The sequence below is a fragment of the Phocoena phocoena genome, chromosome 1, assembly GCF_963924675.1.
Source record: "Phocoena phocoena chromosome 1, mPhoPho1.1, whole genome shotgun sequence".
Lineage (NCBI taxonomy): Eukaryota > Metazoa > Chordata > Mammalia > Artiodactyla > Phocoenidae > Phocoena > Phocoena phocoena.
Window position 1 is genome coordinate 112,037,694 of NC_089219.1, and position 60,948 is coordinate 112,098,641.

General features: G+C 48.6%; 1 protein-coding gene across 1 annotated transcript; it reads left to right on the plus strand.

Annotated features, from left to right (window-relative positions):
- Positions 1–12,448: 12,448 nt before the first annotated feature.
- IL6R (interleukin 6 receptor) lies at positions 12,449–59,253 on the plus strand. The gene is made up of 10 exons (XM_065895832.1): positions 12,449–12,533; positions 30,994–31,242; positions 32,410–32,533; positions 35,131–35,303; positions 35,948–36,114; positions 36,657–36,798; positions 47,956–48,002; positions 49,161–49,230; positions 53,308–53,401; positions 59,007–59,253. The coding sequence occupies exons 1-10, from the start codon at positions 12,449–12,451 to the stop codon at positions 59,251–59,253; spliced, it is 1,398 nt and encodes a 465-aa protein (XP_065751904.1).
- The last annotated feature ends 1,695 nt before the right edge of the window (positions 59,254–60,948 follow it).

Below are 60,948 nucleotides of genomic sequence, written 5' to 3' on the forward strand. Positions count from 1 at the left end.
CATTAGTTGCGGCGCATCCTTAATTGCCCCAGGGCATGGGTGGATCTTAGTTGCCCAACCAGGGATCGAACCAGCGTCCCCTGCATTGCAAGACCAATTCTTAACCACTGGACCACCAAGGAAGTCCCATCGCTGCTTTCAGTTCCTTTGGGTATATAATAGGGGAGTGGAATTGCTAGATCAGTTGGTAATTCTGTTTAGTTTTTGAAGAACTGCCAAACTTTTCCACAGAGGCTGCATCATTTTATATTCCCACCAGCAACGCTCAACAATTCTAATTTCTCCACATCCTCACCTGCACTTGTTATTTTCTATTTTTTGGTAATAGTTACTTTAATGGATGTGAAGTGGTTTCTCATAGTGGTTTCTTTTTCTTTTTTAAATAAATTTATTTATGGCTGCATTGGGTCTTCATTGCTGCACGCTGGCTTTCTCTAGTTGTGGCATGCAGGGACCACTCTTCCTTGAGGTGCACGGGCTTCTCATTGTGGTGGCTTCTCTTGTTGCAGAGCATGGGCTCTAGGTGCACAGGCTTCAGTAGTTGTGGCACTCAGGCTCAGTAGTTGTGGCACACAGGCTCAGTAGTTGTGGTGCACAGGCTTAGTTGCTCCACAGCATGTGGGATCTTCTCAGACCTCGAACCCGTGTCCCCTGTATTGGCAGGTAGACTCCCAACCACTGCACTGCCAGGGAAGTCCCTCTCATAGCAGTTTTGATTTGGTTTCCCCTTATGACCAGTATCTTGAACGTCTTTTCATGTGCTTGTTGGCCATTTGCATATCTTTTTTGGAGAATGTATATACAAGCCCTTTGCCCATTTTTGAATTGGATTGTTTCATTTTGTTGTTGAGTTGTAGGAGTTTCTTTACATATTCTGAATATTAATCCCTTATCAAATACATGATTTGCAAATATTTTCTCCCATTCTGTGGGTCATCTATTCATTCTTTTTTTTTTTTTTTTTTTTTTTTTTGTGGTACACGGGCCTCTCACTTTTGTGGCCTCTCCCATTGTGGAGCACAGGCTCTGGACGCACAAGCTTAGCGGCCATGGCTCACGGACCCAGCCGCTCCGTGGCATGTGGGATCTTCCCGGACCGGGGCACGAACCTGTGTCCCCTGCATTGGTAGGCAGATTCTTAACCGCTGCACCACCAGGGAAGTCCCTTGTTGGCTTATTTTTTAAATGTCACATCCAAATACAATATCCTGAAGATTTTTCTATATATTTTTTGTTTGTTTTTTGGCTGTGCTGTGAAGAATGTGGGATCTTAGTTCCCCAACCAGGTATCAAACCCGTGCCTCCTGCATTGGGAGCGTGGAGTCTTGAACACTGGACTGCCAGAAAGTCCTTTCTGTATGTTTTCTTCATTTTGAGTTAATTTTTGTATATGGTGTTAGGTAAGAACCCGACTTCCTTTTTTTTTTGGCCGCACCCGGAGGCTTGTGGGATCTTAGTTTCCCAACCAGGGGTTGAACCTGGGCTAAGGCAGTGAAAGTGCTGAGTCCTAACCACTTGACTGCCAGGGAATTCCCCCTACTTCTTTCTTTTGCAGGTGGATATCCAGTATTCCCAGCACCGTTTTTTGAAAAGACTGTCCTTTCCCTGTTGAATGGTCTTGGCACCCTTGTCAGAAAATCAGTTGGCCATATCAATTACAGATTCCTCAATAGCACTGAAAAAAAAATCAATTAACCATATGTATAAAGATTTATTTGGGAGCTCTCTAGTCTAGCTCATTGATCTCTATGTTTGTCCTTATGCCAGTACCATACTGTTTTGTTTTTTTAAAAATAAATTTATTCATTTATTTTTGGCCGCGCGAGTTCCTCACTGTTATGCGAGGTCGCGGCGAGGGGGGGCTAGTCTTCGTTGAGGTGCGCAGGCTTCTCTTGTTGTGGAGCACGGGCTCTAGGCACACTGGTTTCAGTAGTTGTGGCACACGGGCTCAATAGTTGTGGCACTAGGGCTTAGTTGCTCCTTGGTATGTGGGATCTTCCTGGAGCAGGGCTTGAACCCATGTCCCCTGCATTGGCAGGTGGATTCTTAGCCACTGTGCCACCAGGGAAGTCCCACCACACTGTTGTAATTACTGTAGCTTTGTAGTAAGTTTTGAAATAAAAAAGTGTAAGTCTTCCAATATTATTCTATTTTTTTGGTCTTCATTCCCTCTTCCACTTTGATTAAAACAAAGACTCCTTGAATAAGGTTGTGAACATTCTTTGGTTATTCATGCAATAAATATTTATTAAGTGTCTACTCTGTGCCAGGAACTTGTTTTATGCACTGAGGATAGAGTGATGACCAGACAGACACAGTGCCTACGAGAAGGCAATAAGGGTTCTAAGTGGGACTTCCCTGGTGGCGCAGTGGTTAAAAATCCGCCTGCCAGTGCAGGAGACACGGGTGCGAGCCCTGGTCCGGGAAGATCCCACATGCCGCGGAGGAACTAAGCCTGTGCGCCACAACTACTGAGCCTGTACGCCACAACTACTGAAGCACGCGTGCCTAGAGCCTGTGCTCCGCAACAAGAGAAACCACTGCAATGAGAAGCCCGCGCACCGCAACGAAGAGTAGCTCCCGCTCGCTGCAACTTGAGAAAAGCCCGCGCTCAGTAACGAAGACCCAATGCAGCCAAAAATAAATATAAAATAATAAATAAATTAAAAAAAAAATAAGAGTTCTAGGCAAAAAAAGAGAGATATGATAGGTGTGGACTAGTGCGGTGAATATAGAGAGATGCAGATGGACTTGAGATCTGTTCTAGATCACAGTGCTGTAACGAACTGGATGACAGAGAAAAGGAGAAGGAGGAGTTAAGGATGACTCCTAGGTTTCCGACATGGGCAGAGGGTTGGGCAAGTCCCCGAGGTAGAGAGCACAGGAGGGACATCAAGTCGTGAGAGGAAGAGGATGGCTCATTTTTGGACACATTGGGTTTGAGCAGCACATGAGACCTCAAAGTGGAGATGTCAGGTATGCAGTTGTATGTGCTGATCACAAGTGCAAACGAAATATTTGGGCTGAAGATAAACATTTGCGAGTCAGTGCAAGTGGATGAAATAGACTAGAAAGAGAATGTTTGGGAGGAGAAGGTGGCCTAGAGAGTAATTTCAACATCAGATTGAAGAGGAAGTGTTTATAAAAGAGACTGAGAGGAGTGGCCAGGGAGGTGGGAGGAAAGTGTGATAGTAAGGAAGCCAAATGAGTGAATCAAGAAGGAAGGAATGGTAAACCTGTCCAAGTCTGCTCAAAGGTCACATATAGTAACCCTAGAGTATGTTTCTGTATTTCTTAATCTGGGTGGCAGTACATGGATGTCTATTGTATGATTCTTTTTACCTTTATATATAATTAATATAGTATTATATATAAGAGTAATCAATTATAGGTATAATTACATGAACAATTATTAATATATTAGGTATTAGCTTAAGATAAGAAGGGCATAATCTGTCCTTCTTATCTTTGAATTTGTTGTAGTGCCAAGCTCCAAGTTTGACACATGGCTGACATCCAATAAATATTTGTTAGAAACATAATGCTATTTCCTAGCAACATGCTGAGTTAATACCATGTGCCTGGCACTGTGCTAAGTGATTCATGTGTAATATCTCATGTAATCCTCATGTCCACCCTACGATTTTGGTCCTACTTTTGGTCCTATTTTACTGGTAAGGAAATCAAGGCTGGGAAAGATTAAATAACTAATACAAAGATGTCAAACTGAGTCTGTCTGACTCAAAAGCTTCAAAAATTTATTTCATTTCATTTATTTATTCTTTTAAACAGCCTTATTGAAATATAATTTACATGACATATAATTCTCCTACTTAAAGTGTACAATTCGGAACTTCCCTGGTGGTCCAGTGGTTACGACTCCAAGCTCCCAATGTAGGAGGCCCGGGTTCGATCCCTGGTCTGGGAACTAGATCCCACATGCATTCCGCAACTAAGAATCCGCACGCCACAACTAAAAAGATCCCACATCCCGCAGCCAAGATCCCACACACGGCAACTAAGATCCCGCGTGCCTCAACTAAGACCCGGCGCAGTCAAATAAAATAAATCAGTAAATAAATATTTTAAAAAAATGAAGTGTACAATTCAATGTTTTTTTTAGTATATTCATAGATATGTGCAGCCATCACCACAGTCTATTTTAGAACATATTTATCACCTCAAAAAGAAACACATAACCTTTAGCTATCACCCCTCTGTTTCTTCATCCATCCCCTACGCTCCCAGCCCTAAGCAACCACTAATCTACTTTCTGTTTCTATAGATTTCCCTATTCTGGACTTTCACATAAGTGAAATCTTATAATATGTGGATTTTTGTGACTGCCTTCTTTCATTAGCATTGTTTTCAAGGTTCATTCATGCTGTAGTATGTATCACTACTTTATTCCTTTTTATAGCTGAATTATATCCCATTGTACGGAGATACTGAATTTTGTTTACCCATTCATCCACTGATAGACATTTGGGTTCTTTCTGCTTTTTAGCTATTATAAATGATGCCTCTTTAATATTTGTGTACAAGCATTTGTGTGGACAAATATTTTTATTTCTCTTGGGTATATACTCGGGAGTGGAATTGCTGGGTCTTATGGTAACTCTATGTTTAATTGTTTGAGGAACTTCCAGAATGTTTTCCAAAGTGACTGTATCATTTTACATTCCCACCAGAAGTAGATGAGGGACTTTCCTGGCAGTCCAGTGGTTAAGACTCTGTGCTTCCACTGCAGGGGGCACGGTTTCGATCCCTGGTCTGGGGAACTAAGATCCCACATGTCGTGTGGCCAAAAAAACCCCCCAAAACCAAAAATCAAACAATGCTGTTCTTCAATTAAAATTGAATCTTAAAAAAAAAAGTGTATGAGGTTCTGATTTGCTCACATCCTTGTCAACACTTGTTATTATCTGACTTTTAACTTCTAGCTGACTGAAAAGCTTTTAATCTCTATGCTATATTGCTTGAAATTTAAGAAAATTATGTTCAGCATGATCCAGAAAAGTGTATAATATATTTAGCAAAGAGACTCATGAAAATGGTCGGTATAAATAAGGTTTTTTCCTTGGAGGAAAATTTCAGTTAGCAGAAAAAAAAAAAAAGATATAAGTAACACCTTCCTTCTCCCATAAGTAACACCCATCTCCACGGGGTGGGCGAGGTTACCACACATGTAGATTATTATCATTATCAGGCTAACAGTTCCTGAGCACTTCCTGGGTGCCGGGACTGAGCTAAGTACATCAGATAGTTTTCTCAGTTAATCCTCACAGTAGCCCTGTGCAGTAGAAACTCTTACTATTCCCGTTTTACAGATAAGGAAAAATGAGGTTGGAGAAATGGGATTTAGAAATTATCCAAGATCCTCAGCTGGTCAATGGCAGAGCTGGATTTGAATTCGGGCAATTTGGCTCAGAAATCTGCTTACACATGTATGTCTGCACGTATGTATACAGCTACACATCCAGGAATGATTGCTAAAGAGCCAGCTAATGGACACAAATGGAGTAAGCGATCAGCGATGGGAAGGGTAATTATTACTCAACCCTTATTCTGTGAAAATCCAGAGTGTAATGCAGCTTCTGCTGGGAAGTGAAAGAACAAACAGCTCACATGTACTTGTGAAATCCAAGTTTAGACTATCTTCCAGGAAAGGTAAAATGACAGACAGAGGTAGAAACTGCAGAGGCCCAGCCCTGAGAAAGAATACTGTTGACGGGCAGAAGCAAACTGGTCTGGAGTGTTAAATCTGCTGCTAAATTGTTCTCTATTCTAGAACACTGTTTAACCCATGAAGCTAGAAGGGGTCTAAGAGAGTGTCTAATAACCAAATTCTGTTGTAACCTGTTCACTTTATGGGTGATATAATGAGCTATAATTAAAAAACATATTCAGATGGACTCTTCTGTCTTGAAAAAAATGTGCTCTGGGAAAATTTACTTTTACATTTTTGAAACAAACACTCATATAGGACCTACCACGTGTGGGGCATTGTTATAAACATTTTACATATGTAATTAAGTTAATTCTCATAAAAATCCTATGAGACTACTTTTATTTCCCCTATTTTACAGATAGAGACATTGAAACGTAGCGACGTTAAGTAATTTGTCTAAGGACACACAGCTAATAAGCAGCAGAGCTGGAAACTGAGCCCAGGCAATCTGGCTCCAGAGTCTGTGTACATAGAATTATATTGTATACTGCATTTTAAAAAGTCCACACTCTGAAGGAGTTTCAAGTAAATCCTTTAATAACACGGGTCATCTCCCTTCCCCACCTACTCAATAGTGCATCTATTTTATATATCTGAATTTTCAAGCCCCTAGTTTGTTTAATTTTATAATTGTGATGCTTTTTTAAAAATGTGGTAAAATGTACATGATATAAAATTTACCATTTTAACCATAATTAAGTCTGCAGTTCAGCGGCATTAAGTACATTCACATTATGTACAACCATCACCACCATCCATCTCCAGAACTCTTTTCGTCTTGCAGAACTGAAACTCCATCCCCATTAAACAATAATGCCCATTTCTGTCTCCCCTCAACCCCTGGCAACCACCATTCTACTTTCTGTCTCTATGAGTTTGACTGCTCTGTGTTCTTCGTATAAGTGGAATCATACAGTTTTTGTCCTTTTGTGTCTGGCTTATTTCACTTGGCATAATGTCTTCAAGGTTCATTCATGTTGCAGTGTGTGTCAGAACTGCCTCTCTTCTTAAGATTGAATAATATCTCATTGTATAGAGATACCATATTTTGTTTATCCAGTCATTCAAAGATGGACACTTGGGTTGCTTCCACCTTTTGCTATTATGAATGATGCTGCTGTGAACATGGGTATACAAGTATCTGTTTGAGTCCCTGTTTTCAATTCTTTTGTATATATACCCCAAAATGGCATTGCTAGATCATATTTTAATTGTGCTGCTTTTTAGCAGTTATGTTATAACATTCTATAAACATTACAAAAGGGGAGATTTTATAAACCTTTTGGAGAATGGTGCTAAAAATCCCTTCTCAAAGATGTGAGATACACACACACACACACAATGGATATAGTGGAATACTACTCAGCCATAAAAAGAATGAAATTTTGCCATTTGCAACAACATGGATGGACCTAGACGATATTATGCTTAGTGAATAAGTCAGACAAATACTGTATATTATCACTTATAGGTGGAACCTAAAAAATAAAACAAATGAATATAACAAAACAGAAAGAGACTCACAGATATAGAGGACAAACTAGTGGTTACCAGTGGGGCAGGGGAGAGGGGGTAGGGGATTAAGAGGTACAAAATACTATGTATAAAATAAATAAACTACAGGGATATATTGTACAGCACAGGGAATACAGCCAATGTTTTATAACTTTAAATGGAGTATAATATATAAAAATATTGAATCCCTATGTTGTACACCTGCAACTAATATAATATTGCAAATCAACTATACTTCAGTTAAAAAAAAAATCCCTTTTCTGAGGGCCAACTCAGCTGGTGATGTGACGAAAAAGGGAACAGAAAATGTATTAAGCTCTGCTGTAGATGGTGAATGGAGAGAGCCTGAGTGTTTTGTGGAGCTGAGGTTCACTTCCACTGTGAAAGTGGAGAAGTCTTCCCAGGCAGGATGAGGGTGCCGGGCCCTGGCTGGGGCTTGATCTTTGGGGGTGCTGCTGGCCTAAGACACTGAGTTCTGCTGATTAGAGGGGTCCCCATGTTATACCTCAGCTGGCCGCATGCTGTCAACCTCCTCCCAGATGAGGAGAAAGGGAGGGGAAAGTTTCAGGGAATAATGAGCACCTTCCGGTAATTATCGATTAGTCAGGGCAGGAGGCCAGGGGAGGGCTCTGCAGGTCAGCCCGATCCCACTCCCCACCCCTGCTGCATTTCTTAGGATCAAGATTGCCCCTAAAAGTGAATAGAAAACAAAGGGTATTGTTTTAAACTCTCCCAGGTGAGACTAGCCCTAACACAGCAGCCCAAGCCTGGAGGGCATGGTGGCAGGGAGAGAATTAAAAAAAAAGAAGACTCCTTTGAGTCAGTATATCTGGGATCTTGACCAGCGGTCACTGCCTGTTTCATCTTTGGCAAACCAGTCTCCCTCAGGAGGTCTGAGGGCGGAGGAGCAGATGATGAATAATACGTTTTGGATTCAAAACAATTTGTGTATTTATTCTATGGGGGCCTCCAACAGACTTCTGTCTGCGGCAGACTTTAAGAGGCTTAATCTCTTCAGGTCAAGGGTGAGAGAGGACTTGCTGGTTGGGAAGGAGTCTGATAAAAGCGGTACCACAAGGACCTACTGTACAGCACAGGGAGCTATACTCAATATTTTGTAATAACCTATAAGGGGAAAGAATCTGAAAAGAAAGTAGATATTTATATGTATAACTGAATCACTTTGCTGTACACCTGAAACTAACAAACAGAACATTTTAAATCAACTGTACTTCAATTTAAAAAAAAAAAAAAAAAAAGTGGCACCAGCTCAGAGCTTCTCCCTCTAGGGGAGACCAGGGTAACTGCAGGGACACACAGTGGAAGGAGAGTGTCTGGGAGGCCCAAGAAGGGGGTGTCTCAAGTGCCAGGGACCCCCAGCCTACTCTCCCCTCTCAGCCTACCTATCCCTGAGTGCCTGCTGTGATGGGATTGACAGATGTCCTGCAGTGTCCTTGGTCCTGTGCTCACTGCACCATCCCTCAGTGAGAGTTCTGGGTCAAGAGCCAGACTTCACTCCAGAGCTGCCAGGTACCAGCTGTGCGGTCTTGATCAAGTCATCTCACTTCTCTGACCCTCAGTGTACTCTTCTGAAAACTGGGGACACTATCTCCTAGTTCTCGGGGTTAAGAAATTCAAAGGAGATCAAGTTGTGAAAGCATTTTGTAAGCAGCACAGTTACCCAAGAGGGGTGCCCTGGTTAAAGTCCTAGCTGTCTCTTCTACTGCAGGATCACTGCAGTGAGTCTGACAGTCGAGGTCCCCAGGGTGCTTCAGCCCTGTCTGGTCTTTTTTTTCTTTTTTAAATAAGTTTATTTATTTATTTTTTTAGTATTGGCTGTGTTGAGTCCTTGTTGCTGCGCGCGGGCTTTCTCTAGTTGTGGCGAGTAGGGGCTACTCTTCATTGCGATGCGTGGGCTTCTCATTGCGGTGGCTTCTCTTGTTGCGGTGCATGGGCTCTAGGCACGCAGGCTTCAGTAGTTGTGGCTCGCGAGCTCTAGAGCAGTAGTTGTGGTGCATGGGCTTAGTTGCTTCGCAGCATGTGGGATCTTCCTGGGCCAGGGCTCGAGCCCGTGTCCTCTGCATTGGCAGGTGGATTCTTAACCACTGCGCCACCAGGGAAGTCCTTTGTCTGGTCTTTATTTCTGATTTCTGGTGACCAGATAGCCCCATCCTCACTCTGCAATTCACCCCAGAGCTCTTGCCAAGTCTATATCCCTCACAGGCCTGAGTCTTCTCCTCTTCCTGGGGGCAATAAGCCTGGCCTGAGACACTGGTGACCCCCATTGGTGCCAGCATCAAGAACCAGGCCTGGGAGAGGGCAGGTCAGGCTGAACTGAATATGTATGTTTTCTTCTCTTCCTTATCAGTGTTTTTCATAACAAAGCCTGGAATGTTGGCCCATGAATTTTGAACCTTCACTTAGTGCAGAACCCAGGTGGGGCTTGAAGGAGTTCAGAGAGTCTGCTCAGACTGTACCCCAGGGGAGGCCACATCTCCCCGACAAAGGCCCTCCACATGCCAGGCCCTGCTCAGCTGTGTGCATACAATGATGAGCTTTATGGTGTGGCAAGGAAGATGGGGCGGTGAACAAAGTCAGGAGGGGGTTTTGAGACAGCACAGAGACAGACCACCTAATCCAACCTCGTGGATGATAGGATTCCAGGGAAGCAGTCAACCTTCCTGGAGAAGACATCGTGAGTCTTAAGGGTTAGTAGGGTGTAGGACAAAGGAGGGTGTCAACTGAAAAAAAAAAGTTGAGAGTTCTATTTAACTTGGCAGACATTCTTAGGACTTCAAGACAGCATCTCAAATAAATCTGAGAGACTGCTCCGAAGAGGCAAGAGGGAAACCAGGATATACGGGAGTTTTTGCATCAAAAGACCAGGTAGTCGGAACATCAAAAGATTACTGTTAATAAAAGAAAACCAGACATCTGAAGTTAAGGAGTTTAGTGCTTTTCTACGTATGGGAAGATGCAAGAGTCTGGGCTCACTGAAATCATTCCTTTGAAATGCACCTCAGCTACCTGGGGCCAGTATCCTGTGTTTTTCTCATCCTGAGTTTCCTCAGGGGGCACCGTGGGGGTAGCAGGGTGACGGCTTGATGGCTGCAACATCCTTTGTTTACTAACATGGCAGGCAACAAGTTAGTTCTCTAGGGGGATTTCTGGCAGAGGGAATAACTTGAACAAAGGTGTGGAGTTGAGAAGACATAAATAATATTGTAGAAACAGAATTATATTCAAGCTTGGAGATGCAGAAAATGAGGCTGAGAAGATAAAGATAGGCCAGATGTTTTCACATGAACCACAATGCCAGTAACTTGCGTATTGCTACTCTCGTCATACAAATCATGAAATAGAGGCTCTGAGGCGTTAAGTAGTTTGCCCTAGTCTCACAGCCAGCAAATGGCAGAGCTGAGATGGGAACTCGATCTGTCTGACTCCAGAACATAAGTTCCGGCTGGTGGTTTGGACAGGGCAGTCCACTTCAGTGCAGAAGAAGGGTGCGGTCTGAGACACCTGTTCTTGGGCTTGAACATCCCTCTTTCAGACTCTCCTCTCTGAGCAGAGGTCTTTCTGCAGCCTTCTGGTTTCAGTCCCCCTTTGATTTTTTTCAGGTCTGTATCTGCAACAAATAGAGGGGAAGGGGGCAACCACAGTGGGAACCACCTTCCAGGCCGCCTGCAACCTCATTTAAAATATCAGGAGAGAGGGCCAGTGGCCCAAAGGTCTACCTTTCAACATGCCTTTTTTCCCCCCCTGTCTGTGGGTGTGGCCAGAGCAAGCCCACCGCCCATGGGTGGTTCCCACAGAGAAAGCCAGATGCACCGGGTCTGAGGGCTGCATTTCAGAAGCTCTGTTTCTTCAGACCAGGTCCCATCCACCGGGGGCTTCCGTCAGGCCACACCCATTCCTGCTGTCCCAGGAACCTGGATCCTGGTTAGGATCAGTCTGAAGCCCAAAGTGGAAAAGCACATTCTGATTAGCAGTTGCTGGGCCAGAAACTTTTTAGCTGAGACCTTATTTCAGCACTTTGTGCTCCCTCCAGACTCGGCTCTGAGGCCACCCTGTCAGCTTCAGGCTCCTTGGGGAATCTTGGTGAGCCCTTTCAAGAGCTGGTTGTGGTTGCTTCTGAAAGCCAAGCACCAGTTTCTGTCTGTCAGATCAGGAGGGCGGACATGCACGTTTTGACATCAGTTGAGCACCTGTGGTCTGGACCCTGTGTCATGTGTATAGAGCTTCACAACCACGGTATCTTCATAAACATCCCGACCACTATAGACTTTCTTATATCTGACAGATGAGGAAACTCGAGGGATTTCAACAGAAGTCACAGACACAGTAGGTGGAGGTCTGGATGGGAACCCAGGTCTTTATCTGCTTCCAAAGTCCAAACCTTCTCCCTGCCCGTGCTGCAAGGAACAGACAGGCACGGAGAGAGAAGGTACCTTTACAGTAGTGAGTCCCCTGATGCCCAAGCCTCATCCCAGATCCATTAAATCAGAATGTCTGGGGGTGGGACCCAGGCGTCGATGGTTTTCGGGGCTCCCAGGTGATTCCAAGGGTCAGAAAGGGCTGCCAAGCACCGCTTTACTGTAACGGTAAAAGGCACATCGCCTCCTCCAGGGCTCGCCAGGTGCTCCTTTCACAGAGCAATCCTGGTCACGAAACCAAAAATCAAAACCGAGCCAGTGGTGTTTGATTCCCCTGCTCTGATCAACAGAAGTCGGGAGGAGGGCCGCCGGCTGAGCTCGCCCCCGCCGGGTTCGGGGATCCTGCCCTCGCGGCTCAGGTGCGGCGCTGCGGCAGGAAGCCACTCCTCCGCTCGGCCGGTGCGCGGGGCTGTTGCGCCATCCGCTTCGGCTTTCGTAACAGCACCCTGGAACGGCCGAGAGACAACTCCAGCGCGAGTTCCTCAAATGTTTTCTTGCTTTGCCAGGACCGTCCGCTGCTCTGAGTCATGTGTAAGTGGGAAGTCGCACTGACACGGAGCGTGGCCAGAGGGAGCCGAGCCGAGAGCGGCGCGGGGATCGGGGACTCGCCGTGCGTGCAGATCGCGGGCCCCCAGGGGATGGGGGCTGCCCTCGGGGCTTAAGCCCGCCCGCCGCCCCGCCCCGCCCCGGCCGCCCGCTCCCGACCCGCGCGTCCGCCCGCCCGCCCGCCTCTCTGGGACCATGGGGCATTAGCCGAGGAGGAAGCATGCTGGCCGTCCGCTGCGCGCTGCTGACCGCCCTGCTTGCGACGCCCGGGACGGCGCTGGCCCCGGGGGGCTGCCCCGCGCTGGGTAAGGGCTTCGGGCGCATCTGGAGGGCTGGAGCAGCTGGCGGGTGAGGGAACCGCTGTGGGCGCCGCAGACGCGGGGCGGCGGAGGGAGGCCGGAGCGGTGACGGCCCCCCTTGTCCGGGGCTAGCTTGGGTTCCCGCGGCACGAGGTGAGGCACCGGGCTGACCCAGCTGTCCGGTGGCGGGCGCTCGCTCGCGCGCCCCCTGCTGCGTCCTGCGCCTTTGGCCGGGCGCGCTTTCCCCGTGACAGCCCTGCGGCCGGGTAGCTCCCTGCGGTCTGCGTACAGGACTTGGTGTGTTCTCAGAAACCTGATTCCCTTGTCTCCTTTCCCAGTGCCCCAGGAGTCCTTACACAACTGCGGCCCGGCTTACTTTAAAAGGAGATGCCCTCGCGGGGTGGAGTTCCTGCCCGGGGCGTCCTTTGTACCAGCGCCCCCTTTGCCCCTCAGCTTTGGGGAAGGCATCCCGCCTGGCTCTCCCCTCAGCCCCCCGGGTTTATGTGTGGATGACAGTGCCTTGACTGTGAAGGGAGTGACATCATGGGCGCTGAGTCACGGACCCTCCCGCTGCCCGCTGCCCGCACTCCCTTAGGCAGACAACAGCTCTAGCAAGCCGTGTGCCTCAGCCCTGGGAATTTAAGCCAAGTGGGGAGGTTGGCCAGGGATTGGGACGTCTTGAGGCGGGCACGCACTGGACTCCACTTCCAGACGAGAGAAGGAGGGGTGAGGCAGAGGGCACGGGACACTTGTTGCTCCTGTGGACTGTAATGTACCTTTGGCCGCTAGTCCTTTCTCTGGGCTCTGGCGGCATGCCCAGCTGCACGTCTAGGCTCTCCTCTAGAGGAGCTGGGCAACTGCTTCTCCAGAGGTTTATTTTAGGGTCTGAGGGCTTCTTTGAGGACACAGCGGAAAACCAAGGGGGCAGCCGGCAGGCTTCTGGGAACAGATGGCTGGGGAGACGGTGGCTCTAGCTTTCACTGCGAGACCCGCACGGCGCTCCTACCCTGGGTGAACACCCTCAGCCTGACCCCTCCCTGCTGGAGAGAGCCAGGGGCTGGTGTGCCTGCAGGTCTCTTTGCCTTCTGAATGGTTGTGTTCCTCGTGCTTGGGAGAGGAAGGTAAAGGGATTCTTTTTCTCAGCACACATTTATAACCCCTGCCAGTAACAGCCATTGTTGATTGAGGCCACCTAGGCTTTACACACGTTTTCTAATTCTCCACTGGATCTAAATAATACTTTGTTCCAAAGAGGAGGCTGAGGTTCAGAGAGGTTGGGATGGGAAGTTGTCAGGCCTAGTTGGTGGAGGCCCACCCCTCCATGGCCCTGTGCTCAGGGGTGGTAGATCCTAGCCCAGCAGGCAGAGCTGGGGGTGTTTGGGGGCCAAGATGAGAGTCACCCCTGGATGGCTGAGTGCTGGGCAGAAGAGGCCAAGGGAAGGGAAAGCCTGGGTTTGCCCACTGTTTTATCAGAGGGAGGCAAGGCAGGGGTGAGGCCTGGGTCGCCCAGGAGGGCACAAGGCTTCCTTGCCTGCCTGTGTTGCTATTCACACCACACCCCAGGGCACCTGCCCCAGGGAGGTTACTGCTGTAGCTGCTGCTTTCTTTTGCTCCTAAGTGGCTGCAAGGTACTGCGAGGGCAGCCGGTTGCAGCCAGTTCTCCATTTTCCTGGTGCTCAGGTGGGACGAGCCAAGTGGTCTCAAGGCGTCGACAGGCTGTGAAAGGCAGAACTGAGAGTTTGGGGAGGAAGTGAAAGCCCTCCCAGTTCAGAAGGAAAATGCAGAGAAGTAGAAAATACCCAGCTCCCCTCCCACACCCACAGAGACTCAGCCCACAAACTTGAGAGCAAAAATAAAGACATTGTACAGGAAGCATGGAGCAAATGACTGTGAGATGCCTTGCTTTGGAGAAGTAAGGGGCCGAGAGGGGTAGCAGAGGCTGGAGTTAGTTTAGAGGGGAAATCCGCTGGCTCTCCGGGCTGTGGGCCCACTTTCCTTGGGATCAGCCGCTGCCCACACGTCCAAGAGCTGGCAGGGTCACTCAGGTGAATCGCCGTCTAGGGGCCTGGATTAGCTGGGACGTAGGTGTTGGGTGTGGAAGGCCTGGACCTCGGTGACTCAGGTTCCTTCCATGATCTGCAATGCAAGACGGTGTGCAAAGCAAACACGTACACCTTTAAATCTCTCAGAGTCCTGTCTCAGCCTCTGAACTTCCCTTTACAGCAACCTCTTTCTGCCCCCAATGTCTACCTGCATTCCTAGTCTCAACCTAAACCAGTATTTCTTAAAAGGGTAGTTCTGGGTCTGTTTGAATCAGAATTGGTGTGTGTGTGTGCAGGTGTGCCACATGCACTGGGGGTGGGGGTTGGGTGCTTGACAAAAATGCTGATTCTTGGCCCCCACCCCAGATTTACTGAAGAGAAATGTCTGGAAGTGAGGCTCAGGAAATGTCCTTTTCGACAAGCACCCCTTGTGATTCGCAAGTTTGAGGATGACTGGCTAAGTGGTGTGATTGAGGAACTGAAGGAGGGCCCTCCCCCACTGGGCTTCTAGTTGCCAGAAATCTCTCCCCACTTTAGCTCTGCCTCTTGTTTACTCATTGCAGCAAACATTTATTGAGTCCTGTGAAGCCCTGGGATCAGCCACCCTGAGAGTCTACCTTAAAAGGAGCTTGAAAATGGTCAAGGTTAAATCCCTAAGAGGGACTGAGAAACCCTCTGACCTGTCCCGCTGGGTACCAGCTACCCAAGGACAAGGTGTCGGAGAAGGGGGTGTGGACCAAGACCCTGAGACAGCGGCACGTGGACCCTCACTGCATATCTCATCTCTGACCCTCCGCGTCTCCCTCTGTGGACTGGGTTAACAAATCCTCCCCTTAGAGGGTGTTTGTAAGGATGACACAGAGCCACCCCAGTGCTCACTGCTGTCAATTCCCCTCCGCTTCTCCTGTCCCACCAGGCCTGCGTGCCACCGGCCCACCTGTGAACCAGAGCGTGCCCATCACCTAATCTGGGCTTTTCCAGGTCAGTCTTAAAGGTCTAGAGCTGTTCTCTCGAATATGGTAGCCATTTACTAAGTATGGCTATTTGAATTTAAATTAATTAAAATGAAATCAAATTTAAAATGTAGTGCCTTAGTTGCGCTAGTCACACTTGGCTACCGTATTTGACAGCGCAGGTATAGAGCATTTCGCGATCATTGCAGAAAGGTCTACTGGACAGCACTGGTCTCGAGTGCTACACAGTTTCTTCCAGAGGTTTTCTGTTGCGTCTTCCTTTATCTCTCTCTGGACCTTCTCTCCACCTGAACACAGCTCATCCCGCACAGGTAATGGTTAAGGTTTTGGAGCCAGACAGATCTCTGCCTGGCCCTGCCATGGAGAAATAACGTGAGCTTGGGTGAGGGATTTTACTTCTCAGAGACTCACTGTTCTCATCTGGAAAATAGAAATAATTCATATACTACCTTGCAGAGTTGTTATGACAATGAAATGCCCTAAGTAAGGTACTACAGAGTGTACAGTGAGGTCTCTAGCACAGAGCAAATGCTTAAATGCGCGTAGCTAATAACTTACTCGTTTGAAAAAAATATTTTGAGCTCCTCCGATGTTCCAAGCACTCTTCTAAGAGCTGAGGATACAGCAGTGAACCAAATAGCCAAAAATCCCTGGCTCACTGGGGCTTCGCTTTACTGGGGATGTAAATTAAATATATAGTATGATAGTGACTAGTGCTAAGGAGGAAAAATAAAGCAAGGGCCGGAGATAGGAACTGCGTACGTGTTGAGGAGGGCGGGAGATAGGAACTGCGTACGTGTTGAGGAGGATGTAGAATTGATCTTTTCGAGGGGAGGCCAGGGAAGTTCTCACCAAGAAGATGATGCTTGCATGAAGGCCTGAAGAAATATAAAAATATTTAGGGATTCCTTATACTCCCATCTTGCGCAGGAAAATTCCTGTCTCCTCTTTAACAATCTGGTCCTACCCGAGGGCCTGTTGGGTTCTGGAGCAGAGGGCTCTGTGGGGACACACGGGTGCCCTCTGCCCCGGTGAAGCTTGGGGTTGTCTCTGGGGAGACCAGGCCTCAGCCATGGGGCCCCTTAGACTCCAGCTGGACAGGGAAATGCTAAATGTCCTGTTGCTAACTGTCATTGAGGTATCAGTCTTTGGAAGAGAATCCTTGAGGACTGGAGTGGCAAGAGGAAGATGGCAAAAAAGAGGCTTTTAACTCTTAGACTGTGTTTGGTGAAGCCCTGGGGAGTTTCTTTTGGGTCATCTGTGTGCTTTACCCTCTTATGCACTTGAGATCCAAAAAGGTCCAAAGTCTCTGGCATAGTCAGGGGCTTTTCTGGCATGGTCCTGGGTTTGGCCTGACTTCTAGCTGCACCTCACTCCTACCTGACCCCGCCAGCTCTGCCCTCTGGCTCTGCTCTTAGGAGTGTGCCCCCTGAGGCCCTGCATCCAGGTTGTCTCCCAGCACCTGTGCTCAGTTTCCCTCCACCTCCCAACTTCCTTCCCCGAAAAGCATCCTCTGGTTTTCTCTCTCTACGTGATGGTTACAACAACCGTTACCATACTGAGTGACGACCGTACACGGAACTGTGCTGGGCTCTTTGCATCTGTGACCTCATTTACTCTTCACAGCAGCCGTGTGTGAGAGGAGTCTGAGGGCAGTGCATCGATGCGGTAGACTGTAGGACACCAGGTCTTGCTGGGGGGAGATCAGGAGGTCAGTTCAGACACGTTGAAACTGAGTTTTCTATTGGACAAGGCGAGAAGATGCTGACGAGCTGGGTACGGAGTCCAGAGTTTGGGAATGAGGACTGAGTTGAGGTATGTATTTGGGAGTCGACTGATGGCAGATATTATTTCAAGCCTTGAGAGTGGCTGAGATCACCGAGGGCGAAAGTGTAGATGGAGAAGAGACGAGGCCCCGGGCTGAGCCCTGGGACACTCCAACCTTCTCAGGCTGGAAAAGGAGGAGGAGACTGAGAAGGTGAGACCAATGGAGCAGGAGGAGAACCAGGAGAGTTGTTGTCCAGAAAATCCAGTGAGGGCAGTGCGTCAAGAGGCAGAAGCAGTCAGTGGCGTCAAACGCTGCTGAGAGGCAAGAGGACAACCTAACCAGTGGACTTAGCTACACGCGGGCCGCTGGTGACCCTGACTTGATGTGAGGAGTTTCGGCGAAATGGTGAAGGCCTAAGGCTGACAGGAGTGGTTTGCAGAGAGAGCAGGAGGAGGGAAACTGGAGCCGGCTGGTAGAGGCTACTCTTCAGAGGATTTTAGCCGTAAAGGGGAGAAAAGAAATGGACTGTTCGTTGGCTGGAGAAGTGGGGTCATGAAAAGAATTTTTAAAAAAATGACTGAAAGGGCTTCCCTGGTGGCGCAGTGGTTGAGAGTCCACCTGCCGATGCGGGGGACGCGGGTTCGTGCCCCGGTCCGGGAAGATCCCACATGCCGCGGAGCGGCTGGGCCCGTGAGTCATGGCCGCTGAGCCTGCGCGTCCGGAGCCTGTGCTCTGCAACAGGAGAGGCCACAACAGTGAGAGGCCTGCGTACCGCATAAAAAAAAAAAAAAAAAAAAGACTGAAATCTCAGCATGTTTGCTTGCTGATGGAAATGATCTAGTAGAGATCAAAAATTGACAGAGAGGTGAGAATCGCTGAAGCAGTGTCCTTGAGTAGGTGAAAGGAAACCGAGGCTCAGAGAGATTAAGCAACTTGCTCAACGTCGCACAGCAAGGAAGTGACAGACCTTACTCTGAACCTTGCTCTTTCCACTGTATCACGTGTGTCACCCACAACTCCCACCCTTCCCAAAGCATGGTGACTTCAAGGTTATCGTCTGTGTTCTCAGTGTCCTCAGACTCACCAGCTCCATATGCACTGGTGTGGCAAAGACAGCCCTACTTTTGCCCCAGGAAGTGTCCTTCTTCAGTATGTCTCTTAAGAAGAATAGTTAAGGCCACAGTGTATGTTTAAGCCATTGCTCTGTAACCTCCTCCTCCCCCATATCCATTCATATCACTTTGGGTCAAGGGAATGTTTTGTAACCACATGTCACTGTAAGTGATCTTTCTCTGTCTCTTAACAAGGCAGCTGGGACAGCAGAGAGAGAAAACAGCTCAGGGGTCAGACAGTCCGGGCCTGTCTCTTGACTACCCGCTTAACAAGCCAGCAGACCTTGGGCCGAGTCACTCCAAGCCCAGACAGAGCAACACGTCTTGAGGCTGAAACAAACAAAAGCAGGTGCTTGATAGCTGCTATTGATCTGAAGACCCCATTTTGATGGGAGGAGAGGGGGAGGCTATAGCATGAAGACTTTCTCACAGAAAAGGGGAAAGACCCACTAATGCAGTGGGAATAATAATTACAACTGTTCACATTTTTGGAGAGATTAGGTATGTCCTGAAAATAGTGCTAAGTTTTTAACATTAGTTGTTTTTTTTTATATATTTAAATCTTTATTTATTTGGCTGCGCGGGGTCTTAGTTGCGGCACGTGGGATCTTCCTTGCCGCGTGCGGGATCTTTAGTTGCAGCATGTGGGATCTAGTTCCCTGACCAGGGATCAAGCCCGGGGCTCCTGCATTGGGAGTGCGGAGTCTTAGCCACTGGACCACAAGGGAAGTCCCTACACAGTCTCCTTTTGATGGACGTTGGCTTTGGGCTTGTTTCCTGTCTTGCCATTACAGACAGTGCTTTGGGAAGTAAGTGCATATCCATCATGTTGCCTGAGCTCAAGAACATCCGCAGGATAAATTCCTTGAAGGTGAACCTGTGGGTCGAAGGCCATGTGCATTTGTACTTTTGAGTGAGAGTGGAAGTTGCACCAATTCATACTCCCCGCAGCAATGAGAGAATGCCTGTGTCCCCACACCTGTGATGAAAATGTGTTATTAAACTATTTACACAGAGATGGCATCTGTGTGGAATTAATTTGCATTTATCTTATCTGAGTGTGAATATACAGGTTTTCCCATGTTTGAGAGACTATTATTGCATAACCTGTTTCTATGAAGTGCCTGTTCATATTCATTGCTCATTTTTAAAAACTGGGTTGTTGGGTTTTTTCCTCTTAATATATTAAAGAATTTAGCCCTCTATGATATGAGTTGTGAAGATTTTTCTCTAGTTTGTCATTTGTCTTTTGACTTTTTTGGGTGGGGGGTGGTTTTTGTGTATTAAAAAAAATTGTAGTTGGGTTTATCAGTTTCTTTTATGACTTGTACATTTTGTATCATACTTAATAAGATCTTCCCTATGCCAAGATTGTCTTAAAAGATTCTTTTTGGGAGGGAGTAAAAAAAAGATTTTTTTTTTCGGGTGTCTTTAAGAATTTTTTGTATTTAAATGTTTGATCCATTTTGAATTTATCATGGACTGAGGTATGGCTCTAACTTTTCTTCCCCCAGTTATCACCTGATGTCCTTTTTTATAGTTTATTGAATAATCCATCTTTCCACCACTGATTTTAAAAGCCACCTTTAAAATCTACCAAATTACTGTATATACTTGGGTTTATACTTCTTGTCCGCAGATTGAGTAGTAAAAAAGCACAAATTCTGAGGCCTGATTGCTTGGGTTTGAATCTAGGCTTACCCCTAATTAGCTATGTAACCAGCCTCCTCTTCTGTAAGATAAGCTGTTGGGAAGATCAAGTTAGGTCATCTACGTGCAAGCTTATAATAGCACCTCTATATAGCCAACACTCAAACTAAGCTATTTTAAAATAATTGTAGTAAGATACAAAAGCATAACATTTATCATCTTAGCCATTTTATTTTATTAAAATAAAATTTATTTATTTATTTATTTATTTATGGCTGCATTGGGTCTTCCTTGCTGCGTGTGGGCTTTCTCTAGATGCGGAGAGCGGGGGCTACTCTTTGTGGCGGTGCGTGGCCTTCTCACTGTGGTGGCTTCTCTTGTTTTGGAGCACAGGCTCTAGGGGCACAGGCTTCAGTAGTTGTGGCACTTGGGCTCAGTAGTTGTGGCTCATGGGCTCTGGAGCGCAGACTCAGTAGTTGTGGCACACGGGCTTAGTTGCCCCATGGCATGTGGGATCTTCCTGGACCAGGGCTCGAACCCGTGTCCCCTGCATTGGCAGGCAGATTCTTAACCACTGCACCACCAGGGAGGTCAGTCATCTTAGCCATTTTAAAGGGTACAGTTCAATAGTGCAGACAAAGCTATTTTTGGTTACTATTACTTCTGAACTTTCTAGTCTCCTCCATAGTTTTGTCTGTCTACTCATGTGTCAGTACCACACACTGTTTTAATAACTATAGCTTTATAATATGCTTTAGAGTTTGGTAGGGCTAATCCTCCTCTCAGTTCTCTGCTTTTTCAGAATTTTCCTGGCTATCCTTGCTTGTTTACATTTCTGTTTGAACTTTAGAATCAGCTTGCCTACTTCCAAGAAAAAAAAGTCCTGTTGGTATTTTTGTAAGGATCAAGTAAAATTTAGAGAAAACTTAGGGAGCACTGACACAATTATAATGCTGAGTCTCCCTAGCTCAAAACATGGTAGGCCTGGCCTGGCTTATTTATGAGGGGAACAGGCTGGGGGCAGGAAAGCTGGAAACCAGGTTTCACAGTTTCACTGAGGGTAGATATGCCTGCTCTTCCATTCTGAGCTGCTTTCTTCATGGTGACATGAAGCTAGACCAGTGTGTGCATGTGTGTGTGTGTGTCTGCTCATGGTACATGGGAGTAAGGAGAAGAATGTAGGCTTGAATTAGGGGCTTTATAAAATGTGTATGGCAGTGTGACATACATACGGGAGAGTGTGCTCAGCATAAATGTAACAGCCCGATGAATTTTCACAAACTGAGCATAGCCGTGTAACCACCACTCAGCTACATGACCAGCCCCAGCAGGCTCTCCTGTGTCCCTTCTAGTCACTCCCTACCACACCTCCACTCTGTGACTTCTCAAATCTTTAGCTTTGCTTCCTCATACCTAAAGGGGTGGAGGAGTGGAAGCTGGGGCAGGTGGTGGGAGTGGATATGGTTTGGGATGGGGAAGGGGGAACAGATATCAGGTATGTGCTGCCCCCTGCCCCCCTTTGCTTCCACAAACACAGGAAAGACCCTGATGTGGGTCAGGCTCCTGGTTAGACTCCAAGGCCAAGTTCAGAGACAGGAAGACAGGACCCTTTGTGCTGTGTTCCTGGGAAGGCACTGGGCTGTGGGGCCAGCATGACCCAGAGTCCCAAGGCCCAGGGCTCCAGTCCTGGCTACACCACACACTGGCTGTGTGATTTCTGGGCCCTGGTTCTCCTCATCTATAAAAATGGGCAGGTTGGCTGAATCATCTTGAAGGGCCTTTATAGCCCTAGAAGAGCAACTCTTAGATCAGCACCCACTCTGTGGTTGTAGCCCCAGCCTAGCCCCTTTCTGGACCCAGGTCCCGTCTGTGTCCACCTGTGGCCATGTGCCCTTCTTACCGGCCTGCGTAGTCTTGCCTTTACTCTTTTTATTTCTCAATCTGCTTCTTGGGGTTTGGTGGGGGTGGGGGAATTGAATTGTTTGCCCTCCTTTGATATCTTTTCCTCTAATTAGTTTATAATCTCTGAGAGGTGACCCAGGCCAGACCTTCCAGGCCGGGGCCAGCTGATTATCTGTGATGCTGCCAGGGGAGGATTGAATGTTTTTCTTGTGAGGAGTTGGTCACACGTGCTGGTCTCTGAGTCAGCAGCCAGTATTACCTTTTTATGGTCCAAAGGAGCCTCCCAGACCCTCCGTCCAAGCAGTAAGTATACAGTCCCTGGTGCGGATGGAGGGGAAGGCCATGCCAAGATAAATACTGACTCCACCAAATACAAGACAAATACGAGCAGGTACAGAAGTACAAACACATTAGACAGAGAGGAGGGCAGGAGTCAGCAACCTGAGGAGCGGGCTGTGGAAGAGGTGGGGCTGGGAGCTGAGTTAGAGAAGGTGGCAGGGGCCACAGAGGCCCAGCCCTAAATGGCAAGGGAGGGCGTTCTGGGGATTTTAGGGAAGTGAGTGGATGATCTGGTGAGTGTGTGAGATTGGGAGTCCGTCGGGGAGGGGGGCGCTTTTAAACTATAACTCATCACAAGAGTGCTGTTGCTGTAGGGTAGAAGGAGAAAGATCAAGGGTATTTGGCCCCCGGTTTCCTGGGAGAGCCCCTGAGGGGCTAGTTGGTGTGGCAGGGCTGCGTGGGAAAAGGCTCGCTCCCCCTTCACACAGACCCCTCAACCCCAGGACTCCCCTCCCTGAGCCTCTGTGATGGGTAGAAAGGCCTGAGGACAGCAGGGAGGAGGAGGGGAAATTGGGAGAGAGGGGGAGACGCAGGGTGGTGGGCAGCCCAGAGAAGTGGGGCTGGGCTGGAACACGGGGATGCGCCTGGACCCCCGGAGAGAGGGGGGCTTTGGCCAGACTCACCCGGAGCCAACGCAGACTCCCTCCCTCACTAGCTGTGTGAATTCGGGCCAGTTCCTTAACTTCTCTGAACTTCCACGGAAACGGGGACCAGCCTCCCCCATAGCAGGGTTGTTGTAGGAGCGGAGGGCTCTTAGGTAAAGCGCCTGACACCTGCTAAATGCTGTAGGTGGTGCTGAGTGTTCCATTTATTATTACTCAGGAAGTCAGGACATTGGTTTCAGTCCTTAGATGGGGATACAGGGAGAGGGGACAGAGCACACTGGGGACTCGTTCTAGGCCCCATGGGGTCAAATTCTGCATGTGTTTCCCTCTGAACATGAGGTTCCCACGTTCTTCTCCTGGAGACTTCTCAGCAGCTCCCTCCTTCCAGATCAGGGTCTTTACTGCTGACAGGGGCCCTGCGGTTCCTCTGTGACCCCCTTCTGAGATCCTGTGTCTCTGCAGCCCCAGAGGCTGGAGGCCGTCCTGTGCTGCTAGCCGGCCCAGCTGCCAGCCCAGACGACTGTCCCTGCTCAGAAACCGGGGCGGTGGGATTAGCAGGCGTGAGCTAAACCCGTGTTGCGGTGGCACTGGGCAGCTGCTTCACCGCTTACATAAACGGGTCCAGGAAGCTGAACTTGTTTTTGCTGGCAAGAACAACAAGCTGCAAGAGAGTTGAGAAATATGTGTCTCCGTGTGCGTGTTTTTCTCTGGTTATTGACATTTGCAAGTTTACTTGAAGAAGGAAAAAAGTAGAAAAACAAGAAAGCTGTCTGGGTTTCTGGCACCCAACCTTAGGTCTGGAAGGGGGAAGAGTCTCACTTCCCAGGGCTGTACTGCAAAGTTCCCAGGCTTGAGAGGTGTCGGCCATGGTGGGGGGCCCAGCGGCCCAGGGAGTGGGATTGCGTGAGCATTGGGCCGGGATGTGTGGATTTGGTTGCCAGAGGTTACTAGGACCTAAACTCTCTTCCCCTTGAGGAGTGAGAGGCGAGGGAGGTTGTGGGAATTTCCCTCTCCTGGGGCTCTCTAGGGATAAGGAGATGCGTCTGTCTGAGGGCACTGGGATGCCCCGGCCATCATCCTTCTCCAAAAGTCATTGACTATTAGAATAATAAGTCCATAGATTAATTGTATTTTCAAGCTGGGCTGTTGTCTGAGATAAACAGACACAGACATGCTTCCTGCCCTCTGTGAGCTAGTGATTCAGAGTGATAAGATGCTAGACGGCAGGAACAGGGGCAGCAGGGAGCTTCAGACTGTAGTCTGAACCCTCACCTCGTAGAGAAGGTGAGTGGGGCTCTGTCAGGGGCTGTGATGTGCCCAAGGCTCATTGCAAGTCAGTGGCAAGACCAGGAATAGAACTCGGGTCTTCTGATAACACAGGGCTGCTTCCCCTATGTCAGGCTGCCTGCCACTCTTAGAGATGTGTTTTATGTTAAAGGACAAATCAAGACAAGAGTGTATCTTGGTGTCAGTCCAGCCCCACCCAGTTAGTTGTCAGTGACTGAACAAGACCAGACCAGATACTGAGTTCATTGACAGTTGAGGAGGAGATTTGGGGAGGTTTGTTTTCAGGAGGGGATACTTAGCTGCTCTCAGTCCCAAGTGAGGTGCTTTGGTCCTCTGCACAATCCCTTTTCGTAGGCAGCTGGGATGTAGGGTGCTGCCACCCTGCATCTGACATTGACCTTGGTGAGAACAAAGGAGGCTCAACAGTCCTTCGTTGCCGCCTCCTCTCTGCTGCCTCTGGGATGCTTTGTGATGCACTAGGAGGCCAGGAAGGGGTGGGGTGGGGGAGGGCAGGCACTGGTGATTGGAAGATTAACAGAAGGAGGAAGCTCTGTTGGCTCCTGTCCTGGAGGCTGGGGTTGGAGGTGGGTGGGCACCTCCAGGTGCTCATAAAGAGGTATGAGCCTACACATACCTCTGCCTGCAGAGTCAGGTTTCTGATCCCCTTGGAGGACACCAGATACCTGCCCTCCCGGGCCCTCACTTCTCAATGCCTTTCCGTGCTGTTCCCTCTTTATACAATGCCATTCCCTGCAGTTCCACTTATCAAACTCCTACTCATGTCTCAAGGCTCAACCCAAATATCTCTTCCATTGAATCCCTCCGTTTTTGAGTGTTCTACCCCTCCTCTTGGCTCCCTCAACATGTCAGGGACATTTATCTTAGGGCGGCCTGTGTTATAGGTAGTTTTCAGTTTTCCATGGGGTTTTGTGGAGAGGAGTGTCAGTGCATAGTAGGTGTTCACCACTAACTGTCAGTTCTCTCTCCAGGATTAAGGTTTCTGGCCTTTTGCACTTGATGGTGCACAAAGAAATTCTTGAGTCTTAAGGAGGGGACAGGCATGGGCTTGCAATGCTGGCCTCAAATGGCTGAGCAATTGCTCAAGGGCAGATGCTAAACTGCATGCTGTGCTGAATGTCAGGGTGTGCAGGGCCAACCCCTCCCTCCCCACCTGGTCCCCTCACCTCCCAGAGTGGGAGCGTGAGAATGGCTGGGGCACATCTCTGGGGAACAGGATGTTCTCAGGAGCTCCCTCCTCGCCTGTTCCCCACTGTGTCTCTTCCCTTTGGCTCTTCCCCATAAGGGAGGCCTTCAGGAGGGCCCTGGCAGACTCCAGGGAGCGGACAAACAGGGCAGATAGGGAGGGACGGTGACCTTGTGTCCACCAGGGGATGAGGCCAGCATGGCTGAGGGCTAAGCGTGCAGCGTGCAGTGAAAGTGACAAAACAGAGAGCTGCAAGGGTTGGAGGGCAGAGCTGCAAGCGTGGGGGGTGAACGTTCTTTGACCTGGAAGGTGCCGTCAGAAGCTGCTTGTCCTGAAAACTCCACTCTCACCCCACCCCTATTTCCTGGTATCCACTGCATTCTGCCCCACCTCCTCCCTCCCTAGGCGTGATAACTTGGACAGATCCACGCTATGTAGCTTGTCTTAAATATATATATATATATATATATATATATATATACACACATATGTATGTGTGTCTGTGTGTGTTCATTATAAGAGTAATACAAACAACTTATAGAAAATTGAAAAAAATACAGAAAGATGAAAGGAAGAGAAAGAAATTGCCTCTAGTCCCATCATTTGGAGAGGTGGGTGGAAGTACCAGGAGGGCATTCTGTGAACATCACCTCCTCCTTTTCAAAGAGTTGCTCGGGCAGGGGTTCCCTGGTGCCCTAGTGGTTAGGATGCCCGGCTTTCACTGCCTTGGCCCAGGTTCAGTCCCTGGTTGGGGAACTGAGATCCCGCAAGCCACGAGTTGCAGCCAAAAAAAAAAAAAAGAGAGAGAGAGATGCCCAGGGCCTCCTACGCAGCCCCACGGTGTCACGGGCACTGACTCAGAGATTGGGGTCAGGAGGCAGAGGGGTGGGCGGCTGGGTAGGGGCAGCACTGCCCACTCTGACTGTAGCAAGGATGTTTTCTTGTGGTCTTTCCTCTCTGAGTGTTTTGACTGTGATCATCCTGCATAGAATGCTTTTAAAAGCATAGTTAACACAGCATTGTTCACAGGTTCTAGAAGAAATGTATTTTGAAGAAGGGCAGGGACAGGCAATACTTGCCAATGGGTGTTTTATAATTAATCATTCCCCATTAAAAAAAAATAGTGACTCAGTTTTAAAGATTCAGAGAACCATTACTCAAGTTCTTTGGCAGAGGAAGTGGCCATTATGTTGCTCCTGAAGCTCTGCTTTAGCAGAAGAGAAAAAAAGTCTTTTTATTTGTGATTTCTCTGAGCTGCCCAAATCCTCTGGCCATTGTTGGTGAATTCAGGAACAGAACAGCCCCTGCTATTGTTCAAGCTGGTCACTAGCCACGGCGAGAGCTTCCATCTGAACTGGGGGTTAGGGAAGTGACCAGAGAAACATATTTCCTGGAACTGGCAAAGGCAGAAGCAGAAAAGAGAGTCCCTTCTGGCTCCAGGCTTATAGTTTCTTTCCTCAGCATCTCCTGGCTGTGACAAGCTGGCTCTTCTGGTCTCTAGCGTAGGGCTTGCCCACTGCACCACACGAGGGACACCACGTAGACCGCTGTGTCCTGTGTGACAGGGGCTCCTGGGAGTGTGCACTGTGGAGGCCCTGACCTTGTGGGTACCTCTTAGGCACCCTACATTAAACATTAATTAAGCACCTACTGAGTTCTCTGAGGAGTGCTAGTGGGAGTTCACAGCCTCATAGTCATGACTGGGGAGGGGGACCTATATATAGTTAAGGATGGTGCCATGTGGAAAGTGCCAAGGAAAGGATGAGCCTGCCATGGTCCTTGACCCCCTACTTGGACTTTCAGGCAACCCTGATAATCTATTGTGTATTGGTGCCTTGTGAATTCCGACTTCCGTTCGTCAGCTGATGGAGGGATGTTGTAAGCACTGCACAGCGGGGCCACCCACCAGAAGACTGTCCTACTCTGACAGCATCTCCATCTTTTTTTTTTTTTGGCCTCGCCATGTGGCTTGCTGGATCTTAGTTCACCGACCAGGGATCAAACCCGTGCTCCCTGCACTGGAAGCTCGGAGTCCTAACTACTGGACCACCAGGGAATTCCCGACGGTGTCTCCGTCTTTGTTCCTACAATGTTGGTAATTTGTGCATGAACTTGACATCCATGTTAGGTTTTGTACTTATAGCTGCTTTATTAAGTGGAAAATGGAAAAGTGAAAGTATCGATATACTGATTCAAAGTGTCGGTGTGTCTTCTAGACCTAACCTGATTCAGGCACAGATGTAATTCAGTATGTGGACTGGACGTGGCAAGCCATAGCCACTGTCAGGTGCACATAAGACTTAAAAGGTTTGGACTGTGTGTCAATTATGAAGGAAAAGGACATGTGTGACATGCACACACACCAGGACCAGTAATTCTACTCAGGAAAATTCTTGGGCAAATGAGCCAAGAGCCACCTTCGAGAAAGTTAATAGCACACTCTTTGATATAGCAAAACACTGGAAACGACCCAAAACCTCCCTCAGCAAGAGAATGATATTGTTGTCCAATGGAATATTACACAGCAGTGAAAATGAATAACTATAGCTACATGAATCATGGAAACAATGAATGACAAAAACATGTCACAGAAGACTGTAATCTATTTACATAATTCTCAAATATCACACAAAGTTAAGAAAAATTTAGGGATCCATGAGTAGCGAAACTGAACCCATTTACAACAGAAACTAACACAGTGCTGTGAAGCAATTATACTCCAATAAAGATCTATTAAAAAAAAAAGTGAGGGAGCGATAAGTCCAAAATGTAACACTGTATAAGCAGGGAGGCTGGGGGATGCAGAACACAGAGGGAGCTTCAGAGACAATGGTTGTGCTAGTGGTTTGGTTGGTAGGAGTTCGGGGGTGTTTCATGCTTCATAGCTTTCATGTACATTACATATATTAATTTGCATGTGTTCAATATCATATAGTACCTTTAAAAATGATACTTGAAATGCTGGAAATATATTACTGAAGATTATGTATGAAAGGTGTCCTGTAGTTAGGGCTTTTCATACCTCTTTTAAGCCCTCTGGGCGTGGAGGTACCCTCAGTGGACTTGGTCTCTTAGGGACTGGGATTTTGCTGGTGTTCAGGGGCGCCCTGTGTCCTCTGTCCCAGTTCTGCAGCAGTGAATGTGTCTTACATGTCTTGTCCTTGAGGGCAGGGTCTCTCTGCCACCTAACTCTGTCCTCTTCACTGGTGCCTGGCTCTGGGGACCTCCTCAAGATGCATGTACTCATGCATCTTGGCCCATAGTGGGGGAAAGTGAGGCAGAGGGGTCTGAGGAACCTGGCCACACTCGCTTCGCTGCATGGTGAGATTCAGCCATTTTTCTCACCCAAAGTCGAAGGCTCTGATAGTGAAGAGAAAGAAACCCTAGGTGACCGGCTGCTATGCTGCCCTTGCACCTGTCCCTTACCTGCCAACCTCGGGGCAGAGGTTGCCAGGGTGGAGGACTCTGACTCCAAGTGATAAGGTGAGAAGGAAGATTGAAGGGAATCTGTGTAGCCAGACAGGAGCTGTCGCTGTCCCTTTGATGCTCATGTCCCTGATCTCTGGACTATGGCCGGCGGTTGATCTGGACAACCAGCGCCGCTGGCTTTGAGTGTTATCCTCCTGGGAGTCACTGAGCCTTATTCTGTCCTCTCCAACAGCTACCTTGGCGGGAGGAAGGACAGTCAGTTAAGCGTGAGATTAAAAACTCCTCCCAAGCAAGAAGGCTTTGCAGGTCGGGAGGACACTAGTGCTGGTCCTCCCAGCCCAGGAGCACAGGTGGGAGGTGAGGTCAGGTGCCCAGGCTGTTGCTGGGCCTTTCGGAAATCTTTGACCAGACTTATTGCTGCTGTTTGCTAATAAATGGCTACACGTTTGGTTAGAAGGACCAAGTGTGCTTAACATGAAAACTTGCTGTTTTCCCTGGCTTCAGTTTCCTCAGCTGGCTAGACTGATTTAAATCTTAGATTCTGGGCTTCCCTGGTGGCCCAGTAGTTAAGAATCCATCTGCCGATGCAGGAGACATGGGTTCGTGCCCCGGTCCGGGAAGATCCCATATGCTGCGGAGCGGCTAGGCCCGTGAGCCATGGCCGCTGAGCCTGCACGTCTGGAGCCTGTGCTCTGCAAAGGGAGAGGCCACAACAGTGAGAGGCCCGCGTACCGCCAAAAAAAAAAAAAAAAGAATCCGTCTGCCAATGCAGGTGGCACGGGTTCAAGCCCTGGCCCGGGAAGATCCCACATGCTGCAGAGCAACTAAGCCCGTGCGCCACAACTATAGAGCCTGCACTCTAGAGCCCGCGAGCCACAACTACTGAAGCCCGCACGCCTAGAGCTCGTGCCCTGCAACAAGAGAAGCCATCGCAATAAGGAACCCGTGCAATGCAATGAAGAGTTAGCTCCCGATCGCCGCAACTAGAGAAAGCCCGGGTGCAGCAATGAAGACCCAACGCAGCCAAAAATAAATAAATAAATAAATTTATTAAAAAACCAAAATCTTAGATTCTATGAATCTATTTAACCTATACTAAAAAAAAGTTTACTTGTATCTTTAATATCCTTTCCTTGAGTAGCATAATATTTTTCAGGGATGGGGACTGCATTTGTTCTCTTTTACTTTCCAATTTGGTCCCTAGAATAAACATAGCATTACCCTAAGTGGTTTAATAGATAGGTGTAGGGTTCTGGAGGGAGCACTGAACAGAGTTGGAAGACCTGGTTTGCCTCTCAGCTGTGTAGCTAAGTTATTGGTGATCTTGGGCAAGTCTCCTGATTCCTCTGTGCCTCAGTTATTACCTGTAAAATGGAGACCCTGGGATTCTGAGACTTCCTGTGTACTCATGCATCTTGTGAGTCCCACTGGGTACCTGGCATTCATTCCTGTGTGTATACGTTCATTTATACATTCATCAAGTGCTCAGTGGGCCACCGCCGTGTGCCGGGCAATGATCTAGGCACTGAAATATGACAGAGAACAAAACAGGGTGCCTAGTCTTGTGGCACTTGGGGTCCTGAAGTGAAGATGGATATGGAATTGGTAATTATACGGCAGTGTGTGATGGGTGACATGGTGGGGGAGGTAGAATGGGGGCCTAATGCAGCTGAGGAGATAGGGAAGGCCTCTGGGGAAGGGACATTTAGGCTGAGACCTGCAACAGGATGAAGTTGTGTGGGGATGGGGTGGGGGGACTGTGTCTCCTCTAAGGCTGAGCGGGGAGAGATGAGGCCTCAGAGGTCAGCAGGGGGCAAGTGGTGGAAAGCCCTGTGGGCCAGGCCTCTAAACTTGGACTTTATGCTGTGGACAGCGGTAGGCCCTTGAAGGGGTTTCTATTCAAAGGAGTGGGGTGGCCAGAGAGCTGCTTTGGAAGGCTCCCTGGGGCAGCTGGGTGGAGAGGGCCAAGACCGGGGCTGGGAGGCCACAGGGAGGCCATTGCCATAACCCAGGAAGAGGTGATGTGATGGTGGCCTGGGCCAATGGATGGACTTGAGAGATGTTTAGCACTAGAGCGTTTTGTGGCTTCCCGAATCGGATGAAGTCCCTTTGTCAGGTTGCTGTGGGCTTACCCAGTGTCTTCTCCCCCTGCAGAGGTGGCAAACGATGTGCTGACCAGCCTGCCAGGGGCCAGCGTTACCCTGACCTGCCCAGGTGGGGAAGCGGGGGACAATGCCACCGTTCACTGGGTGCTCAGGAATCAGGTCACAGGTTCACGCCAAGGCAGATGGGCTGGCGTGGGAAGGAGGCTGCTTCTGAGGTCTGTGCTGCTCAGCGACTCTGGAAACTATTCGTGCTACGAGGACGGCCGCCCGGCTGGAAGTGTGCGTTTGCTGGTGGATGGTGAGTTGTGTCCTCAGAGCTCCCAGAGACGGCTCCCAGCACTGCTCCGCGCATTCCAGAGAGAGATTCCCTGCTTGACCCTTTAAATTCCTGTTATTTCCCTGGCCCAAGCATTTCGGGGAAAGGCCCAGTGACATTTGCCAGCGAGATCGGTAGAGCTTCCAGCTGGGTGGGGGCATCTGGCTGATGGAGACACCGTCCAGCTGGCCTTGCTGTGTGGTTAGGGCTTGGGGGTCGAGGGCAAGGGGCCTGGGTTCGAATCCTCCTCCTTCACGGCTTAACTTCTCTGCCCTTCAGTTCCCTTGTTAGTAAAATAAGGTTGATGTTATTAACTTACTTCAGGGTGGTTGTAAAGATTAAATACGGTGTTAAAAGCTCTGCATAGCACATAGTAAGCTCTCAAATGAGCTATTCTTATTGTTAGAGTTAGTAGGTTCCTAACTCCCTTGCATCTCATAAGACATCCTGTAGTCAGATGCCCTGTGTGCCAGGCCCTGTGCTGAGGGACTTTCTTCCTTGGTGTCTCATACCATCTTCCCAATGTCCCAGTGAGAGGCAGCAGTATTATGGTGACTATTTTATCATCATTTAACTTTATTGTCGAAAACTGAAGAGAGGTTGGGACTTGCCCAAGGCCACACCACCAGGCCTGTGGGACTCCATAGCCCCAACTTTTTTTTTTTTTTTTTTCCGGTACGCGGGCCTCTCACTGCTGTGGCCTCTCCCATTGCGGAGCACAGGCTCCGGACGCGCAGGCCCAGCGGCCATGGCTCACAGGCCCAGCCGCTCCGCGGCAACTCTGTTCCAACTCTTCCAGCTCTGTTCGTGCCCTCCCGGACCGGGGCACGAACCCGTGTCCCCTGCATTGGCAGGCGGATTCTCAACCACTGCGCCACCAGGGAAGCCCCATAGCCTCAACTTTTGGTGCCAGTCTTGCTCCCCTTTAGGCAAGTTGGCCCCCAGGCACCTCCCCTCACTTGCCCCACCTCCTAGCCTGACATGAGGACTTTGGCATCCTTTGATTTCCCGAGCACAGTTAGATCTGTGCGTGGCTGTTTGGCTGTGGTACGGGCTGGTGCCAGGGTCGGGGGAGGGCGCTGAGTCAAGGGCTCCCCCGGACGGGCGGTGAGGTGTGCTGCCTCCTCAGCCTCTGTGCTCTCCTTCCAGTTCCCCCCGAGGAGCCCCAGCTCTCCTGCTTCCGGAGGAGCCCCCTCAGCAACGTGGGTTGTGAGTGGAGTCCTCGGAGTCCCCCGTCCCCAACCACCAAGGCCGTGTTATTGGTGAGGAAGTTGTAAGTATCTTGGGCTGGGCTGTGTGTCTGTCTTCTCCATCCTTCCTGACTGAGGCCCTGGGAGTGGTGGCGGCTCTCAGAGGAGCCCAATGGGACTGGCTGGCCAGTGATTCCAAAATGTTATTGGAAAGTAAGTAAGTACTTTGGACCGAGGAGAAGGGAATGAAGGAGGGAGCTGAGACTTCGCCACCAGTGCTCACCCTGTGCTGGTCACTGTGCTACAATATTTGTCCTATTAACCCACACAATAGCGGGGGTGGGGTGGGGGGGTGGGTGTTGTTTTTCTCGTTAACAGATGGAGAAACTGCACCACAGAGATTGGTTAACTTGTTTAAGGTCATCTAGCTAGTAAGTAGCTCTGCCCGGAATCAAACCCCAGCCTATCTGATTTCATTCAAAATACAAAGGTTTTGGGCGTTGCTCTTAAGAAGACACAGATGTCCTGGGAGGGGAAGGGCAGCTCGTGATCAGTGTCCTGATTGTGAGCTTATCAGGCTTTTCCTATTTTAATGGCAGCTGAGAGGAAGTGGTGATAGAGTGGGGAGAGGGAGCTGGGGGCAGTGGGGCAGGAAGTCACACCGGCCTGGGGGTCCCTGTGGCACAAAGTGAGGGGACCTGAGATGAGTTCAGGCACAGATGGAAGGGGGAAGGTTACATCTCTGCAGTTTTCTGTCTCCATCCCAGAGCCAAGGTCCCCGTAGTCCAGATGTTTGTTTATCACTGAGTTTGAGCTGGCAATCATCAGAGTATCAAAAAATCCGAGCAGGGACGGACGTCATCTGGGTGTTTTGGTCTCCACTTGCGTCTGTCTCCAGAGAGTCACCTGGCGGTGATATTTATGTTTTGGTCTCTGCACAGGGACATGTATAGGTTGCCCATCTGCACATGATACAGATGCCATTAGGACTGATGGTTCACACTCCAAGTAGAGGAAGGTCAGAAATCTCCACAGCCCGAAGCTGAGTTGGGATATAATTGTGTGGCACCAGGAAGGCATTCCTCCGTAAATGGGATGTTCTGTACAGTGGCCGGCAGCTGCCCGGCCCGCCCCCGGGAAGGCTTTATTCAGTTGACACTTGGACTAGAGTAATTTGTGTGTTGACAGTAAGAATGAGAGAGGGCAGGGCATTTAAGCTCACAGCTTCCTCCTGCCAGCAGCTCGGGCATGTCCATCCTCCTCCTGGGCTGTCTACCCTGAACTGAGGAAGGGGGAATGGGGAGCCACTGTGAGAGCCTTGGGGCCTCCAGAACCCACTCAGGCCCATCCTGGGACTGCGGGGATGAAACAGGCCCCTGGAAAGAGGTTTTGTATGTTCTGCTCTTTTGCTCGTGTGTGCACCCGCAGTCACACCCTCGCCCCACTGCGCTTGTTCTCTCCATAAGTGTTTGGTGAGTTTGGCGTCTGCCATGGGCTGGGTGCTGTGCTAGGCTGAGGGAGAGGCACAAGGCAAACAGGACTGGGCCCCTGCCCTCAAGCCCCACGGGGATACCCACCTGTAAGCAGACGGCCCCACCTTCTCAGTGTTAGGTGGGATGGATGCCTGAGTGACGGTGGAGGGAGGGAGGGAGGCCCTAACTCAGACTGGGAAGGTGGGGGCAGGCTTCCCAGAAGGTAAGTCTGTGCTGGGCCTGGGGTTAAAACTCAAATCAGGGGTTGATGGGTGATTTGTTACTGAGGCGGCAGGGTGAGTGGCTGCCCTGGACTCACATGCCCACACATGTCACAAGTTGGTGAAGTCTCAGGCTTCCAGGCCAGGTGGGACAGTGTCTGACTCACCTCTAATATCTTCATCACCCAGGATTCCTTTCTGGGCTCACTGCCAGAAACGCTGCCACCTCTTTGCAAACCCTTCCAGCACTTCGAGGTTCTGGGATGGCATTCTACTGGCTGTCCTAGTCCTCTGAGGGCAGGTCTTTTCTGTTAGTGTCTTGAGGCCAGGGTGGGGCCTCTTGATTCCTTTCTGCATCCCCTGCAGTGCCAAGAGCCCAGGACCTGTCAGGGAGCCCGAATGCACTACCTCTCTGATGCCACAGTGATTGAGCGTGCCCTCTAGTTCAGCCCCTTAGACTGCCATGCCAGATGCTAAGCTAGATGTTTTACACTCATTTATGAATTAATCCTAAGAAGCCCCTGTGAGGTGGGTACTGTTAATATTCCCATTTTCGAATGAGAAAACAGAGGCTTGGAGAGGTTGGATAATTTACTCAAAATCCCCAGTGCTACTCAGTGTGAAGTGGAGATTAAAACCCCCAGGGACGGGACTTCCCTGGTGGCGCAGTGGTTAAGAATCTGCCTGCCAACGCGGGGGACACGGGTTCGAGCCCTGGCCTGGGAAGATCCCACATGCCACGGAGCGGCTAGGCCCCTGTGCCACAACTATTGAGCAACCCCCGCTCCCCATAACTAGGGGAAGCCCGCACACAGCAACGAGGACCCAATGCAGCCAAAGATAAATAAATAAAAATAAAAAACAAAACAAAAAAAAACCGGGGTCAGACTGCAGAGCCTGAGCTCCTAACCCCTGCCCTTTCTTCTCTCCTGTCCTGAGTAAGTGCAGCAACTGACAGCGAGCCCCGCCCTTGTTTTGTGTCTGCAGTCCAGTGAAAGACTTCCAGGAGCCGTGCCAGTACTCCCCGGAGTCACAGCAGTTCTCCTGCCAGTTGGCAGTCCCAGAGGGAGACAACTCTTTGTACGTCGTGTCCCTGTGTGTCTCCAACAGTGCTGGGAGCCAGTCCAGCAGACCCCAAACATTTGAGGGTTATGGAATCCGTAAGTAAGCCCTTCAGGCCTCCATCTCCCCTCCAACTGTTTCCTTTTTTTTGATTTCATGTTCCTCATGGACTTCTTGGAGGGGACGGTGAGGGGTTTGGTGAGCTGGTGCCTTTTGGGCTTTAGTTTTTTTTTTTTTTTAATAAATTTATTTATTCATTTATTTATTTTTGGCTGTGCTGGGTCTTTGTTGCTGTACACGGGCTTTCTCTAGTTGTGGGGTGAGCAGCGGGTACTCTTTGTTGCGGTGGGCGGGCTTCTCATTGCGGTGGCTTCTCTAGTTGTGGAGCACGGGCTCTAGGTGCGTGGGCTTCAGTAGTTGTGGCACGTGGGCTCAGTAGTTGTGGCACACAGGCTCAGTAGTTGTGGCACTCTGTGGCATGTAGGATCTTCCCGGACCAGGGCTCGAACCCGTGTCCCCTGCATTGGCAGGCGGATTCTTAACCTCTGCGCCACCGGGGAAGCCCTTGGGATACTTGCCAGAGGTCTGATTGTGGCAGGCGAGCGCCCTGTCAGTGTGTGCCTGGGGAAGTGGTCTGGGGCTGGAGGTGGGGTCCTGCCTGCTGGGGACTTGCAGTCTTCATGGGTCTCTCCTTGGCACCAAACTTGCTGCCGCATAGGAGCTGTGCTCCCTTTTCCCACAGTGCAGCCGGACCCACCCGTCAATGTCACGGTCACCGCCGTGGACAGAAACCCCCGCTGGCTCAGCGTCACCTGGCAAGACCCCCCTTCCTGGAACTCATATTTCTACAGGTTACAGTTTGAGCTCCGATACCGGGCTGAACGATCAAAGACGTTCACAATGTGGATGGTAAATTTTTCTTTCACTTCTGGACAGAAAAGAGCCCTTAGATACTCAGGAGTAGTAGAAAGGGTACTAGAAAGAAAAAAATGAGTTCTGGGTCCTGGTCAGCCACTCACTACCTGCATGGCCTTGAGTAAGTCTCTGAACCCTTCTGAGCCTTGGCTGCCTCATTTATAAAATGGGAATGATAATGCCAGGCCAGTCTCCTCTTTGCAGGCCAGTTTGTGAGATCGAGTGTGAGCTGGGAAGAGAGATGGGCTGCCTGCAAGTCAAGGGTGTGGCTTGCAGGATTCTGTGTTACATGGGGGCAGGGGCTGTGACTTACAGCTTCTGCACCAGTTGGCCCAGACGGCAACCCCACCTGGCTCTGAGCCTCCAGGGTGGTGTGAGCCTTTGGCGCATCTCTGCCCCGCTGAGTCATCCACCGGACCCAAGAGGGAGCAGCTGAAGGGCTGGGGTTGTCCCAGGACTCCCATGTCCCTGTGGAGCTGCTTAACCTGGTGCCACCCAGGCCCCACCCCAGAGTCACCTGTGCCTCTCGCCCTCAGGTCAAGGAGCTCCAGTATCACTGCATCATCCACGACGCCTGGAGTGGCATGAAGCACGTGGTGCAGCTTCGGGCCCAGGAGGAGTTTGGGCATGGCTTATGGAGTGAATGGAGCCAGGAGGTCACGGGCGTCCCTTGGACAGGTATGTGATCAATGCGGAAGGGATGTTTCAGCTTTGTTACTGTATCAATTATCTGTTGCTATGTAACAAGTCACCCCCAAACTCATGGTAAAAAAGCAACCATTCATCTGCTCAATTTGTTGAAAATCAGTCAGCTGGGCAGCTCTTGTGCAGGTTTTGCCTGAATCATGAATGCAGCTGCGTCAGGGCTGCACTGTCCAAGATGGCCTCACTGCCACATCTGACGGTTGACTCTGGCTGGTGGCTGGAGCTCTCCGTTCTCCTTGAGGTCTGTCATCTGCCAGCAGGCCAGCCCAGACTCAAGGGGGGAAAGTTCCTCCACAGCTTGATGGGAGGAGCCGCAAAGAATTTGTAGCTATATTTAACCTACCACAGTTAACTAATGCTTTTTACTTGAAAAAAAAAAAATGTTAAAGGTAGTAATAACCATCTGTAATAATGTGATTAGTGAAAAATTCTAAACAAAAAATATAAAGAATAATTATCACCAGTATTCGTACCACCTAGAGAAAACCAGTGAGAACATTTTACTATACGTCTTTCCTATTCTAAGTATATTTATGTGTGTGTATATTTATATATAAAATGTTGTGAGCATTCCCATGTAATTCAATATTTTTGAGAAATGTATTGTCTAGCAACTGTGTGACTAATGTTTTTTTTTTTAACCCATGGGAATTTATTTTTAACTTAATTTTTATCAAATTAATACATTCTCATGGCAAAGAAGGGCTTATAATAATGTGCCCCTTGCCCCACCCCTTCCCATTTCCAGCCCTGCTTTCTAGAGGAAGCTGCTCACTTTCTGTTTCTAGTTCTTCTGCTGGTGACCTCCTTCACTCTGAATAACAAACTTATGGCTTTTTTTTTCTTTTTTTTCTGAGAACATAATTTGAGACATTATCTTTTGACTCCTTCCTATGAAAAATTAGGATGAAATAGACCTATACCCAGTACAGGAATCTCCCAGAGAGTGGTTACCCAGCCTCTGCTTGAATGCTTCCAGAGATGGAGAGCTTACTATCCCTTGTAGCAGCCCATCCCATTGTTCCCAGTGTTCTTATTTTAGAATAGTTTCCAGGCTTGCTTCAGGGTCAGATCTTTTTAGTCCAGCAGCATAATTGGACCAAATTAGTTGTTCTTAAATACCAGACAATTAAAAAATAATAAAATACCCATTTATTGAGTGTGTATGGAAAAAAAAGCAAAGGATAGAATGATATAAATTGTCCAGGCCCATCCCTACCCCTGCCATTTTCTTCTACCCCTGGCTTCAGGGAGAATTTTTTTTTTTTGGCAACGTTGGGTCTTCGTTGCTGCGCGCAGGCTTTCTCTAGTTGCGGTGAGCGGGGGCTACTCTTCGTTGTGGTGAGCGGGCTTCTCATTGTGGTGGCTTCTCTTGTTGTGGAGCACGGGCTCTAGGCAAGTGGGCTTCAACAGTTGCAGTGCGTGGGCTCAGTAGTTGTGGCGCACGGACTTAGTTGCTCTGTGGCATGTGGGATCTTCCCGGACCAGGGCTCCAACCTGTGTCCCCTGCACTGGCAGGCGGATTCTTTACCGCTGTGCCGCCAGGGAAATCCCTTCAGGGAGACTTTTATATGTAGGCTGGCATTCTTCCCCCAGAATGGATGCTGTAATGTGATGGCCTTTTCCCTACCCTGGGCTTGCAGTGTGTGACCCTTGTCTTTCCTGTCCTGGGAGAGCCAGAGGAGTGGGCTCAGGGCTTAGGGTGTCTTGTTAATTGGATGTAGGCAATGTCAGGCGCAGGCTCAGATCTTTTCTTGTGCTGTCCCCCGCTCCTGTCCATCAAGAGCAGGAGGCAACTTTCTATTGAATCCTCTCCTCAAAAGTTCATTTCCTGCTAAGACCTGGACAAGAAGGGAGGCTTAACTACTATATCTTACTTAGAAAGACCATTTAAATAAATCAGAACATCCTTCAGGCTAGATTGTGTTGCCCTGTCCGTGATTGTCTTTGGTTTGTATACACTTTGAGCCGCTCATTATCTGAAGGCCAAACATTAACATGGCCTTAGGAGCCTTTGCAAGGGGAGCAAATCATTTATCACATTGTGCAGAGGAAATGTTCTGGATACAGGCCGACACCTGTTTACTTTTTATCCCAACCACTTAATGTAGATGGTTACAAACAGCTTTAGGAAATCCTGTTTTGTTAGACAGTTCTTTCTTGTTTTTTTAAAATTTTAAATTGTGGTAAATTATACATAGCTTATAATTTACCACTTTAACCATTTTAAAGCTTATGGTTCGGTGGCGTTAAATTCATTCTCATTGCTGGGCAATCATCACCACCATCTTTCCATCTTGCAAAACTGAAACTCTATACCCATTAAATAGTAACTTCCCATTCACCCCTACCTCCAGCCCCTGTGACCACCATTTTACTCTCTGTCTCTATGAGTTTGGCTACTCTAAGTACCTCATATAAGTGGAATCATTCAGTATTTGTCTTCTTGTGAGTGATTTATTTTACTTAGGATAACATCCTCAGGATTCATCCATGTTATAACCTGTGGCAGAATTTCCTCCCCTTTTAAAGCTGAATAATATTCCATTGTAGATATATACCATATTTTATCTGTTCATCCATAGTTGGACACTTGGGTTGCTTCCACTTTTTTTGACTATTGTGAGTAATGCTGCTATGAACATGGGTGTATAAATATCTGTTTGGGTCTCTGCTTTCAATTCTTTTGAGTATATACCCAGAAGTGTAGTTGCTACATCGTATAGTAATACTATTTTTAATTTTTTGAAGAACCACTGTACTGGTTTCCACAGTGGCTGCACCTTACATTCCAATTTCTTCATAGCCTAGCCACCACTTAGTACTTTCTTCCTTCTTTCCTTCCTTCCTCCCTCCCTCTTTTTCTTTCTTTCTTTCTCTCTCTCTCTTTTTCTTCCTTCCTTCCTTCCTTCCTTTCTCTCTTTCTTTTTCTTTCTCTCCCTCCCTCCCTCCCTTCCTCTCTTTCTTTCAAATAGCCATCCTTATGGGTGTGGTATTGTGGTTTTGATTTGCATTTCCACAATAAATAGTGATGTTGACCATCTTTTCATGTGCTTACTGGCTCTTTGTATATCTTTTTATGAGAACTGTCTATTCAAGAAGGAAGTTCTTTCTCATGTGAATCCAAATCTGGCCTCAGTGGGCCTTGGTCTCCAGGGTAACCCCTGATAAGTCTGCTAGTCTGCTCTCTCTGAATTCTTCTGGAATTCCCAGGGGACTCATATCTGTTTGGGCTTCTGTTCCCAGGCTGTTGTATGGGATGGCTTGTGGATTCCTTACCTGTCTGGTCACCTTCCCTTAAAGCTGGTCTCATTTGTGGATGTTCCTCTTTAAATTGTTGACGTTCTCCTGACAGTGGAAGACAGTGTAGCAGAGACATGTCTCTGACTTTTCAGCCTTAGGTCCTGTGCTTCTGTGACTTGCTACAGTGACTGTGTAAGCTCAGACAGAACTCTTGGCCTCTGTTCACATAAGCAGTTGAAGAGTTTGAGCTCCTCATTCTCTACATGTGTGGGGTTTTTTTTGGGGGGGGTTCAAAACCCCAGTGGTGAATGTCCAAGAGAGATACCAGTTTCTCCCCTCTCCACTGAGGGCAGAGCAAGAGGAACTTGGATGATTCTGGTGCAAGAAGAATTTAGGCTGGAAATTGGGGAGCACTTCTGGAAAATGAGAGGGAGGTTAGGTGTGTTTTACTGACGGTAGAGTTATTTGACTGTTTGGGACATGTCAGTGCACTAGATACTGCATCGATGGGCTTTCCAACCCCAAGGACCTGCCTCTAGCCCTCAAAGCTCACACAGATAGGATGCCCCTGCCTAGGTGTGGGGGATATGACAGAGGTCAAGGGAACTACATTGCACCTGGGAATCATGTTGTATGACCTTAGTAAAGTTAGTTTACCTCTCAAAGCCTCAGTCTTGTCATCTGTAAAATGGAGATGACATGACCTGTCTTGTCCCCTTTGGGAATTTTTATGAATTTAGTGAGAAAACATTCTTTAGAAATAATAACCCGTACTGCAAATGTAGAAGGATTAGCAATTTGCAGTGCCATGTTGATTGGTTCTTGGGATAAAGAGAGTGGGGCTATGGGCATCCTAGAATTGCCCTGGATACAATCCTGGACCCACTGAATTAGAATGTGGAATGGTATTTTCGAAAGCTTTCCCAGTGATTATAGAATGTGCTGTGGGGCTCGGGGAGCATCCCATTGTACTTGATAAGGCTGTGGAGCTGACAATACTTGGGGCAGTTTAGAAAGAGCAGGAAAAGCTTCATGGAGGAGGTGACATTTGAGTTATGTCCTGGAGGATGTATAAGAGTTTCCCAGGTAGAGAATGGGGCTTATAGGCAGCGGGAACAGCAGGTGCAAAGGCACGGACTGTGAACAAGGGCAGGGCCTTTTGGTGGGGCTGGAGCACAGATGTGTGGGTGGGAGGTCCCAGTGGGGCAGGTGGAGGCAGGCTACTCCTGCAGGAAGGCCTGCAGAGAGTGGGGGTGGAGGGGGTGCTGGTAGAGGCCTGGGGGAGGGGATTGAGGAGTCTGGACTTCAGTGAGTGCTGCCCCCTTGAGGCCAAGGCCTGGCCGCACACAGTCTGTGGCCACAGCGAGGTTCCCTGTGTGAACGCCGGGCGCAGAGTCACCCAGTCTGGGGCCCCTGTTCCGGCCAGCAAGGCCAGGTGACTGCTGACAGCACCTGTTGCCGAGACTCATCGAGTCCCTGCATGTCAGGGCTGATGTCACCCTGATGTCAGGGCAGGAAGAAGAGCTTATACATTGACAGGCGGCTGGTCAGCCGCTCTTCCCAGAGTGGGAGTTCTCCCAGATTTGTCCTTTCCGGTAGCACTGGCAGGGCTGGCATCTAGCAAGTCTGTGGACCCTTTGCACAGCGAACTTGGGGCAAAGTGCTAGGGAAAAGCCCATTAGGCATAAGAGGGTTATTTCTTGCTCCCTTTAACTCCCTCTCACACCCTGCTCACCTGGAAAATAATTAGAACCACTTGTGACAGGTAGCGAGTGACATGGACCCGTTCTTTGGGATCACACTGTTGAGGAGGTGCCAGAGGTTTGTATCCGCAAGGCCTTTGGGGCGCCCAGAGGCCGGGGCTGCGGACTCTCCGGGCAGATGGGTCTCCCTGGCCCGATCCCTGAAGCCACGTACTGTCACCTCAAACCCTCCGGTCCCATTTTGGGGGCGTTCACTGTGTTCCTCTCCTTGGCACCCCCGAGGGGGAAATTGTGCAGGTTAAAGGGCACCTGGGGACACGTTTCTGAAGAGATTGTGCCCCATTCAACCGTCAGTGTGCATCCCCTGCCTCCACTCTCGTGCTGTTTTCCACGGCGTCTCCATGTGCCCCTTCCACGGGGTGGCCTCTCCACGTCCACTCTGTGCATTGTCCTCGCTGGGCACAGGCGGACTGGGCTCTGGTTGCTGGCCCTACTCCTGCACAGTGCGACCTTAGGGAAGTGCCTGACGGAGCCCAGGTGTGCTTAGTTGTCAAATGGGAATAACAGGCCTGCCTCAAAACCCCGAAAACCAAAACCCCCCCCTCACAGGGTTGTTGTGAATATTAAACGAGATGGACAGCCGTTTGCACCCAGCCCTGCACGTGGTAAGTGTATACCAAATGCCAGCCATTCACATGTGTCTCAGGCCACACCTGTCCCTGGAGCTCTGGATTCTTGTCTCCACTCTGCCCAGAGCTGGGCCCACACCCTCCCTCACAAACCTCCCTGTATTCCTTGTCCAGAGAAGGACACCACCACCCAGCCTGCTCCCTGAGCCGGGACATCCCCAGGACATCAGGCTAGACACCCCCCTTCCTTGGCTCAGGTTCTTGTCCCATCTCAAAAGAATTCTTTAAAAAATAAAAAAATAAATAAGTTAGTTTATTTTTGGCTGCATTGGGTCTTCGTTGCCGTGTGCAGGCTTTCTCTAGTTGCAGCGAGCGGGAGCTACTCTTTGTTGCGGTGTGAGGGCTTCTCATTGTGGTGGCTTCTCTTGCTGCAGAGCACATGCCCTAGGCGTGCGGGCTTCAGTAGTTGTGGCATGCAGGCTCAGTAGCTGTGGCACACGGGCTTAGTTGCTCCACGGCATGTGGGGTCTTCCTGGACCAGGGCTCGAACCCGTGTCCCCTGCATTGGTAGGCGGATTCTTAACCACTGTGCCACCAGGGAAGCCCTCGACAGAATTCTTATAACGACCCCCCAAACTGATCTCTGTCTCTGGTGTGTGAGCACCAGGCCGTCCTCCACGCCACTGCTACGGGCATCTTTCTAGATCACAAGCCTGCATATTGCTCCCACACCCTCCCTGATAGCTCAGAGCTTCCTGGGATTTCTGTAAAATTTCAAAAAGAATTTTGGGGACCAAATAAGTTCACCAACTTTTAATTTTGCAAAGTAAGGACATAAAGTTAAATGGCTAAGTAAAAAGTTGCTATTGCCATTGACCATCACCATTATTTCATAAAGGAGAGGCTGAAACAAGGGCTTAAGCTCAGAAGGAAGACACTTTGGCAACCTTACACCGTGCAAATATCCACGCTGCCTTGTCCGTCTTTTTCTCCTTTGGCCTCAGACCAATAGACTTATCCACAGATCATTCTGGGTGGTGTTGGGGCCCAGCTGGAGGGTACTTCTTTCTCCTCAGGAGACTGTCAGCTCCTTGGTGAGGTTTTTTTGTTTTGTTTTGTTTTGTTTTTTTCATGAATGGAGGAGCCGTGATTAACTTGCTGGTTGGTGGTTTACACGCTGTGAGGGAAGGTGTGAAGCTGAGTGGAAGGTGCTGCTCAGCTTGCGGGTTCCTGTGTCCCTGCCCCCAACCCCTCTCTGGGAATGTCTGGCTTTGTGGTTTCTCCCTCTTCCCTTGTGTCCTCATCTCTCTGACCCTCTCTGGCTTCCTTTTACTTTCCTTTTCCTCTTCTTATTCTCAGCCCACTCCTATTTTCCCTCTATGTACTCCAACCCTGGAGCCCGGTGGCCCATATCTTAACTGGTTATAATATACAATTTAAAAAGATTGTGTTAGTGGGACTTCCCTGGTGGCACAGTGGTTAAGAATCCGCCTGTCAATGCAGGGGAACACGGGTTCGAGCCTTGGTCCGGGAAGATCCCACATGCCGCGGAGCAACTAAGCCCGTGCGCCACAACTACTGAGCCTGCGCTCTAGAGCCCACGAGCCACAACGACTGAGCCTGCATGCCACAACTACTGAAGCCCCCGGTGCCTAGAGCCCTTGCTCTGCAGCAAGAGAAGCCACCGCAACGACAAGCAGCTCCTGCTCTCCGCAACTAGAGAAAGCCCACACGCGGCAACGAAGACCCAGTGCAGCCAAAAATATAAATAAATAAATAAATTTATTAAAAAATAATAAATAAAATAAAATGTTATCGCTATACCCAAGGTCATCTAGGTTTAAAAAAATTATTGTGTTAGAAAATGTTTTATACTCTCTGCCCTGAATTTTGAGAGTTGGGTCAGTTTTTAAGCAGATATTATTGTGTGCCGCGCGAGTGCTAGGTCCTTTCAGCCTGTGATCCCAGGTGATCTGTGCAGGAGGAAGTTATCCCCTTGCTTAGAGTGAAGAAACAAGGCCTAAAAGAGGTTAAGTGTCTTGACCAAGGTTACACATCTGTATGAAGACCTCTGCCATCTTTTATATTGGATTTATCTATTCCAAAACCCAAGCAAGCAAACCCAAATCCATTCTCAAATTAACAGAAATAAGTCTCTTGTTTTAAAAACTTGTGTGGAAGAAACTCACAGGTGGTCTTTATCAGTCTCACTTATTGGAGTATGGTCATTCATTCACTCACTTTGTTATGAATATAAAAGTACACCTTACAATCTGGAAATATTAATACAAGGGACACACTCAGTGTTGCTGTTAATGTATCGAATAGTCTTTTTTTTCCAAGTGATTTTTTCCATAATTAATATTTTTCTAACTACAGAGTTTTTCAGCAAGATGCCAGGCCTGTGTTAAGAAGTGAGTTTACAAAGATGAGTAAGATACAGTCCCTGAATTTGAGAAATGTTCAATCTAGAGGTGATTTTTTTTTTTTTTAACAAAGGGGAAAAAAAGAGTATTCTTGGAGTCAGAAAGCCTTAACACTTATTTCTTACAAAACTTCAGGCAAGCTATTTAACCTCCCTGTGCCTCATTCTCCCCATACGTAAAGTGGGGATAAAAATGGTACCAATCTCAGAGTACTGTTGTGAGAATTAAATGAGTTAATTCATGTAAAGTAGGTAGAATGGTGCCTGGCACATAGTAAGTGCTCAATAAATATTAGGCATTGTTATTATTGCTGTTTTGTCTGGTTACCACCACCACTATCCTTACCCCTGTAACTTCCTGGCACATGGGGGGCACACGGGGGCACAAGGGGACCAGTGAATGATGGTTCCTTCCCCTCTTTCACCCAGCATGCTAGCTGAAGGGAGGCATTGGGAAATATAAAATACTTTAGGAGAAATATGAAATACTTCTGTCCAAACAGAAAAAAAAAATGTGCTCACAGATGTTGCTAATGTTTTATAGCCTTCCTGAGCCTCCATGTCTCTGTAAACCTGAGATAATAGTACCTGCCTCATATATTGCTGTGAGGCTTCCCCATCACATAGGCTAAGAACCACTTGGAGCTGGAGTAGGGTGAGCTTCCACAAAGGTCGGTACTAGAAATACTAGTAATATTCTATTAGTATGCAGTTAGTATTATTAACCTAACTTATTTCTTCCGGCCCTGATCCCCAGTTTTTTCATCTGTAAAATGGAAATGATTATTAGTAATAATGATGCAAAAGTTGTTCCATCTCAGGGGACAAATGGTCTGAATCAGGGGTCCCCATCATCATCTAGGGAACTTTTTACAAAAAAGTATTTATTTATTTCTTTTTAAATTTTTATTCTTTTTGGCTGTGTTGGGTCTTCGTTGCTGTGTGCGGGCTTTCTCTAGTTGTGGTGAGTGGGGGCTACTCTTCGTTGTGGTGCGTGGGCTTCTCATTGCAGTGGCTTCTCTTGTTGCGGGGCATGGGCTCTAGGTGTGTGGGCTTCAGTAGTTGCAGCATGTGGGCTCCGTAGTTGTGGCTCACGGGCTTAGTTGCTCCGTGGCATGTGGGATCTTCCCAGACTAGGGATCGAACCCATGTCTCCCGCATCGGCAGGTGGATTCTTAACCACCGTGCCACCAGTGAAGTCCCTAGGGAGCTTTTTAAAAAGTCTTGTTATGTAAGACAATCTTACCATGCATTAGAAAAATTTTGTCCATTCTGGTAACATTCCTGGGTTACTTGAGATAAAATTCCTACTTTATCCCTGGAAATCTGAGCCACCAAAGGTTAAACATCCTTTTCTGGACCACGTACCATGTTGGGGGGTCAGAGCTGAGGGTTGAAAGTATACTGGTTTCCCTTTCTTCCTGAAACATCTCTCTGGGCTTGGGGAACCTTCTCAAAACCCTGATGTCTGAATCCCATCCTGGAGATCCTGAGGCCATAGGTCAAGGATGGGACCTAAAAAGCCACCAATGATGCTGAACATGTCTGGGTTTGGGAACCACTGCACTGAATGACCATCCATGGTCAGCCATATTTCCTATGTAGCATTGCTCCTGTCTCCCGGTTTTAGCTTTCATTCTAGTATCCCCACCCTCTCCTTTAATCCTTCAATCACCCCCTGCTATGAGTCTAACTGTTCTCTGCTAGGCTGGTCTGGGAGGAACACACAGGAATAAGAGACTGTGTCCCTCCCATTTATCCTAGGTTGATTTGGGGCTAACTTGATGTATGACCTTGGACAAGTTGCTTTCCCTCTCTGGGCCTCTGTTTCCTCTCTGTACAATGGGGAGGGTGAACATGCTCTTGTGTCCCTTCCACTTCTGCTAGTGTGTGGTTTTTCTCCCCTCCTGGGAAGTCACACTCCCTCTGGAAAGTCTGTCCTGAGCAGAAGTAGGGTCACCCTCTCCTCCAACCCCTTGCTAGCCCTTCTACTCCTGGCTCAGGGAGGCTCGACATCTTTGTGTAAACCGGTTCTGTGGTATTTTTAATTTCTTGATGGAAAAATGATGAACTGAAAAGAAAATATTTTAAACTCCAGAGCATTCCACACATTGCCTGTCAGGGTTCAGCGTCTGGTCCCTCGGGCCCACGTTTGCCGCTGAGCCTGGCCTTGTGTCAGCACTCTCGCTTTGATACTTGGCCTACTGCAGCCTTGCGGGTTTCTGCAGAAACGTGGTTCCCATGGAGGATGAGGGGCCTGGGAGGGTGCCCAGTCCCCCTCCCTTCTTGGGCAAAGTGTATTAAGCCCACCCAGGCAGGTGAGAATCTGTTGTTTATATTTATTTTTTTTAAAGTATGTATTTATTTGGCTGCGCCGAGTCTTAGTTGCGGCATGCGGGATCTAGTTCCCTGACCAGGGATCAAACCGGGGACCCCTGCATTAGGAGCATGGAGTCTTAACCGCTGGACCACCAGGGAAGTCCCTAGAATCTGTTGTTTAAATAAATATTTTTTATTGCAAAAATGTGCATAAAGGAAATTAAAATGTTAATGGTGTTTATATCTAGTGCTGTGTATCCTTCCAACTTTTTTTCTCTGTGTGAATATATATATTGCAATATATCATATAACATATAATGAAAAATGATATAAATGTGTTTCTTTAGAAGCTCTGGATCAAACTCTGTGGCCTTTTTCTTGTCTTGGATTTTTCATAAAACATAGCATATTCTTAGCTGTTTTCTAAAATTTTTTTTTTTTTTGTGGTACACGGGCCTCCCACTGTTGTGGCCTCTCCCGCTGTGGAGCACAGGCTCCGGACGCACAGGCTCAGCGGCCATGGCTCACGGGCCCAGCCGCTCCGCGGCATGTGGGATCTTCCCGGACCGGGGCACGAACCCGTGTCCCCTGCATCGGCAGGCGACTCTCAACCACTGCGCCACCAGGGAAGCCCTCTAAAATATTTTTAAAGACTATTACAATATGTGGCTATATCATAATTTATATAGCTAGTCCTCTAGGTTTGGATATTTGTTTGTTTCCAGCATAAAATTCATTGTGATGAATTTTATTCCATCAGATAGGACTTTCAGCATCCATGAATCATTAATAATGACTCTTCTATCCACAGAATCCAAGAGTTCTCCAGCTGAGACTGAGCTGCCCCCCTCCACACAGGTGAGCTCATGTTCTTGTCAAAGGGTCACGGCGACAGCACCTAGTGTTAAGGGTTGTGGGCTGGCATCAGGCAGAAATTGGTTTAAATCCCAGCTCTGCCACTTACTAGAAACATGGCCACGGGCAACTTGCCTGTCCTTTTCACACCTCTGTAAAGCAGGGTAAGAGTAGTTCTCGTCCCGGGGATGTGGGCCATGGAAAGTGTGGAGCAGTGCCGACCTAGCTCACTGAGCTGCTCTGTGTCTGGTGCCTGCTGTTTCATCTCTGAACCTCTGGGCACCACTAACAGCTTAGCCAGTGACTCAGATTCAGTTTTTCTGAGCTCTTCCCCTGTGGACTCCTGGTGTCATAATTTTCTGGAAAGAGGATTACTTCTGAAGCTGCTCAACAAATCCTCGAGTAATCCAATTTCCCATCCAACTACAACTCCCCTCCTGGTCCTTAATTCCCTAAATGCTAAGCTGGGAGGCTCAGCCACTCCTGGAGCTGGACAGCACAGGGAAGGAGCCTAGGGTCCTGGGCCTTGGCTATATTGGATGCAGGACTGTCCAGGCACCAGTGGAAGCAGCTCCAGGGTGAAGCCCATGCCTGTGGGGCTGGAGCGTGGAGGGAACTGACACTGAGAACTTGCCACGCCGTGCTAGGCTCTGAGCCTGGCGTTTGCTAACTCATTTCATCCTTAGGATAACCAACATTTGGGTGTCAGGATGGTTGTGCCTACAAGGGAGGAAGAGTGATGCCCACGTGGGTTAAGAAACTTGCCCAGGGTTACATAGCTAGTAAGTGGTGGATCCAAAGTTCTAGCCTGTGGTTTTCCTAGTAAGTGGTGGTATCCACACCCTGGGACCGGACCCGTAATACAACTGCTGCTTCGGGGTATCTATTGATTCTCCTCTGTGGAAGGTGCTGTGCCCTTAAGCTCCTGGTAGAGAGGCAGATGGGAAGAAATCCCCACCTTGAGTAGGCAAGCTGTTAGATACAAATAATAGTGCAAAAGTTGAGATTGACAGGTCAGAGATGGAGAGGTCCATGAGATAGAGAAAGGAATGCCTTGGGTGGATCAGGCAGGGGGTTAAGGAGGAGGTGGCACCTGAGCTGGGTCCTGAATGATGGTGAAATCTGCAGAAACAGGGTTACAGTCAGGAATGTCTCTTTTAGGCACCTACTACTAATGAAGATAATGAAAATATTTTCTCCAAAGATTCTGCAAATGCAACAAGCCTCCCAGGTAAGGACTGGATATTTTTGTATTTCTATGGCCTACGGGATGCAAAAGAACTTGTCTCTGCAGAAAGTCCTTTTCTTTTTGGAAATATTGGCAGAGGACCAGTCTGCTTAATGAAAAGGATCAATGCCAGAAATATTCTTTTTTGTTACTTTATACCTCCAAGTTTGATATTGTTAGCTATGATATAGTGAAGAGACCATAAGAAGGGTGGGATAAGTCAGTAAAATACTTCACAATTGGCCCAGAATACAAATGAATGTGCTACCAACAAAATTATTGGAGTCTGAAATGGAATACACTTTGAGGAATGGAATAAATCTTTGCTTTGGAAACCCTTGATTTCAATGGTTCTGATTCCCTATACCTGTGAGACCAGGAAAACTTAGTAACATTCTCATCAAGAAAGATCCCAGCCAAAAAACGAAAGAAAAAAGAAAGATCCCAGGTCCTGTGCTTTTTTACTATATGTATGGGACTCATGGGTTCCAGACCCTGGAGGCTCAGTAGCTGAGTAGATCCATCTGATGGCTCTTGGGCTTTCTGAGGAACGCCTTGGCCTCCTTACCTTTACCTGGGCAGATTCCTGCCGCACCTGATGCTGGACGCCCATGCTCTGTCATCCCAGTTGCAAAGCCCTACCTAGTACAGTGCACCTGGGGGGACCTACTAAACACCTGAGGCTAAGCTCTGCCTGCACAGCTGGGAACTCAGAGGGAATTGAACGCATCCCTGCTCTCCAGGAGTCTACCATCCAGGGGGCAGGCTCTGGTAAAGAGTAAAGTAGTAACTAACAGAGAGCAGAGTGTGAGACTGGCCAAAAGAGAGCCATAGATAAAGCAAAGTGGGATTTAGAGACTTGAGAGAACATGTCCATTGGGGGAATCAGAGAAAGTTCATGGAGGAGGTGCCATTTGAAATGAGCCTTAAATGATATGGGTGGAATGGCAGGAGGTTGGGGCAGCAGTTCAGGGGCTGCTGTGGAGGAAGGACCTTGGAGTCTTCTCCATCTGCTCTCACTGATGATCTATCTCATTCAGCCCCATGTCTTTAAAGACCATCTAGGGGCTCATGACTCCCAAACTTCTAGCCCCATCTCTGACCTTTCCACTAAGATCCAGACTCGTGTATCCAACTGCCTAGGTGACGTGTCCACCTGGATACCTACTAAAAATCTCAAACTGAATGTGCCTAAAAGAGAATGCTTGATGCCTCCCCGCCTCTTCAACCCAAATCTGTTCTTATCCTTCTTCCTCATCTCAGGAACTGACACCACATCTTCTGGGTTGCTGGGGCCAGGGAATTAGACATGCTTCCTCTTCTATCCCTCATCCCATGTCCAGTCCCTCAGCAGGTCCTGCCAGTTGTATCTCGAGGCATGTCCAGGAGCTGACCACTTCTCACCTCCTCCACTGCCAACACCCGGTCCAGCCACTGCTGTCTTTCCTCCTGTAGGAATTTAGGAGCTGTCTGCTGGTCTGCTGGCTTTTAGTCTTAATCACCAATAGACTCTTTTCCAGCCACCAGCCAGAATGATTCTTTTTTTTAAAAAATTTATTTATTTAATTTATTATTTATTTTTGGCTGCATTGGGTCTTCATTGCTGCGCGCGGGCTTTCTCTAGTTGCGGTGAGTGGGGGCTACTCTTCGTCGCGGTGCGTGGGCTTCAGTAGTTGTGGCGCGCAGGCTTAGTTGCTCCGCGGCATGTGGGATCTTCCCGGATGAGAGCTCGAACCCATGTCCCCTGCATTGGCAGGCGGATTCTTAACCACTGCGCCACCAGGGAAGTTCCCAGAATGATTCTTAAAACACAAATGCAAGCTCTCCTTGGCTCAACACCATCTTCTCTCCTGGAGTAAAAGCCAAAGACCTAAGAAAGGCCCTAGTCTCCATGGAGTCAGGCCCCCAATCTTTAGACCTCGCCTCCTCCTTTCTCCCTCTCACTCACTCTTCCACACATGCTCTACCTCATGGCCTTCGTGTCTGCTGCTTGCTCTGCCTTGGCCAGCCCCTTCATCCAGGCCTCTGCTCAAATGCCCCCTCCTCAGGGAGGCCTTTCCCCACCAGCCAATCTGACAGAACCCCCTGCTGTCACTCTTCCTTTCCTGTGCTTTGTTTTCCATCATTGCCCTTGTCACAGCTGACATCATATTACGTACGTATTTGTCTGTCTCCCTTGATTAGAACGTAAGATCCAGGAAGCCAGGAGCCTTTCTGTCATCCAATTCTCTGTATCCCCAAGGCTTAGAACAAAGCCTGGCACACGATAGACACTCAATAAATATTTGTTGAATTAATGAAGGAACAAATACAAAAGGTGATGAAATATTAGTAAACGAGTCAGCCAAGCATACATGAAATGGCTGTCTCTGCCAAGAGACGTAGGACATACTAGGAGAGACCCGTCCTTGTGGTCAGTGCCCACTACCAGCTGGGGCTCAAGGCAAAGCCTGCATCCACTGGGCACTCGAAGTGATGACTGGTAGGTGACATCTTCGTCAGCACTGGGTACTGTTTGGGGCAGAAGGGCCTGAATCCCAAGCCCATGAGACTGCAAGTGTCTGCATTGCTGGCAGGAGAGAATGATGGTAGACAGATGTACTCTCTGTCTAGTCCAGGGTCTCTCTCTGGCAGCCATGGGAAGGAGCTTTCTGTGGGAGGACGTGGCTGCTTGTGAAGCTAGTTTTTTTTTCTTTCTTTTTTTTTTTTTTTTTTTTTGCAGTACGCGGGCCTCTCACTGTCGTGGCCTCTCCCGTTGTGGAGCACAGGCTCCGGACGCCCAGGCCCAGCGGCCATGGCTCACGGGCCCAGCCGCTCCGCGGCATGTGGGATCTTCCCGGACTGGGGCACGAACCCGCGTCCCCTGCATCGGCAGGCGGACTCTCAACCACTGTGTCACCAGAGAAGCCTGGACTTTTTATATAAATGAAATCATACATTATGTGGTCTTTTGTGACTGACTTCTTTCACTTAGCATTATGGGTTTTTTTGTTTGTTTGTTTGTTTTTTCGGTACGTGGGCCTCCCACTGTTGTGGCCTCTCCCGTTGTGGAGCACAGGCTCCGGACACGCAGGCTCAGCGGCCATGGCTCACGGGCCCAGCCGCTCCGCGGCATGTGGGATCTTCCTGGACCAGGGCACAAACCCGTGTCCCCCACATCGGCAGGCGGACTCTCAACCACTGCACCACCAGGGGAGCCCGTGAAGCTAGTTTGTTCTTTTATTCATTCAATGAAATATTGGTGAGCCTGCTTCGTTCAAGGCACCACATGAGCCGTTGGGAGCAGTTGGGAAAAAGACACATGTGGTCCCGGCTTTCAGGGAGCTCAGACTGGAGGGGGTGGAGTAACCAGGAAGGGCACGTAGCCAGCTTGGAGCAGGGTCACTTCTCAAAGGAAATGACATCACCTCATGTGAGACTCAAAGGTCCAGGAGGAACTGGACAGCAAAGAGGTGCAGTGAAGGTGGACGAGCGTTCTGGGGGAGAAGAGGACATGTGGGAAGAGCTCTGGGGGAAGAGGGAACATGGCATGAGGAAGATGGAATGAAGTTCATATGGCTGGGGCTTGAGTACCAAGTGGGGAGACAGGCAAGAGGTGACACCCCACTGGGGAAAACTGCACCTGAACACTTGGTTTAAAGCACCTGAGCCTCCGTGACATTTTCCTCGGTGGCGCTGCCGTCAATGAGGTCCCCCAAGCCTCTGTTTCGGGCACTCCCTCTGTGCCTTGTGGGGCAGGCTGAATGCCACTAGAAAAGCCACTTTGAAAGTGAGTGGGAGTCTGTGGCTGGCCGCAGGCGCTCAGAAGCTCTGAGCTTGAGGTGTATCTCTTGCCAAGTGGTGGAATCCTGGGGTCTGTCAGGTTGTGCTGGGGGTGACTCCTGTAGAGGTGGCTTTGGCCAGAAAGCTGGCAAGCTCGTCAAGTGGCCTGTTGCTTAACGCAGAGCTGTTTCTTCCTACAGGGGTGAGGTTCTGTTGAGGTTTTGACAGCACCTGCTGAGTGGTTTTTTCCCCTTCTTTCCTCTGCTCCTCTCTTCCTCCTCCTCCTCTTCTTTCTCTTCCTTTTTTTTTTTTTTCTAGTGCAAGATTCTACTTCGGTACCACTGCCCACCTTCCTGGTGGCTGGAGGGAGCCTGGCCTTCGGGACGCTCCTCTGTATTGGCATTGTCCTGAGGTGAGATGGGCCCGGGGGGTGGTCCTGTGGTGTTCTCATGTTTCTGATCTAGCTTTGCCAGGGCTAGGATGCTGGCAATGGGTTGGAGAGCCATGAATGGATTCAAGGTATATTTTAAAGGTAGAATTGACAAGATTTGATGACAACTCAGAAAAGAAGAATGGAAGAGAGGGAGGAGTCAAGTCTGACCCTCAAGTTTCTGGCTTAAGCAATTGGGCAGATGGTGGGTGTCGTCCATGAAGAATGGAAAACACTGGAGGTAGAACAACTGAATGAAAAGCGACGATTACATGTTGGCGCCACTGGGGAAACTCCAAGTGAACAAGTTTTGGAGGTAATTCAGATCATTGGCAGCAGGCAGGTGGTAGTTGGGGCCACGGGAGAGGATGGGGCCAACAACGTAACCTGTGGAATACAATTGAAAAATTGTGTAGAGGAGGCAATGAGAAAGGGGCTGAGAAGGAGTGGCCTGACGGGGAGGAGAAGAAGCAGGAAAACCTGGCTGTGAACACCAGAGGGAGAAGTGTGTGTTAGACACTGAAGAAACCCCTTAGGCTCTGGGATTGCGGTACGAATATGACCCTCCCTCTCCTCCAAGAGCCACGTACTAAAATCAGTAAAATACCACGAGAGAAACACCACACCAGGGATATGTGCACAGGTAACTCTGAAGTGCCTGGCTAGACATTCTTGGGAATATTCCATGTCTCCAAATAAGCAGACCTAGTGGATCACCTTTAAATGCCCTGTCCTAGTGCCCTCGTCCGGTCATGGTGAGGAAACGCCACAGGTGAGGGCTCGGTTGGCACCCTGGTCACTGTAACGCCCATGCCCATTTCATCCGAATCTCTCTCTCCATTCGGCCATTGGTTTTGTCATTGGTTCCCAAGCTTGCGGAGAGATCATGTAACAGTGCTCCCAATGAATGGGCAATAAAGAAAACTTGCTATGTTCATGATTTTACCGCAGGAACTGGTAATTTTGCATATGCTGAAGCCCTAAAGGAAATCAGGCTGGGCTCTGACTTTGGATGGTGGTTCATTACAATAATATAAGTAGAGGAGAAACTTCACTGTGTTTTTCCTGTCTCTTCCCTTGTGTGTAACTTTCAAGGACTCTACTTGGTGGTTGTGAGAGGTGGTCTTTGAGGGTGCTTGGGAAGGAGGGGTAAGACCTTGGCAGAGAGCTTTTCCACATGTTACAGCTCATTGGATTCTCACAGTGACCCTGAAATAGCTCGCCCACCAAGGTGGTCTGGGTTGGAAGATGACAGCTCAAGCTGTGTTCGGGTTGTTTTGCTTTGATTTTCCAATGAAGTAGTGAGCAAGCTGTCCAAAGGGTGTGCGGAAGATAAGGTTCCTTAAGAGTGGAGGTAACTCCTTGGAGGAACCAAGAACTCACTGTCTTTTACACCTTTGGGTCAGAGAGGGGCCATGGCAACTTTCCGAGGTCTTCCTGCTGCCTTCTAAGGGATCCCTTGCCTCACCTCAGACACATACTTCTGTGTTCTCTTTCTATTTCTATATCATTAGGGCTTCAAAAGGCCTTTCTTATAACCTACCACAGACCCTATGGAGTAAATATCGTGATTTCCACTTGACAGATGAGGAAATGAAAGCTGAAAGAGGTGGAGTGATTACAGCTAGTAAGGATAAGGCCAAGATTCAAACCCAAAGCTTGTGCTTTTTGGATACGGCCTTACGGGTCATTTAGTCAAACTCTTAATTTTACAAATGAGAAAACAGCCCTGAAGGGTAAATGACTTGCCCAAGGACACACAACTTATTAATTAGCAGAGACAGGCCTAGAACTTGTGTCCTGAGAGTCCCTGCCCACTGCACCAGCCTGCTGTCAGCTAAGAGGTGGGCCCAGTCCAGTGTTGGCCAGTGGCCCCGCAAACAAGCAGCGCCATCTTGGTGTGCTGTTAACCCCTAAGAGAGAAGCGTTAGGCTGGGAATTGGCCACAGCGCTCATCACAGACTTAGTTTGCTAATGTGCTGATGGTATTTGTACACTGGCTGGTTGCTACACAACCAGAGTCCCCGAAGGCACAGTGCCTTGTGCAGAGAACATATCTGTAATTTATTTCCTAGCCTGGTGAGTTTCCATTTTCTCTCATATAAGGCAAATTTATTTGGAAAGAGGCCAGTTATTTCAAGTAATGAAAAACTCCTACTCTCAAAGTCCCCCGTGTCAAGACAAGAGTATAAATGTAGAGATGATGTGGGAGCCTGGGGTGCCAAAATGGTTGGGCCACTGTACAGTTGGGGTGGCCAGATTACAGTGGACAGAATGAGAGGCAGGTGGAGGAAGTAAAGCCCGCCCACCTGTGACACCATCTTTTTATTTTTAGTACATTTATTTTGTGTCTCAAGCAAAGCATAGTATTTTCCTAAATATTTTTCCAGCAACATCAGTGACAATTTTTTAAAATTTAAGTGTGCTGTTGAAGAAAGTGTGCCATCTTCTTAAGTGGATGTTATAACTTACAGGGGCCAATTCTCCCCACCCTACTTCCTGTGCCCCACTGCTTCTCTCTCTTTATTTTATGCTATCAGGCACTGAGAAAATAGGATTCTCATAGCAGAGAATTGCTTTTCTGCTATTAGGTGAGGATTTCCTATATGTATGCCTATGATTTAAATCATTTTGTATTGAATGTATTGTCTCATTTCAATTTTTTTTTTTGGCCGCACCACGGGGCATGCGGGATCTCAGTTCTGTGCCCCCTGCAGTGAAAGCGCAGAGTCTTAACCACTGGACCGCCAGGGAAGTCCCTCATTTCAATATTTTAAAATCACACTCTCCCACTTCTATGGTTAAGGGATATGATAAGTGTTTTTTTTTTTTCTTTTTTTGCGGTACACGGCCCTCTCACTGTTGTGGCCTCTCCCATTGTGGAGCAGAGGCTCTGGACACGCAGGCTCAGAGGCCATGGCTCACGGGACCAGCCACTCCACGGCATGTGGGATCTTCCTGGACCGGGGCATGAACCCCCGTCCCCTGCATCGGTAGGCGGACTCTCAACCACTGCGCCACCAGGGAAGCCCTATAAGTGTTTTTTAAAAATTTCTTTTAGCTGCAGAACCTTTTCTTTAAGCAAAACATTACGAAGCCCAAGTATGTAAAATAGGTAAAAGGTGGCGGCTGAGGTGCAAACGAAGTCTGACAGCTCAGCTCTTTGTTCCTTCTACCCGCCCTGCACCCTCTCCAGCCCCCAGGCCCTGCTCAGACCCATGCCCAGGGCAGGGCAGTGCCAAATGTGGATATACCCCAGGCCCTGGGGTTTCAAAGGCCCCTCTGAGCTTAGTGATTTGCCAAAAAATCTCATTTACTCCTCAAAAGAAGGAAAGCTCATCTTTCTCAGTTACCCATCCAATTGCTTTGGAAAAAAACTGAGGACAGAGACTGCTTTCCATATTGGTTAGGTAACATCAATAGAGACTTAAAAAAAATTGTGATACATGATTGCTAAAAATTGGTAATTTGCTAAATACTGACAAATAGGAAGAAGGGAGAAAAATGACCCATTATGCAAAGACAGCCACCGTTAATTTTTAAAATGTAAATGTGATCGAAGTCTAACAAACATAGGAAAGTGCTGATGTCATAAGTGTACAGTGCCATGAATTTCCACAAAGTGAAGATAGCCGTGCAATTGACACCCAGCTCATGAACACTTTATATTTAGATGAATTTCCTGAGTCTTTTTCCTCTGCATAGTTTCTTGTTTGTTTTTATGTAGCCATGATTATTCTGTCTCTACAGCTCTGAATCCTGCCTTTTAAATTTAGTATCAGTTATATAACATAAGCACTTCTTCCCATTGTTACAAATTCTTTGTAAACCTCACTTTCATCACTCCTCCATTAGGTGGCTATAATACCCAAGATCACTTAACCAACCTCCTATTATTGGGCATTTGGGTTGTTGTTTTGCTTTTGTAAATAACACTGTGTTGAACATCTTTGCGCATAAAGCTTTTTCCATAGCTATGCTCTTTCCTGAGGGTATATTCCCAGAAGTGGAATTCTTGGGTCAGAGGATCTGAATATTTTGAAATCCAGAGTATAATGACTCTATCCTCAGTTCTCTCATGAGGGAGAAGGATTCCACCCAGGGACCCAGCGTAGCTCCAGTAAGCAATCCCTGCTGTGTTCCCTTCCTGTGCAGTGCCTGAATGGCGAAGCCTAAGTCACATTCTGCAGATTGTTTATTCCATTTGGATAACAGGCTAAGAGCCAATGGCAGATTTGGAGCCAACTATCAATTATTTATCATAACAAGGACAGGAGTAGCCTGTCGATATAAAAAGAAACCTAAGGAAAATCCCCAAACCTTGTTTTTGACATTGGTTTCCCCTCTTCCCTCCCAGCCCTTCCTGGAGTAGCTGACATTTGGTAGAACTGAGGGAGACCACCTTGCTCCCACTTTGAGGTCAGTGGGCAATAAGTTAATAGGTGACAAAGTGGGAAGCAGGAGGGGGAGAAGAGCTGCCCCACCCGACAGAAGGGCCCCTTCAGGGAGGAGACCTGACTGTACCTTTGAAGATTGCTATCACCATCTCATCTTTCTCTGGGCTGTCAAGTGACTTTTCTCAGTTACTGAGCCCTGGCTTTGGGCCCAGAATGGAGCAGGGTGAACGAAGCTATGATCAGAGAGATGTCTATCTCCTTCCTGTTTAACATTGACTTTCCTGTCAGATGAGTCACTTGTGCCCAAGTGGTGCCCACGGCCGAGTCTGTGAGAACGTGCCAACATGGTGTGAGGGGACCCAGAGGTGTAAGGAGAATTGGGGACGCCGGGAATATTGGAAGCAAGAGGAGCAGGAGGACTGCTGAGGGAGCAGTACAGCCTTTTCCCTGCCATTAAAGGCAGCTGCCAATTCTCTACCTCTAGCCAGTGTTAATTTGACTGAGGGGCCCCTCTGGGTAGCCTCTGGAGCAGGACAAACTAAATTCTCGGTGCTATAACGGGGCACTCAAAGCCACACTCAAAGCCTCAGTTTCCCCATTGTTAAACTGGACCCACAACACATACCTATTCCCTTGGGGTATTTTATTTATTTATTTATTTTTGGCTGCGTTGGTCTTCGTTGCTGTGCGCGGGCTTTCTCTAGTTGCGGCGAGCAGGCACTACTCTTTGATGCGGTGCTCAGGCTTGTCACTGCGGTGGCTTCTCTTGTTGCGGAGCACGGGCTCTAGGCGTGTGGACTTCAGTAGTTGTGGCACGTGGGCTCAGTAGTTGTGGCTCGCGGGCTGTAGAGCGCAGGCTCAGTAGTTGTGGCACACAGGCTTAGTTGCTCCACGGTATGTGGGATCTACCTGGACCAGGGCTTGAACCCGTGTCCCCTGCATTGGCAGGTGGATTCTTAACCACTGCACCACCAGGGAAGCCCTCTTGGGATATTTTTGATGACTCTTCAGAGGATTGTGTAACTCCTGGTAACAATAAACAGCCAATGAATAAATAGTTATCACTTCTTGGAGCTGAAACCCAGGAGTGCCAGGCCACCAGGGCTGCCAGCTGTTGGTGTTTTTCTTGCGGGTTTATCACAGAGGGAACTCAACATTTGCGTGGTTTGTCTTTGTGTGTCTGTGTGAAGGTTCAAGAAGACGGGGAAGCTGCAGGCTCTGAAAGAAGGCAAGACGAGCGTGCACCCACCATATTCTTTGGGACAGCTGGTCCCTGAGAGGCCCAAGCCCACCCCAGTGCTTGTGCCCCTCATCTCCCCGCCGGTGTCCCCCAGCAGCCTTGGGTCTGACAACACCTCGAGGACTAGCCGACCAGATGCCAGTGGCCCTCAGAGACCTTATGACATCAGCAACAGAGACTACTTCTTCCCCAGATAGCTGGCTGGCCGGGTGGCACCTGGCAGCCTGCGGTGTCAGGCCCCCTGGACTGTGTGGATGCTGAAGCACAAACTGGCTTAGCAAAAGACGCTCCTCGCTGCCATGCCAGCTCATCTCGGGTGCTCGGGGCCTCTGGCTTCGCCTCTACAGAAGGGCCTCGCAGAAAGTTCTGTGCTGGGTGAAAAAACGGTTTGCTGCGTCTGTTCAGAAGGAAGAGGTGGTTGAGTTTTTGAACCACTCTTCCCCCAGTGCCCTGCTTACAGGGCTTAGAGTGAACTCAGGCCCCCGTGAAGAGAGGGGTGTCAAGACTCTACCGGACACGCAGGTGGGCTGAGCCGGGTGGCTGCACAGACCTCAGACTCCCCCCTGGGCTTGGTGTGGACAAGTTGCTGGCCGCCTGCGCACCCCGACCCACCTCCAGGAGCTGCACCCTCAGGCGGGTGGGATGAATGTCCAGCCAAAGACTCCCTGAGTCGCTTATCTCTTGGCCCACCGCACAGTTTCATCTTCTAAGCTTCTTGAAGCCCAAGTGCCTTCTCAATTCAGTTTTTCTAGGCCTGAGATTGGCTTTTCTTAAACCACCGTGGCTGGGGGAAAAGTCTCACCTGCTTTTCTTCACTGAACAGCTGAGAGGGGGGTGATTGTATCTCAGGGCCTGAAGGTTTGAAATGGAATTCTAATCAGTTCCTCATTAGCATTTTTCTAAATGTGAATGATAGTCCTAGGCGCTTGCTGAATCCAGAAGCAGCTGCACTGGCTCGATGTCCCTTTTTGGATCCTAGGACTTCAGGAAAGAAGCCCTGGGGAAGGAGGGGAGTGGTGGGGACAGGGTCTCCACGCTTGTCTGTCATAGCATTGCTGAGGGGGGACAGCGGCCTCTGCAAACCACCATTCTCCATTCTCCCCCTCCCCTGGCCCTCCAAAATGAGAACTGGCATTAGGGAGGGCTTCTGCCAGTGGTGAAATCAAAGCTGCCTTATTCCAGCTTTGTTTATTTTAGTTTCAGCTGAGCCTGAGTAACCAGGGAAGGTAATATTTATGCAAAAAGACAAAAGAACCCGGCAAGAATGGATTTTAATTTGGTTTTTAAAAAAACTGCTGACTATTTTATCTTCAGAGGGTGGAAGATCCAGTATTAGCTGAGTGTCAGTATAGAAATAATGGGGGAAAAGCACAATAGCTTTGTTTAGCACAAAACTGAGTCAAGTGGAAAAGGAGGAGAAAAGGAGATTTTGCCCTATTAGAGAAGAGACTCTGGTTTCATTCTAAATTTTGTTTTTGCCTTAAAAAGTGAAAAAATAAAGTCTGCCTCTTTTCTAATTTAGCGGAAAAGCAGCTTGTTACTACTCCCCCAGGCGGCTGAGAAGGAAACGGTGTCCAGCTCCGTGTCACAGTGCTGGGAAGCAAGCCTCCCACGATTACCCAGCAGGTCAGCTGAAAATCCCCACCCCTGAAAGCCATGAGCCCTTGGGTATCAGAGGAGGTTCATTAAAAAAAAAACAACAACCCTAAACTTGGTGCCTTCCTCTCTTTAGTTAGTTCCTTGAATGTGATTCATTTCAGCTAGTATTGAAGTACCGAGTAAATGTCTAGCCGTGACACTGCAGTAACCACTTCAGTTCACTTTTCTGTCTGGGCTTTGAAAATTCAGTGATGTTATTGGTTACCCAAACAAGCACCCTCAAGTATTCTGGG

What these genes read in the sequence shown, in the direction of transcription:
- IL6R (XM_065895832.1), top strand. Translation starts at nt 12,449, where the DNA reads ATGCTGGCCGTCCGCTGCGCGCTGCTGACCGCCCTGCTTGCGACGCCC. An exon ending in GTGTTATTGGTGAGGAAGTT is followed by an intron (nt 32,534 to 35,130) that starts GTAAGTATCTTG and finishes TTGTGTCTGCAG; the next exon opens with TCCAGTGAAAGACTTCCAGG. An exon ending in AGACGTTCACAATGTGGATG is followed by an intron (nt 36,115 to 36,656) that starts GTAAATTTTTCT and finishes TCTCGCCCTCAG; the next exon opens with GTCAAGGAGCTCCAGTATCA.